Genomic DNA, 72,089 nt, shown 5'->3' with positions numbered 1-72,089 from the left:
CATCATGAAAGATGAAAAAGTCTCCAGATGCTTGAATATCCCTTGTTACTTGTGCCTGATTCAGCATAGATCTAACGCGAGGGAAACCCAACATATGTCTTGCCCATCCAGAGAATTTTTCTAAAGGTCGTCGAGAAAGCTTAAACTCTATTATTGATGCAAGGAAAAGTCCTCATTCAAGACAAAATCGGATCACTGTCTTAGGAGTTACCAATTTCTTTTGAGTAATACTTCTGGGATTTATCAGAAGACGATACGCTGGGGTTTTGAGACGTTTTTCGGTTTCCTGCTGAACCTCAAAAAACGCATCATCTATATTCGGATCATTTTTTATTCCAGGTGTCTCTTCTTCTTCTTCTTCACCAATATAAGTCTCATCCATGCATGTATCATCTCTGGAGACATCATTTTCTTGAGAGTCAGACATCCTTGCAAGCTATAATATGCACACAAAACTCTGCTTCAGTGTATCATCCATACAAGATGCAAACTTCGACAAGATGATGGAATTATGCACACGGAAAAACATCTACGGAAATGGTAATTCTTAAATCTTACCTTTTTACGATTCCACTAACAATAGTGATTGTAATGCAAGAGTTAACACTTCAAAACTTGCTCGTTTCTTCGAAATCTACAAAAGACGAGCGAAACTCAGGTTTTTCATAAAATCATGAACACTTCTACTGTGTGAACATTCACCATAGAATTATGAAAACTAAACAATATTTCATCATAAATAATTTTTTACTTTAAACATTATTCAAAGTCATGCTTTGATTTTCATATAAAGAATATATATGTTCATATATATATAAAAAGACGTGAATTACTCACGTAAATTTTAAAAATTTTTTTTACGTGAACTGAACTCACGTAAATAAAATCCATAAACATGTCATGGTTTTATAAAAATTGTATATATTCCACGGTTTTATCAAAAGTATATATATTTTCCTTCATACAGTCGTCTGTCTTTGAAACGAGGGTTTATTTCGATTTTGTGAAAATTCACACCTTTCAAGATAAAGTTTTGGTTTCCATGAAAGATCATAAACAAAATTTTATCACTGGACACAGGTCTATATATAAAAAAAAATCTCTCCTAAGTCAGGGATTATTACTAGTTTTTTAAACTAACGATCGAACGAACATACGTTTTGAAACAAGGGTTCTCTACAAAACTCACAATTATATATGCACATGTATATATATATATATATATATATATATATAATATCAACATGATAAAGGCATGAACAACTCATGAAACAACATTTTTTTTGACGTACCTGGTCAGCGCCGGAGTTGGCCGGAATTCGGTCGGCGATGGGTGGTGACGGTCGGCTCCGGCGTACACAATTTCTTTTTCCCCTGACGTGAAGGAGATGAAGATGTGATGAAGGTGGTGGTCGGTCTAGGTGAAATATAAAAAAAAAGAGAAGATTAATTCCTTTTATACCAAATTTTATTTCCAAAACCTAATTCCATAAGGATTTCCTTTTTGGGCCTGGGCCCGTGAATCCTAAATCGACCAAGGTTCCATCACCAAACCAGCGGTTCTACATCAATTTAGGCTCATTAGACGACGCTCTATCATGCCACTGGGATCTTCGTTCAAGCCATGGTCCGTTCATGCAATCGAAAAGTTTAACTACTTATTTTCGTTTGTAACTGTAACAAGAAAATCACCATTCAGTGCTGACTGAGGAACATGACTGTCCCTCACTAAGCAGGGGACTTAATGTAGATGGTGGATTTTCGACAAAGGGTAAAATCGTAAAACTATAATTATGCATGCTCCTGATCCAGCAATCAGATGAGTATTGAGGCTCATGTCTCTCATCGAAGCATGAAATCTCATGCCACAAGAATCTCTGACTGAGAATATTGTCTTTCAGAGTATCTTCAAAACCTCTGATCGAGTATATTACCCCTCAGAACATGTGTATATAGTCTCTCAGCTGACACCACGACATATCTCATAAATACTGAGCAATTTCAGTAATCACTTCTGTAAAGGATCGAAATGATTGGACGGCTCATAGATGTATTACTCACTAGTACAGAGCACTAACGTTTCAGGACATCGCAATATTCCTTGACTTTATAGAATAAACATTCAAATCGAGCGTTCTGCTTCAGCTAGCTCATACCTCGATTTTTGAATAATTATAATGCTCCTAGACAGCATGCCTGCTAGTATATATCCATCAATTAATTATTTCTAGTCGCAAGATTCATCAATTGAATTCCTAGAAAAATATTCTACGTTCTGTACAATATTTCGTTACTTCAGTTTATGGTTATTCCCAGCAGGATTCCATGGGTTAGAAATAAATATTTAACGTACGGGCATCTGAGCCACCATCGAGTAAGCCCCGAGAAAATGGTGCAAATGTATTCAACAATAAATGCACTAACGAACACCTGAATGCACGAACGAACATTCAATAACACGAAGGAACGATCAAACCGTGGAAATAATAATAGTAAAATACCTGAAGGAGGCGTCTAAAGGGACCCATCCCACCGGCCTGCCAGTCACGCCGCCGTGGTCTATCCCACGCTTCTCCCTTTATGTTATCATATTTTTATTGTTTTTCCTTGATCCCATGAAAATCCCTTCAATTTATGAAACTCCTTCGTTTCATGGTATTTCCTTCACATTAAGGAAATTATACAAAAAATTACATAAAATTAGGAAAGGTGTTATGGGACCGTGGTCACTAGCCGGCCGGCCATGCCCTAGCCGTGACCGGTCCCACACCTTGTAATTCCTTATTTTATTAATTATTTCCATCATCTCATGGAAATTCCTTAATCCTATGAAACTCCTTCGTTTCATGGTATTTCCTTCACATTAAGGAAATTATACAAAAAATTACATAAAATTAGGAAAGGTGTCACGGGACCGTGGTCACTAGACGGTCGTCCATACCCTAGCCGTGACCGGTCCCACACCTTGTAATTCCTTATTTTATTAATTATTTCCATCATCTCATGGAAATCCCTTAATTTCATGATATTTCCTTCAAATCATGAAAATAATATAATATTAGGGGAGACTCGCGGGACTGGGCCCTAGCCGGCCGACCATGCCCAAGCCGGTCCCACACACCCTTATTTTATTATTATTAATATTATTTGTTTCCCTCACCTCATGGAAACTCCTTCACTTCAATGAAACTCCTTGATTTCAACAAACTCCTTGATTTCATGATATTTCCCTAAAAATCTTGAAAATAATACAAAATTAGGAAAAATACCATGGGACCGGGCTCATTGGTTGGCCGGCCATGCCTTGGCCATAGAAGGTCCCACACTTCATGATTCCTTCATTTTATTATTATTATTTCCTTCATCTTATGAAATTTCCTCAGTTTCAGCAAAATCCTTGATTTCTTCATATTTTCTCAAAATGTTGCTCAAACGCACATCAGAAAATATCAAAATTCTCAGGACTGAGACGCGGACACTTTGGCGATGTGAGCATGTTACCTTGACCGACCAAGGTTGGCTCTTTGGCTTGCAAGAGGCCGGTCCCATACTTTTTCATCATTTGACCTAATTTGTTCACATTAGGTTCAAACTCTTCCAAACAATTTGGAATTTCATAAAACGATCGTCAGTCGATCCCGTGACCAACCAGGGCCGGTTTCATGACCCCTTGGTCGGTCCTTCATCTCTTCATAATTTATTAGGTTTTATCACCTAAGGTTCGGACGAACATTTTTGAATAAATGATTAAACCAGCTGTTGATGGTGGTTTTTAGCTTAGGGTTAAAATCGTAAAACCTTGCATCTGATGTGACGTCACTCTGCAAGGAAACAGATCCACGTGTGCTATCCTGTCCACTGGCATATTCATTAAGCCGCTCAATATACTTACATGAAATTTATCCAGACTGGCGAATCCCAGATGTTCTGTAAATTTCGACGCCTCGCTTATATTCACTTAATATAAGTTCCTCTAAATGCCTTTTATGCTATGTTCTCTGGATGAACTCTTAATGTTGATATGGCATGAAGATTCTTGTTCACTCGCAGCAGAGTAGCACGAATCTCCAAGTATCAAGAATAAGATCTCTGCATAAGGTATTCAATCAGAAAAGCATGCTGCTCTATGGAAACGAACTTAAAAGAGCTATGTGTCGACATATAGAATTTAGTCAATCGTCCTGACTAACTTGCAGAAGTTAGGGTTTCGCGCCTCGCGCAATATACCAGACCTTTCTTGTCAAAATTAAGCCTAAGCAAACTAAGTAATTAATCCTCCATGGGTTAGCAGGTGCAGAACCTCGCTCAGAGTAAGAAAAAACAGGGAGCCAGCAGCAAAATGAGGCGTGGCCATGCCCGAGGCCATCTAGCTCCATTAGCCACGCCCCGAACCTATTTCCTCGACCAATCAGGTCGCTTTAAACTCGCCATACTCTCACCAGAAGTATAGTCGCGCCATATGTTTGGCCGGCCCCCTTTTGGGCCAATCAAGTTGCTCTGAACTTGCCACCATACATTAAAGACCAAACGCACCCTGCCGCGCCAGTATGCTAAACTGACAAGCCAAACGCGCCCTACCACAACAACATATTGATCGGCATGCCAACATGCCACTCTACCGCGGTAGCATGCCAACATGCCACTCTACCGCAGCAACTTCGCAACATGCTACCTCGCAAACATGCCACTTCGTGGAAACCTTCCATAAATAGCCACCCACGGCAATTCTTACTCATGTGGTCGTTTCCACACTATGGCCTTGCCATAGTTCCTTTGGCATAGCCATGGCGCTATTTGCATAAAAGTGGCGTCATGCCGCAGCCGCATGCCACGTGCACTAATTAGGGTTTTAACATGCCAAACCCTAATTTGGGAAAATTGCTACCAAAGCCAAATACCGTTTCCCAGAGCAAAGAGATTGGCGTGGCAACAGGGACAATGTTGCCACATGTGGGTCCGACTCCACGGCGCCAAGTTTTGGCCACGCCAAACCCTAATTCTTCCACGGTGAATTCTTCCACAGAGCCTTGGCCACGCCAAGCCCTAATTCTTCCACGACGAATTCTTCCACGGAGCCTTGGACACGCCAAGCCCTAATTCTTCCACGGAGAATTCTTCCACGGCGCCAAACCCTAACTTTGGCCATGGAGCCAATTTTTAGCTTTGGCCATGCCGCAACATCACTGGCATACCACTATACCGCGGCTACTAGCATGCCGCTATGCCATGGCTACGCCACTGGCATGCCATTACCATGTGGCCGACGCCACTTCGCTATAAAACGAGATGTGGCCATAATCAATGGCCATCCTTCTTCATGAGATGCAATCTCAGCCATCCAAGTTCGCCTCCGAACCGGTAAGCTCGCGACAAGTTTTAGGCGACTAGCCAAAACGATCCTAGCATCACATGTTATTTACCTGCGGAAAGCCTCTCGATTTTAACTTGCCACACGTAGCAAAGTGCTACATGTTTTCCACGAAAACACTCGAGACATCAAAATATGTCATAAACTGGGGAATGCTCATCAGGGTATTGGTTTGGCGGTTTACAGCGTGCGCCGTGCAATGCGCACGTTACAAGAAAGTGTCATGAAATGGGATAATTAGTGGTGGTGAAAAGTAACGGTGTAAACAATTCATTTCCTTCATCATGGAAGCGTAATGACTGGCGGTTATACGAATTCACTTCCCTCATCATGGAAGCATAACGTCTGACAGTTACACGTTACACTTTTCTTCCACCACTCAATCGTTTCCACTTCCTACGAGACCAGGGTACGTTTCACTATGACTTGTATAAATAGGTCTCACCTATTTCCACCAAACAACAAGTTTTGGTCAGGAGAACAATACCATATAAAGAAATCATCTGATAGCTTTCTCACTCAGCTAGCCAGTTCAACTTTCTGATACAAGTCGCAAAACACCCACACTTCCAGAATCAACTATTCTGGTCTCAATACTTTCTTCGCTTCCCTCCCTAAGACCAACCCTTCTCCTTCACTTGGTGACCGAAGCAAGCCTGGAACGGTCATTTCTTGGTTTAGGACAGGATTGTACAGATTGATCTCTCGAATCAAAAGTACTCCCGTGCAGTACATTGTTTAGGGTTTAGATTTGTTTCTCACCCACACACCCAAAATTACCAAAATCAGCAGAAACGGTTTTCACCCACAAACACCAGCATTTAATCATCTTTTCACCAACTGTTCTTCAAGAGACTTTGACATTTTTCTCACTCGGGCATCTAGGCGTTACATGGTCGACTCATCATCCCATGTAGCCGGTCCTTCCTTCACTCTGTGGTTGATTTTCAATGAATCATCAATTGATCAGCAATTAATCAAAATTAGGGTTTTGGATGCAAAGCTCTGCAAAACATAATTCTGAGCAGATTCAAACACTAATAATTTTACGTTGATCCCATGATCAACATTCCAATTAATTATACTCGATTCAGTTACCAATATTTTGAATTGATATTTTATTTGGTCATGTTACCAATAATTCATCAAACGAGCAATACTTGCTCAAATGAGCAATATTTGCTCAAACTAAGGAATATTGGTTCAACTATCAATATTCAACAATTCATCAAGTGAACAATATTTGTTCATCTTAACTATCAACATATATTCGATAATTGTACTTCTGTCTCAACGGACACGTTCAATTCATGAGTCCCAGAATATTTGTTTGACTCAGCAACGCAAGGACTCATCGTCCCACGAAGTCAGCAATTGACTAACTAAATACACGTCTGCCTTGCAGACTCCACAATCACGAGACATCAATCGTGTCACATGGGGGATATTAACTAGGGTTTTGGTCTGACGGCCTACGGCACGTGTGTTCACCCACGATGAGAATGTGAGAAAGTCGTGCAATCAGTTGGAGGAGTTAGCAAAGTAGTGTATGGAAAATCAACCAAGTCTTCGCACGATGAGCAACTGGTTTTAACACGATTTCCATTTCCCTACTCTTTGACTCCAGCAACTGTCACACTTCATGGGATCAAGGTGTTTACAATTCTAGCAATATAAATAAGTCTCTGAATCATGATTGAGGAACATACAGTTTTTCAGACAATTCTCGATAGACACTCTTTCGTCGAACAAACAACAAGAGAACAAAAACTCATCGTCTGAACAATTACTCTCAACAGAGCAAATTCAATCAATCAAAGATTATCTTATTTCTTCACGCAGAATACACAACACACCTACAATTTCTATCACCATTGATCTCACATATTTCTCAGCTTCCCTCCTACAGATCGACCAATCCTCTCTTGTGACCAAATTGTCTCTGGAACGACCATTGTCTTGGTTTAGGCCGGAGTCCTACAGATTGATCTCTCGAACTTAAAGCATTCCCTTCTTGCAGGGCATCTGTGTGAGGTTAAGCATTTCGCTAGGTTCAAGGAGTCTCCTCCGCACGGTCGTCTTCTCAATTCCGTTAAAACCAGCAAATCGTTTTTCCCCATCTACAAGGTTAAAGCCTTTTTAGATACTAGTCTGAATCCAAGAAAGGTTAGATGGTCTAGAGGGTTGGAATTTGGAAAGTATTTGGCTTTTAGAAGTTTGACCCATAATTGATCTGGTTCAGATATTAGTCTACTAGCCAGTTTGACTGGTGTGGGTTTTTAATTTCTATCCCACCTTTATATATGGGTTTGCAAATACCGATCCCAGCTTTTTATGAAAACTCCCTAGCCACCTAGAGATATGTTCGCCATGCCTGAGAGAGAAACTTCGATTTCCAACCTTGAAGAGTAGAATAATACCTTTGTAGAAGAGGCTCAAAATTCTCCTTCATATTCTTATCAAAAAAAGAGTGGAGTCCCCAGGTATCATTCATTATTTGTCATCAATTAGACGTTAAGTATTTTGCAATTATTTTTCCATGTCTCGGATGAATGAGGTAGCTAATATAAATTCTCGATTTTTAAAGATTAATCATTTGACCCGTTATGTCTCTGAATATCAATAAAATGTCTAACAAGTTTTTCGCTTCTCCAAAATCTGCTTTTGTGAAAAGAAAGCAGTCATTTGTGAAGAACACGTGAGAAATATTTGGAGTATCTTTATTGATTTTAAGGCCTGAGATCTTTTTTTCAACAATTGCATTTTCCAGAAGTCTAAATAGAATTTCCATGAAGATTAGAAAAGATAAGGGGATAGCGGATCTCCTTGTATTAAACCTCTAGAATTTTTGAACTTTGGGCCCGGGGAACCATTAAAAAGAATGGAAAATGAGGTGGTTGAAATGTATTGCATAATCAGATTTACCCATGAAGAGTGGAATCCAAACAATAAAACAACTTTACTAATGAATCCTCACTCCACTTTATCGAACACTTTAGAAAGAACTAGTTCAAGAGCTAGATAACCCTTCCTGGATTTGGAAATTTTCATTGAGTGAAGAAGTTCGTGGTCTATGGTTGTAGACGATCTTCAGAAATTGTAGACGATCTTTAATAACATTCAATCTTGTGTCTCGAAAATAAAAATCTTAACTTGACTAGAATTTCTTCTAATAAGAAACCATAAAGGTTAAAAAAAATCTAATACATATATGAGCCCATATGAATTCTTGACTAGTTTTTTCAAACATAACAAGGAGATCGTTAGAGGACGAGCCATCTTGGTTGTTCAAAAAAAATTTCTACTAGTTACATGCATCGGATATTAATAATACCTGTTAGAGAATTGCTCGGTCGAACTCACAAGTGTTACTATATCAATCTTGTTGTCAAATTTAGTTGTAAAAATTATATCTTGATTTCTAGTCTATAATTAGTTAAGTCTCGATCTAGGATAGAGGTAGTTGAGAAACGAATCAGTCATCATTTGCGTTCTATCGTTTGAAGGCGAAGATCAATTGAAGCTTTTGGAGAACTTCATCAACAAAAGATAATTGAAGACTGAACCACCTATTTCTCAAGTTATATTCACCTTTCTATCCTTGATACGATTGTCGCATAACTAATTAGACTAGCTTGCATAGAAAAAAATTTCAAGTCGATAACTAATTATTTGGTTTACGAATTTATCGAAATATAATGACTAAGCTTAATGAACATTTGTTCATACTCGATCAAATTTCGGTGGAGAACAATTTATTGTTCGGAACCAAATCATGATTCAAGTTAATCATTCGAAAATTGCCCGGAACAGTGATATGTGCCATTGATGTTATTCAGGAATGTTTTGAATTGATTTAGAGAAATATATAACTACTATATTCGGAATACAAGACAGTGTTATCAGTCTTACAAACTGAGAAAACTGTTATACTGCTGAAGCTGTATTACATATACTCGTACACGTAGTGGAGTAGTTATATATTGACTTTCAGATTAGTATGATGTGCATCATGGGAAAATCTGTTTGTTTCGTGATCCGAATTGGTATGCATATTCATATGCAAACCATTTTGGAACTGTGGTAAAGGAACCTGGTTAAAGTAATCAAACATGTATGCGATCCAATACAGTTCTATGTTCTATAACTAGTTTAGTACACAAACCGTACGTGATCTAAAAAAGTTCTGTGAACTCCGGAACCGGTAAAAGTCTTAAGTTTGCAAACCTATACGCGAACTGAAAAAGTTATGTCAACTCTGGAACTCTGAGTTGCACCTAGGTTTGCAAACCGGTACGTGAACTGAAAAATTTATGTCGACTCCGGAACTCGGTTATTGCTTATAAGTTTGCAAACCGGTCTGCGTACTGTGAATCAACCGACTTACGAACGATTCAAGTAATTGTACCTTGTACATTTACCAACTTTGACGATTATGAGTCAATTGCAATTAATTTATTTCTATGAAATGATTTGCATTTGATCAATTCTCTATTAACACTAGACTTATTTGAACACATGATTGTGACTCAATATTAATGTCTTAGTGAACATGAAAATGATTGTTAAGCTTTTAAAGTTCAAATCGGCTAGTTTCTGCTAAGCATGTTGGACAAAGTCTTTATACACGGTTCGGTTACAGTTTAGCTAACCATAGTGTATATCTTGTATATGTGATTAAGATTTAAAGCTTTCATCTAACGGTGAATATTGTTTGCTTGGTTCCAAATCTATCTTATCTTAAACCTAAAACAACCTAGGCTTTGAAGTCTATATAAGGGGAACTCTTGGAAACTGAGATCTTTGAGTCCTGACACTAGTTTTTGATGTGTCCGAGTTGTATCTAGAGTCGTCCTCTCCAGAAACCCTTTTAGGGTTTAGCGACTACAAAGACTTCATTGGGATTCGTGAAGCTAGGTCCAGTTATCTTTTATCTTAATAACTCGAGTATCCTGATCTTGATTATTTGTATACCTTGCTCCAACGATCAAGATAGATAGTAATCATCAAACTTCTCTTCGTCTCAGACTTCGTTGATTCCACAAGTTTTATACTTGTGAGGTGAGTAATAATCTAGTCTGCAATTCGGGTTGCATAAGTCCGGATTTTGAGGATAGCCATACTTTTGTCAAGTTGTTATCGATTTCCATCACCTAGATCTTTCTTTTGATCTGACCTTCCGCTTAGATAGTAAATCAGGAAATCAATCATAGGCTTAATCTGTGGGAGGCATATTTGGTTTAAAATCTTCAATTGAGTTGAAGCAACTCTTAGTTGGTGTGAGACCGTCTAAGGGAATAAATTGTGTGGAGTCCTGCTGGGATTCAAGAGGCGTAAGGAGCGCGACTGAGCCTAAATTAGTGAGAGACCGAGTACAGGCTCAACTACATTCTAGACCGAAGTTAATTGGTAGTAGGCTAGTGTCTGTAGCGGCTTAATACAGTTTGGTGTTCAATCTGGACAAGGTCCCGGGGTTTTTCTGCATTTGCGGTTTCCTCGTTAACAAAGTTTCTGGTGTCTGTGTTATTTCTTTTTCCGCATTATATTGTTTATCTTTATAATTTAAATATCACAGGTTGTGCGTTGATCAATCACAGTAGATAGGTCCGAACTTGTTTGTTGGGTAAGACTTGATTAATCCTTAGATATTGGTCGTTGGTACCGTCCAAGAACTCTCTTTGTAGTTAGGTTCACAGATTCAGTTCTGTAAACGTTCTAACAACAAGAGAGAGAGAGAGAGAGATATATAACTCTATACTATTTCCTTGATTGATTTTTAACTCTCGGATTTGTGTTGAGTTTGTCCATACAGATTGCCCACGAAAAAGTTGGTGGTGTATTTTGGTACCCCAGTATTTTCAATGCCCACTTAATTCTGATTCTTAAATCGAAAAATCCTAAAGATTATAGTTAATTCATACATATTGAGTTTTATAATACAACCTATAAGATCATAGCTAAAATAATGGCAAATAGAATCAAACATTTGTTGGGTAAAATCACTTCCCCATTTACTATGTCTATTTCTGATCTGTTGTAGAGAGTATAAATTATATGTATGCAATCCATGTTGGAAGAGAGAATATTGTGAAAATATTGTTGGTTAACCATATGTCCGTATGCAAATTTTGGTCTTCTAGTTGATCTACGATGGTATATGAAGGTGCAGAATATATATTCAAGTGCAGAAATCTGCCGGAATTATTGTCTGATTTTTTGTCACATGTAAATAGTTTTCCGATGTATATAAATGTTGCTCAAATTAGTGTAATATGTTGCCTAAATTAATGTAACTGTTGCACAAATTTAAGAATCCTTTGTTCAAATTACAAAATATACGCTTTAGTCCAAGATTCTGGAACCGTGTACAATGATGGTTCGTATTGGAAAATATCCCTTTTGAACTTTCAAGCATCAATCATTTTCATTAATACTCAAAACTTAAACAATGATTCACATATACAGAGTGATTTAGTGATCAAGGTTGTCTTAGAAGTGTTTATGAGAATTGTAGTAATGCCAACTGTATTTGTGAAGATAATTTATGAGCATATGCTTAGTTCTTTACTGGGTAGGTATGTGTAGGGGTACACTAATAAGTGTATAATTCATATGATTTTAGTGTCCATTTCATACTTATTTTAGCTATTATTCTTGCATGCATTCTTGTTATTACTCTTGTTTTCTCTTATTTGTCTCTATTAGGTGAATCATCCAAAAAGGGGCTACAAAGTGCTAAAAACAGATAAGAAGAGAAATATTGTAAGTGTCCAAGTGCCCAAGTCGAAGAGAAATGGAAGAAGTGCGACGAAAACGGAACAAAGATGCTCAAAATCAAGAGACGGGACAAAGACCAAGCTTAACCCACTCAAATTCATGATTTCTCATCACCATCTTGAAGATAATTCAATTATAAAGATAATTCAAAAAGGATGAGGTCATTCCGAGTTAGGACGAAGAAGTTACGGGCAAAAAAGGTTTATCAGATACCGAAGAATGGAGAGGTACGCGTATTGGGTACGTGTATTGGCGTAACTTGGAATTTCGTGAACAGAGGGGTACGCATACATGGTATACATACTAAAAGGTTCCTGGACACATACCTAGTACGTGTTTCACGAACTATCTTTTAGGTCGTTCTTTCATAGCGTAGGTGAAAACGCGGGGGTACCAAAATACACCACCAACTTTTTCTTAGTCAATCTGTATGGAAAAACTCAATATAACTCCGAGAGTTAAACTCAATAAAGGAATAATATCTAGAGTTATATCTTTATCTCTCTTAAAAACTCAATAAAGGAATAATATCTAGAGTTATATCTTTATCTCTCTTACGATTAGAATGTTTACAGAAACAAATCCGTGAACCTAATCACAAAGAGATTACTTGGACGGTACCAAAGACCAATATCCAAGAATCAATAAACTCGTATCCAGCAAACTAGGCCGGATGTATCTACTATGATTGATTAACGCACAACCTGTGATATTTCAATTATAAAGATAAAAATATAATGCGGAAAAAGAAATAACGCAGAAACCAGAAGTTTTGTTAACGAGGAAACCGCAAATGCAGAAAAACCTCGGGACCTAGTCCAGATTGAACACCAAACTGTATTAAGCCGCTACAGACACTAGCCTACTACCAATTAACTTCAGACTGGAATGTAGTTGAGTCCTAAAAGGTATCCCACCGATTAAGGTGCAGTCGTGTTCCTTACGCCTCTTGAATCCCAGCAGGACTCCGCGCAATTGATTCACTTAGATGACATCACACCAACGAACAGTTGCTTCAACTCAATTGAAGACTTTGAACCAATCTTTCTCCCACAGATTAATCCTATATATGATTTCCTTTTACAATCAAAAAGTTTGATCAAAGATGATGCAAATCGACAACAATAGACAAAGTCTAGCTAACCTCAAAATCCGTACTTATGCAACCTGAAGTTCAGCCTAGATTATTATTCACCTCACAAGTATAAAACTTGTGGAATCAACAAAGTTTGAGACGAAGAGAACTTTGATGATTTTTATCTATCTTGATCGAGTGAGCATCTCAACAATCGATCAAGATCAGGATACTCGAGTAACCAAGGAAAGATAATTGGACCTGGCTTCACGAATCCCTATGAAGTCTTTATAGTCGCTAAACCGTAAAAGGGTTAAGAAGAGGATGACTCTAGTTACAACTAGGACACACTAAAGTAGTGTCAGGATTCAAAGATCGCAGTTGCTTGAAGTTCCCCTTTTATAAACATTCAAACCATAGGTTGCTTTAGGTTTAAGCTAAGATAGCTTTGGAACCAATCAATCAATATCCACTGTTAGATGAATATTTGAATCTGATTTACATAAAAAAGATTGTAGATGGGGAAAAACGAGTCGCTGGTTTTTAAGGAATTAAGGAGACGAGCGTGTTGTCGAGACTCCTCAACCGAGCAGACTGCTTAACCTCACACAGATGCACTGCAGAGGGAGTGCTTATATTCGAGAGATCAATCTGTAGGACTCCGGCCTAAACCAAGTCAATGGCTGTTCCAGAGTCATTTAGGTCACAAAGAGGGATATGGGTTGATCTGTAGGAGGGAAGCTGAGAATTGTGTGGGATCGGTGATGATCAAGGATTGTGGATGTGTTGAAGGTTTCTGCAACTTTTGGTGAACTGATGAGTTCAAATAAGTTCTGAGAGATTGATGAATTCTTGAGAGTAGTTACTCGAGAAATTCGACAATTGATGATAGCTAGTGATCATTCGTTGTCTTCAATCATGGATTCAGAGACTTATTTATATTGTCAGAGTCTTGAACACCTTGATCCCTGTAAGTGTGACGGTGTCTTGAGTGAAAGAGTGGGAAAGTGGGAGATCGTGGTGAAACCAGTTCCAGATTGTGCGGAGACTTGGTTGATCATTTACCCACTACTTTGCTAACTCCTTCAACCGTTGACACGACTTACTCACATTTCTCGTTGTGGATGAATCCACATGTTGTAGGCCGCCAGACCAGAACTCTAATTGATATCCCCCAATTTGACGTGACTGATGTCTCACGAATCGTGGAGTCTGCATGACAGGCGTGTATTAATTAGTCAGTTGTTGACTGATTAGACAGTGAGTCTAGGTTTTGTTGAATCGAGCATGAGTGATGAATGCTCAGCGATTCATGGATCGAACATGTAATTCTCTGAAATGATGTCAATATTGTAGATTCAGTAATGAATTATTGACCAGTATTTGAGCGACTGAGCAAGTATTGCTCAATTCGGCGAATTATTGAATATTGAGAATTTGACGAGCAACTGAGCAAGTATTGCTCAATTCGACAGATTATGATTATTGATAATTTGATGTGCAATTGAGCAAGTATTGCTCAATTCGACAAATTACTGATAAATTACTAAATATTGATAGCTGGATCAATATTCGAGAAACTGAGCAAGTATTGCTCAATTCGACGAATTACTAATTTTGACCTGCAACTGAGCAAGTATTGCTCAATTCGATGAATTACTAATTTTGACGTGCAACTGAGCCAGTATTGCTCAATTCGACAAAATACTGAACGTTAATAATTTGACGTGCAACTAAGCAAGTATTGCTCAATTCGACAAATTACTAATATTACTAAATATTGATAGCTGGATCAATACTTGAGAAACTGAGCAAGTATTGCTCAATTCGACGAAATATTTATTGGTGACGTGACCCAATAAAATATTAAAATATTGGTAGATTACCAAATATTATATGATTAATTCAGATGTTGGTTGTTGAATCCATCATAAATTCATTAGTGTTTGAATCTTGCTCCGAATGATGATTCGTAGAACATTTATTCGAAACCCTAATTTCAGATCAATTATTTGTTAACTGATGAATCGCTGAAAATAGGTCATGAGTGATAGAAGGACCGACCACATGGGATATAACGTCCATGTGTTGCCCAGTGCTCGAGTGAGCATACACCAGGGTTCTCAGTTGGAGAGTTGGTGAAAGAACGATGATTAAATGCCGGATTCATCATTTATTGAAAAAATTGTTGGGTTCAGCATTAGGTGATAAAACCTAAGTATGAAAGATGGGAGACCGACCAAGAGGGCATGGGGCCGGCTCTTGGTGATCACGAGACCAATTGTTGGTCGTTTGAGCAATCCCCAGGTTGGTTGGAGAGAGTTTGGGGCCAATATGAGCAATTGAGCAAATTAGGTCAGAATTATGAAAACGTGTGGGACCGGCTTTGTGAAAGCCCTAGGGATGACTCTAGTCAGTCAAGAAGGCATGCACATGTTTCCGTGGTGTCCGTGTTTCCATACTGAGAGTTTCGGTATTTTTTGATGTGCGTTCGGGCAACATTGTGAATTTTCAGAAGAGTTTCATCTTGACTGAAATTCTTGATTTTTGTTGGAATGAGCATGTACGCTCAATTGATCAACATTTTGTAAATATTAAATTGAGGGCATTTTGACATTTAAAATTTCCGTGATAGGCTAGCCGGTCATGTGATCATGTTGGCTTTTAATTTTTCATGATTCGAGCAAAATTTGAGAAAATATGAAGGAATCATGAAGTTTGCTCAAACCAAGGAGTTTCATGAATTGAGGAAAATAATAATTATAAAAGACTGGGGATTGCAAGGTGTGGGTCCGGCCACGGCTAGGGCATGGCCGTCCGACTATGTTGCCCGGTCCCGCATGCCTTTCCCTAATTTTATATTATTATTTTTTTCATGAAATCGTGATATTATGGAGAATCCATGAGTTTTCGTTGAAACATAGAAGTTTCATGAGTTTAGGAATAATAATTATAAAAATCTAGGGATTGTAAGGTGTGGCACCGGACACGGCTTGGGCACGGCCGGCCGGCTATGTTTCCCGGTCCCGCACACCTTTCCCTATTTTATAATATTATTTTTCATGAATTCATGAAGTTATGGAGAATTCATGAGTTTTTCAAAAACAAGGAAAGTTGCTAAAACCAAGGAGTTTTCATGAGTTCATGAAATAAAAAAAATAAGGAAAAAAATGGGAGAGGCATGGGACCGGCCACGGCTAGGGCATGGCTCGACCCCATGAGCGCCTCTTCATTATTTTAATATTTATTGTTTTTCTCCCGCTCTGTGTAGGATTCCTCATCTGTCCATGTTTTTTGAATGCTCGTTTATGCATCCGGGTGCTCAGTCATGCATCATTGTCGAGTACACTTGCACCATTTTTGTGGTGCCTACTCAGTGGTAGTCCAGATGCCCGGTTGTTGAGTATTATTATTAGTTTATGAAATTCAGTGGAGAATAATTCATGAAACTGAGAAATAAACATGAGTAGTTCTATTATCATTTCATAGGATCAGTCGTCGATTCGACCATGAATTCAGAGTAATAAAATTATCTATTATCATTCCATGAGATTAGCCGTGAATTCGATCATGAAATCGGAATAATGAGATGATACAATTGTTTATTTCCATTCCATGGGATCAGGCCGTGGATTCGACTGTGGAATAGGATCAATTATTATTGACATTCCATGGGATCAGGACGTGGATTCGGCCATGGAATAAGAGCAATTGTTGTTGCCATTCCATGGGATCAGGCCGTGGATTCGACCATGGAATAAGAGCAATTGTTATTGCCATTCCATGGGATCAGGTCGTGGATTCGACCATGGAATGGGAGAAATAATAGATCATTCTGGGAATTCAGTGGTAAATGTCACGGCAGAATTAATCTATTACAGAAGGGATATTAGCCAGTTAAAGCGTCATACCCATTCCGAAGGTGTATAGTCAGAAGACAACGAGTTTTCGAAGTCCTGAAGACGTTGTTGCTCACAATCTACGGAGAACCACTTGGATCTATACACGGTCTCTCTACATAGTTAGGGAACAGTGAGTGTCACTGACGTCCTGAAGGCGTTGTTGCTCTCAATCTACGGAGAACCGCCCAACCGTTCTTCTATGTAGAGGCGGGTCTCTCTCATGTAGTCAGGGAACAATGAGTGTCACCGACGTCCTGAAGGCGTTGTTGCTCTCAATCTTACGGAGAACCTCCCAATTACGTTATTCTAAATAGAGGACATGATGAAATGCATGGAACTGAACGCTCAGCTAGTGGAGGCCTTTCAGGAAACATATTCATCATGGCTTCGTAAAATATGAATCGTTGCATGCCTGAAAGCCGTGTCAAAACATGTCTCATGATTTTACGGTGTTTCCCTTTGTTGAAAATCCACCATCAACATTAAGTCCCCTGCTTAGTGGGGAACAGTCATGTTCCACAGTAATGCATTAAATGGTGATTTTCAGTCGATGAGATCGGTAGTTGAACTCAGTCTACAAAGGTAGTCCCAGAATCCTCGATTTGCTCCAATGGTGTCATGTACGAGCAAATGCAGATAAGGACCCTGATAGTATGATAGATTGTCATCCCGTGAGCATGGAGAGATGAGGCACTGCTGATTTGGACGCTCGGAGGTTCAGTTCTGGTTGGTTTAGCGTTTGCGGGCCCGAGCTCAAAAAGAAATCCTTGTTTTAGGAACGGACGTTCGTTCTTTGTTAGTTTAAGAAATAAACAAAATAAACCTGAGTCTAATGATAAAATTTTTATCTATGCGCTTTCACGGAAGCAAAATTTTATGTTTTTAAATATGTGATATTTCCAAAAGGGAATAAACTCTCGTTTCAAAGGTGGATGCTCGTGAGAGGGAGCAAAAAAATATATACATATATTTTCAAAGTTACATGAGTTTCACGTTTAAGATGTATATTTTTGTAAAATCAATGTTTTGATTTTGAACAACTGTTGAAAGTAGACAATTATTCACGGTGAGATAATGTCTGTATGTGAGTTTTCACAATTGTAGAATGGACGTTTGTCCAATTTTTGAAAAACCAGTGAATGTTCACACAGTGAAAATTTATGAGAAATTAAATTTTTGACTTTCAGCAATTACTAGAAGTAAACAATTTTTGATAAAATTTTGTGATCTGATAGCATATGCACAAAACCAATGAGTATTCACTCGACGGAAGTCGCTCATACGGTGAAAATAATGTGAATTGTTCACATGATGGAAGTTTCGTGAATTGTTCACAGTTCTATGAAAATCACGTTATGGTTTTGAACAACAAATTTTGTTCGTCTTTGCAGGTTTGAAGGAGCGAACAAATTCTCGAGATTGTAATCACTACAGCTAGTGAAATCGTAAATAGGTAAGAGTTGGATGGTTACCATTTTTGTAGACGTTGTTGTGAGCACATTTATTCTATGATTCATTGTTTTGTCGAATCATGCGCTTTGTATGAACGATGTGCTAAAATAGCCACTTTGCAAGAATGACTGACTCCCATGATGATACTTCCAAAGATGGTGTTTCCAGAGATGACATCTCTATGGATGAAACTTTAAGAAATGGTACTTCTGGGACCTCTGAGTGATGGTGAGAGATCCTTCATACTGAGTTGTACTCCTGGTTATTCCATTAACTTTACCACAGGATGATCGTATAGTGAGATCCTGGATCAATGTAGACTCCACGGAAATGGAAGAAAGTCTACGGGAGCGGAGAACCCAGAAGTAAGGACTACAAGATGTTAGCAAATAACGTGCAGTCCTCAGCCGTTTCTTTGGTGAGTTTTTAGCGCTCCTTGTGTCATGACTTTTCCCTACCCGTGCAATTAGGATCACGAGACCAAGGTTTGTTATTTGTTTTCAGACTTTTGCTCCATGACGGTCTTCAACTTGTTCCCGGACAAACAATTCAGGAATCCAACACTGATGAAGAAGCCGATGTAAGTATCTCTTTCGTGCAGGTGATTGTGGCATCTCATTGAATGAAATAATAATAATTGTTGTCGATGTACCCAGGAGGAAATCATAAGCAGCATGAGAATATGCTGACAAACAATTCAGATAAGCAGCATGTTGACGAAGCATGCTCTTCTTTGGGACATGAGAATATGGAGAATTTCCGAAATCCCGAACCAAATGGAGATAGCGGCATTTCCGATGGAGATTTCGGCGTTGCTAAGCCTTCAAATGATTTAGAGACTCCCCTAGTAAGTATATCTCTTGTAATCTCTTTATAGAAGTGTGAACTTGCTGATTTGTGAATGAATGAATGAGAATCCATGTGAGTATACGAGTAATTTTGCTGAAATACGTCACCAGAAAATTTCAGACTTCAGCCTTTTAATAAAAACACTGTATAATCTTCGTCCGGAGTTGAATTTTCGCGATCTGCATATGTATCTTCAAGCCTAGAAAATTTCCAATTTTAATCAGAGAAGTATTTTGAGTTTTGAGCATGTTTAGGGCCTGAAAAAGGTGAATCAGTAAACTTCCAGGAGACTTTCAGAACTTTTTCAGATTGTATGTTGTCCAATGTTTTGGCCACATCTCTTTGATATTTTCTCCGATTGCTGTGAATTTTGGATATGTTGTATATGACATCCATACGAAGAGAATGGTATATTACCCATCCCTAGATTCTTCACCAATTGCTCGAAGTTCGTCTTCTTATACAGGTCAGCGCAAAATTATCTTAGACGGGCTCGTCGTAAAACACTCTTGTTGTGTCTTTAGACCATTCGCTTGTGTATTGGACGGTCGGTGAAGGATTTTGATATCATTGATTCATTTGAGATCAGGACCCCTTGATTGATACATGAACATGGTGCTTGCAGCGCCATCTTGTTTCTGTCCATCGTAGAAACATCACTTCCGAAAGGGAAAAATACGGCTTAGTCCAAAATCTCATCCAAATATACTAGTTAGTCCTGACCCATTCAACTAGGTACAAATTAGTCCTTTTTTATGGAAAGTACATAAATAACCTTTCTGGTTTACAATTTATTCCAAATATTTGAAGTTTAGTCCAAAGTGACTCATGATGATGTCAACAGTTTTAAATAATATAAAAAAAATTAAGAACAATTTAGCTTTCGAACCGTTTGTCCAAAATTCACAAACTTTATATATTCGGAAAGCTCCTTATGAAATCTACAAAAAGAGTACTCATATGACTATATAATTTTCATTTCTTAGAATTTCAATTTACACTATTGTGTACAACTATGTACACCACTGCAAAAATCAAGAAAATCGAACATCAAGACCCACATAGCAAGCAGTTTATCCATGAGGGGTTCCAAACATATAAAAAATGGAAAAAATCAAAACAAATTAAAACACATATTTATTACAGGTAATATATCCATGAGGGGTATAACTAAAGAGCACGTTAACGCTATCAATCTTCTGCGCAACTTGATCTGACAAAGGAAAAATGGCAAAAAAATGAGAGATTCCTGACAAATGGGATACAAATGAAAAGAAAATAAGTGAACCAACAAAGAAAAATCCATAATGTTGAATGATAAATGTTATATGCATGGTTTTACTAATCAGTATGTGGTCATGCCAAGAAAAACAAATTTCGTGGCAAACCTAAGTTATTTCAAATCTCTCATATGTTTATAACATAGAAGCAACAAATTTAAAAGGTTTATGTGGTCATGACAAGAAATAAAAAATTATAAATTCAGCTTTAAAAGTTCAGGAGGAATGCATTTTGCAGGAAACTGAACTCACATGACAAAAACTCAGAATACTTTCGTCACATGACAAACTCAGAATATGATGTATAGATGATCCAGATGGAATTGCATCCTGCAAAGTTAAAAAATTGTTAGTTTTGGAAAAATCACCAACATCACTGGCTCTATTCTCAGCATCATTTGATTTCCTAGCAGCATGAGTAGCTTGTACACCCTAGTTTTATGCAGGCATAAGCTTATGGAGTGAATTATTTACACGTGTACCGTTTTGTACACCTTAGTTATTTACGCAACATGAGCTTATAGTCATTTTTTTCACACGTACACCCTAGTTATTGATGCATGCATAAACTTATGGAGTCAGTTCTCGTACACGTCTACCAGTTTGTACACCCAATTTATTTACCCTAGAATAAGCTAATATTCATTTTTTTCCACATGTGTACCAGTTTGTACACCCTAGTTTTATGCAAGCATAAGCTTATGGAGTTAATGTTTTAGATGCGTACCAGTTTGTACACCCTAGTCATCTACGCAAGCATAAGCATATGGAATCTTCTATATCACAAGTTGGACACATATCAAACTAATTCTATGGGGAAATGCAAAAGTGAGAGCAACAATAATCGGAAATCTATGCAAAATGAGAATATACTCGCAACATATAAATTATCATAGGACAACTTCTAGTTTGTGTGTATCCTATATGAGAAAAATCTCAAAACCTACATTACTAGCAACAGTTTTAGATCTAATATGCATACCGATGATAAAAAAAAAAGCCGCTTTCCAAACACCTATAGTGACTCAAGAAAAAAATCCAACATTTAGAAGTGAAGAATTGAATTTTACTAACCTGCGTCTGCTGTTTTCCTTTTTACCCATGTTTTTTTGACTCTGTATAAGTACAAAATTGATGATTGCAATTCAACAAACAACGGATTCTACGCATTTATAAGCAAGTCTTTACCGCCCAATTAAACTGTAACAAAGACAACAAGTAAGCTATTATACATTATTGTTTTGATCTCATGGCTGCAAGCCAGCAAGCCAAACCAACATCTTGTATTTCATAAGATCATTTTAACATTTTTCACTTACCCAACTTAATCTTTACAATATTTTATAAATTGTTTTAAAAGCTCAATCTTTGTTAAAAGAAATCTCCTATGGATTTCTCTAGTTAGGTAAGATGCATCGACCTCGAAGTCAGCTTTTTGATCATAATCATAACATGTGTACAACTATGTACACATTAACCATCAACAACTGTACAACTATGTACACATTGAGATTCCCCTGCAACTATCACATGCCAACTAACAATAATAGTGACACTTGGTGGGATAGAAAAACTAACCTTGTAGCTAACTCCGTCCGTGAAGTCTCATTGATCCTCCATGAATCAAGATATCTTATACTCTTTGCATTTGTGGCTTGTCTTCCCTAAAGTCATATCCAATATTTTACTTTCGCAGCGGTTCTTCTAGGCGCCACAAGGTCTCTCTTTCTTTCCTCAGCATCTTAGAATATCTAGAGTGGTCCCGGAAGTAAGAAAAGTCTCCCCACCTGCAGTCACTTGATCACTTGCTTGGAGATTGAGGCGCATAACCCTGGAAATTTCAATGACATTTTTAAATCAAATAAAAATCGACATGTGTACAAATATGTACACATTGAGAATAAGAAATCTACCTGTATAGTTCAAAATTTAGATATCAGGTAACAATCAAATGATCCAAGCTAGTACAAAATATAATGAACATAGAAAAATATCTCTAAAAAAAATAAGAAAATCAAAAGTGTTAGTGTGTACATCTATATACATATTACCAATAAACAGGTGTACAACTATGTACACGCTAAAAATCAACATGTGTACAATTATGTACACATTTAAAGTCAACATGTGTACAATTATATACACCAAGTAGATCAAACATTCATTAGTAGGTAAGGGAATATAAATCTTAACAAGAAGTAATCAGGATTGCTGAAATGTTACCAGTAAAGTATCATAATTCATAAGGTTTTATTTCTTGCATAACATAAAACTCTTAAGCATTGTCTTCACTTGACAATTACAACAACTAAACAGTATGAGCTACTTAATAGCCGCTGACTAAATCCGAACTTAGGATTCATCTAACTGGCATAATACAATGTTAATCATAAAAAAATAGGCTAGAATGATATAAAAATGGCCATCGAGCAAAAACTGTCACCAATAACTAATTCATAAGGCTCTATATCGAATTATTGAGGCGAAAGAGATAAGACGCTTGTACCATGTATATAAATATGGTCTAAATTAGATGCGAGTCCCCGGAATCATCTTAAAAATCCCATCTTTTTAATAGAATAATTTACTTCAGTTGCGCACGTCAAGCACCAATACTATCATTTGCACTTGCTAAGGCACCATTCGAAATGGCGTGAGCGAAACAATTTGACTTAATCGAATCCAGCTAAGACCTTACTTCTAAAGCTAACATGAAACGCTTTTCACATCATGTAAATCGGAAAAAATGATCAATTGCTAAAATATGCATACATATGTACTAAGGAGAAGTCACAGATCTCCACTTCAAACCAAAGTTAATCATGTAAGCTATAAATAAATACAAACTAGTCAGTCCATCATCATAGCATTTACGGTTCCAATCACCACTTAAAATGATTACACCTACACACATGGTTACATGGAAGCCTAATAGTTCTTTATTATAAAATAATTAAAAATCAACTTAATTACCTCAAATGTAAATTCAGTACCCATCTTGAAGTATATCTCCCTAGATTGATGGCCTCCTCCACCACCAGTTCTTCGAATCGTACCTGCTTAATTAAATAATCACAAGCCACATGTTTAACTCTCCTATAAATGGTTCCAAAAATTAGTATCATCACTTGTTTGCCCATCAACTAACATCATTGTATAAAAGAAATTCAGTATACTGTAGTTTTGAAGTACAAATGAAAACTTTTAAGTGACAAGATAATATACCCTCACTAATAACATGAAGGTCATTTCCAACCCGACAAGTTCAATGAATTTCCATCCATCATAGTGGATGTATCCAAAATTAACTAATGCACCTATTTGTACTTTTCCTGTGTTGATGGTTTAGTATTAACATTCCAGTTTCCTACCAGATTCTACAATTTCAATGGATAATAAAATTAAAGTACTAATCAGAGAATTAAACAAAATGTAACTTTTGAGTACAAGAAAGGATTCAAGCTGGCCGAGTTAGTAAAGGCAGCAACAAATGTATAAAGCCTAAATGTGGAGAATAAACGAGCAGAAGCTAAATAAAATTATAACTTCTCAACAATAATCACCAAAATGCAGAACGACAAGAAACAAATGAATTGGATGATAAATGAATCGTAAAATGAAACTAAAACACACACACAAAATTAAAATAATAATAGAAAATTAAAATACAATCAATGAGAGATTAGTATGATATGTGATTATTTCTAGATGTCGAAGACGAAAAACAGGTTTCAGAATGGAGAAAGTTCTAGAGACAGGTAGATCAAGATGAGACGATTATAGATCTAAAATCTTTTCATTTATCGAATAAGAGATTCGAAAAGAAATCAAAGAAATTAGGTTTTTCAAACCGTTATTTTGTTCTTCTGAAATCGATTACAAAATCGGCAAATTAACAGTGGCGATCAAATTAAATGATAAAAATATATTCAACTTATCTTTCAAATCGCCTTCAATAATGAACTTCTCTGAAACCAAATCTCATCAACTATTCCTCTCAATTTCGAGTTAATCTTCAAGAAGATAAATTAATGATGATGATTTAGGTTTTTTTAACTTGAATCGAGTCTTTGTTTGATTATCATAATTAGGTTTGGAGATTAAACTTTCATTGACGCAACGTAGGTTTTAAGATTTGTTCTTCGCGGTGGGAGCTAGTTTCATAAAATGAAGAATAAGAAGAATCACGAATTACATTTAGACATTGGGTATTTTTGTCACAAAAAAATGTTCATTTTGGACTAAATCGTTCACCAAAGGACCAACTCGTTCTGAATTGTATAAATTTGGACCTCCTAGTACTAGGCTTGAGAGGAGAGGACTAGAGTGTCCAAAGCCCAACAACTTTGGGATTAAACGTTAATTTCTACCTTCCAAAACCCTGGTCACGGGACCATCACTGAGGTTGCTCTCAGGGGGGGGTGATGTAATGACCATGATTGCATGTCCCGGTGGCAGCATTCCTTTTATGATGAATGATCAGCACATGAGAGTTTGGTGTCACGAGTCTTGGACTGTGAGACTTATCACCATGATCAGTGGACCGTCAGTCCCCAGTATTTGGTTAAATCTCTCTTTTCGTTTTCCCTTCTTCTGGCAAGACCTATATAGAGGACCTAGGCAGAAAAATTGATGTAAAGACCTAGGTGGTCGAAGTTGGAGGTACCTTGATGAAGGACTTAGCGTAATGACCCGGTGGACACCGATCGACTGTGGAAGTTATAAATCCCGTCTAAGAATTGCTGCTTGCATGTTGTATGCTCTGGAAATTGTAGGAACCTCATACGACGTCGGAATTCGATGCTTGACCCCAAGTTTTGAAGCTAAGAGACTGAGTTATCACATAAGAAAAGAATCACTCAATTTGGACAGCCAACGAAGCGTGCACATTTGTAATTTGTAATCCCGTACAAACTTTTCAGATTTCATAGACCTGACGGTAAAGTCCATATCTTTCAGCTCGTATGTCCGATTGATGCGCCCTTTGGTATGTTGTAGAAGAGACATAGACGAACATCTTTTGTTGAGGATGAATTGTACCATTCCTTACCCATTGGTAGGTTTTTGTAAACCCATGGCCTGAAATGTGTTGTATCTCTTTTGTGGAGGCGATGAGAACATTTTGTAGAAGACTTTGGTTTGTGCCCGTCTGTCGTGTAAGATTTGGGAAGACGTTAACGTTACCATGTTTTCAGGTCTACAAATCTTGATATGAATCATTAGGGCTTGAAGAAGTACGATCCATAGAGAATGGATAGTTGATGAAGCCGGATGTTGCGCCCGAGACTGATGCTGAGACTACAACTGGAAGTTCTCCATAAATTCTTGTTGATGCTGAGACCATGAATAGAGTTCCTCCACATGTTGATGCCGATACTATGATTGGAGTTGATACAGAGACCGAAGATGATAATCTTTGCTCTTCCATCCAGTGGGCATGCACAAACTAATTGGTGAGTTGAGCATTCCTAAGATGAAGGTGTATTAGGATTTCAACCCAAATTCTCCTGATATGACTTTACTGTGAAGTGGCTTGGTCATGGAACCGATGTTGTTGCGCGGTAGATAGCAGCAGCAGTCTTCATTCTGGATATGATTGGTGAAGAGAGGAAGTTCCCCAGTCGTGCAGGGGCTTTTGATGTAGAGTGGTTCCGTTTGACGACGTTTCATGGAATCACATCAGGTTGTAATGACTTGTTATGTGGATAACATTTATTGAAATATATTGAATTGATATTTCCAATAAAATCAATGTTAGAGCACTGCTCGTTCAAACTCGCATGCGTTGCTATCTCAAGCATGTTTGTCAATGTTAGTGATCAAAACTATAAATCTTGATTTATAGTCTCTTATATCTAAGTCTCGGACTAGGATAGTAAGTGCAGTTGAGATCAAGGACTTCATGGAACTTCATCATACAAGTAGAAGATCTACTCAAGGAACCGGTGGAACTTGTCGAAAAAAAGGTATGTGGAGACTTTAACTTATCTGTCACTCAAAATTATATCTATTCTATCTCCTACTCTTTGAGACAAAAGTCGTATGCTATATATATACTAGATCATACACATTTGGTATTTCGAGCCGAGTATACCTCGCCTATCTATATCTCGAAATATGTGTCGGTAAGCTTTTCGCTTCGACCAAGTTTATCTTTACCTAGTGACAAAAGTCATGAATGTTTCAATCACTTTGAAAATTGCTCTGACGAGAAATAGTGTAACAACTATATAACGTCCTCTAATAATGTTTCAATGATTGGAATGAGAGTTTAGATTACATAACCAATGGATTCCTTGAACCGAAGTTTTCGAACTTTGTTGATCAAGAGAACCAGAAGTATGGCAAGTGCCAAGTCCGCGAACTCAGTCCGCGAACTGCCGAAGTTCTCAAACCCGAGAATTTCTGCTGGAGTTGACAAACTACTTGCGTGAGCCAAGTCCGCGAACCGGCGTAGTTCTGGAACCCGAGAATTTCTGCTGGAGTTTGTAAACTCTATCCGGTGTCTTAAGTCCGCGAACCTAGTCTGCGAACTTGAGAAGGTTATATATCTAAAGATGATTTCTGAACTTAATCTTAAAAGACTAGGGAATGCATTTGCAAACCGTGGCTATTAAATTTCATGAACCGATTCGAGTGAATCAAATCATCTTTGCTTCAATTGTGTCTTGTGTAGTTACATAAGATTTCCTTGCAATTGAAAAACTCTCTTAACTAGTTCATTTGAGTCAATTGAACTAGTTATGGTGAAGAAGAACATGGTTGGTATGAAACGCTCATATGGTTAACCTCTTTGGGTAGACTATTGTTGAACCAACAATGTACACGTTTGGGTGCGGTTAACAAACCTAGAAGCGTACAGTAATTTGTGTATGACAAGCTAAGTTTTCGATCTAACGGTTGAGAAATATTAGCTTGAATCTAAATCAGGTTTTCATCTAACGGTGGATATTGATTGCTTTGTAACTAAGGCAAAACCCTGATTTGAAAGGCTATATAAAGAAGACATCTAGTATTGTGCAAAACTAATCCCCACACCTTACGTGTGATACTAGTTTGCGTGCTAGAGTCGATTCTCCTTTAACCTTCGGTTTTCTTCTTCTAAAACCAGGTTAACGACTTAAAGACTTCATTGGGATTGTGAAGGCAGACCGATAGTACTTTTATCGTAGTTGTGTGATCTTCTATCGTAACAGTACAATCATATTGATTGGCTTGAGATCGTGAGAGTTCTCCGATAGGCAAGATATAAAAAGTAATCACAAACATCTTCGTCTCATCGTTTGTGATTCCACGACATCTTGTTTCGCTACCATACGATTAATATTGTTGTGAGGTGATTGATTAATCTAGGCTGTTCTTCGAGAATATAAGACCGGATTATCAATTGGTTCCTGTTCACCTTAATTATTATCAAAAGAAAGAACAAAAACTTTTAGGGTTTTTCTGTGGGAGACAGATTGATCCTTTGATAGACTTGTCTATGTGAGACATATTTATTTATTGTTAAAGCCTGCGATTTTGGGTCGTAAGAACTCTTAGTTATGGGTGAGATCAGCTAAGGGAATCAAGTGCGCAGTATCCTGCTGGGATCAGAGGCGTAGGGAGTACAACTGTACCTTGGATCAGTGGGAGACTGATTGGGGTTCAACTATAGTCCAGTCCGAAGTTAGCTTGGAGTAGGCTAGTGTCTGTAGCGGCTTAATATAGTGTGTATTCAATCTGGATTAGGTCCCGGGGTTTTTCTGCATTTGCGGTTTCCTCGTTAACAAAATTCTGGTCTCTGGGTTATTTCTATTTCCCCATTATATTTGTTTATATAATTGAAATAATACAGGTTGTGCGTTTGAATCAATCAATTGGAAATCCGAGCTTTGGTTGTTGATTGATCCTTGGACATTGGTCTTTGGTACCGTCCAAGTTATTCCTTGTGTTTGATTAGGACTCGCTGATTTCTATTAAGTTGAGTGAATCGAAACAAGAGAGAGATATTAACTCCTTGAGATACTTTTACCTAGATTGAGTCTGACTGTCTAGTTGATTCTCTAGAAAGTGTTTCGGAGTTAGTCCATACAGATTGCTAAGATAAATATTGGGTGGTGTTGTTAGACCCCCGCTTTTTTAATTGGTATCAGAGCAGGCAAACACGTTGAAGACCTTACAAGTTTGTGTTTGTAGCGATCTGACTCTATGGTTAAGAGTATTATCTCTGATAAACGCGATACCAGTAATAAGAGTTCTATCTCGTCTAATTCTAAAAAGAAGGGTTCTACTATCTTGTACTTAGATAAACCTTCCATACTAACGAGACAGACTAACACCGACATGTGTTCTTCCGATAACCCTTCAATTGAACGAGAAACAGCTGAAGAGGGTCAATTGATTCTAAACCTTTCTAGAATCCAAGCTGATAGATTTAATTGGCTAAAACATCATTTCGATGTTCTACTTGGTGTAACAAAAGATTGCAAATCCAAAGGAAACTCTGATGTTCAGTCATCGTGTACGTCTCTTGAAGCTAGTCTCAGAAAAGATGCCTTGGAAATTGAACATCGCTTGACTAAACTCTCTATTCAAGGACGCTGAAAGAAATCTAATATACCAATTACTTCTGACACAAAAGATGGTTCATGTTCAGAAGCAAAAACAGAAACCCCTTCTTGTAAAACGAATGTGCCTGGAGTCACCATCAATCAAAAAGGCAGCACATCAAATGAAGGGAGGAAATCTTCTAACGATGGTTTTAAGGCTGTACTATCTAATCATTCTGATGATCAGAAAGTATGTCTTTTCTGTGAAACAAAAAGTTCGGTGAAACAAAATGGAACCTCTAAGTTGAAGAAAAACTCCTTGGTTCAACACACCTTAGATTTGATTCTTAAAGGTGTAACTGACATTCGTATGTCCAAACCAATTGGTTTTCGTACCTACCCTGTGTATGTTACCAGGAATGTCAGTTCAATGAGTTCTTCAAACACTCGAGAACAAAATAGACATCTGAATAAACATCGTCTAAAGGAAGATCGTGTGATGGTCTCTGAAAATAACATTTCTCTTGTTGAGAAACAAAGTTCAGATGAAAGAAGAAATACTGATGAATTGAGAGATAATCTGAAGAAGATAATTGAAGGGTATAAAGAATACGTCAACAGGTTGTCTTCCTCATCAAACCAAAATTCTTCTGGTAAGAACTTAAACTATGTCTCGTATTTTGATGACAGTGAGTTTTATGATAATTTCTCACATAACAAGGGATCATTTCATTGTCTCGGAAGGAAAAAGAAACTTGGCCACAAACACAAATCTCTTGATGAGCATATTGCTCATACATGTGCTAATTAATCACAAGGTTTAAAGAGCTTACTCATAAAAACCCTGTTGAGTAAGATGTGTTGATATTCAAGTATACTTTTGGCATGCACATCTGTTAAGTTGAGCTATCTTCTTATCGTCCATAGGAAACGATTGAAGACTTGCTGTGCTTAGAGTATTGTTTTGGTCTAAAGCTACTTCTCATTTTCTTTAGGAATTCCTCCGTTGAATCTTTTTTCTTGCTACATCCAGGTTCAAAAGTTTTTTTTTTAAAGGCATGTTTTTTTTATTTTTGTTGGGCTTCTTTTTCTGGGTCATGTTGTACTCGAACGGATACCCGTGTTCTGGCACGAGTCAACTGTTAAGAAAACCCTAGAATCTCTTCTCTAAGAGACCCTTATATACCAACTTGTGAGTTTCAAAAGTAACGTACGCATACTCTAGGTTGGTTTCTGGGTTATCAAGTATGTCTTCTTCATCATCTTGCTATGGTGGTTTCGCAAGAGGATTCCTTGACAAAGAAGTTGTTGTCGATTCTAAGAAGAAAAGAACTCTTGTAGACGAAGATCATCCCAATACTTCATGTTACTTTGCCTATGTCCATGAGGATGCTGAAAAGGATGATATGATTTCTGCTGAAGTTGTTCACGACTTTCTTAAGTACTTTGGAGAAGCAAAACAAGAGCTCATTGCTACTCTGAAAAACCTTGATGCTTTGGAAACTGAGTTGAAAAAGGTTACTACTGACCTTGGTCTCATAAAGTCATGCATCAATGATCTTCGCAAAGAGAATCACCACTCCGGTGTTGCAATGAATGCTGTCTTTCACAAGATCAAAGACCCCATGAATCGTGTAGTTCCTGAACCGTCCATATGATCTTAGTTCATGTTCGGAAAGTGTACTGGAGTCTGTTTTCCTTTAGCTTGTTGATTTACTATTGTTGCCTAGTATGTCTTTTTTTTGGCTTAGTTGGAAGAATAACTAGTGCTTTGAATAACGATGATTGTGACTACACATAGCTATTATTTTCATCTTTTTGTTTTTAGGTTTTTTGGTTTAAAATTCTAAAACTATTTGGAGGATGATGTTTTGCAATATTTTTTATTTTTTTATATTGCAACTTGTTATGGGATATTTGTGTTTATGTCCGTGAACTTTGTTGTCCCATATTTTTGTCAAAAGTAAAGTCGTTCACGATCGGTATTCATGTATTGGTTTAAGAATGAATAGATTTTTGACATATACAAAAGTTAAGCCTATATTGTCAACCCTTGACGGAAGATAGGTTAAAATATTTTGTATCCAAGGATTATTGCTATTGTATATGCTTGTGCAAAAGAATGAATCCTTGTGTATTCCACGGTATAGATCTTCATTGATCCATCTTTTTGTATTACCGTAAGGCTCCGTGATGTGTTTTATGTTGAGCACGATACAACTGAGTTGATTATTTTTGATTAGCTTAGTTGGTTGTTCCATAAGGTACGTTATGTTGAGCATTTAGAACTAAATTAATCATCTTCTTGGTTATTTAGTTATTACTCCACAAGTTCTCTTGTGTTGAGTACATGAACGATTAAGCCAATCACTCTCTTGTATGATTAACTTAGTCGTTGCTCCGTAAGTTTACTTATGCTGAGCACAATGAATTAAATTGATCATTTTTGTGATTAATTTGATTATGTATGCCGATTAGATTATTCATGGGTTTACTTATGAATTATTTGATTAAGTGATGGATATAAAAATCATTCTCATAGTTTTGGTGTCCAATAAAATCCTTCTTTTCTCTTGAAATTAAGGTCGCTCGTTGTTGTTCCCTTGGGAATGACATCAAATGGGGGAGATTTCTTTTGAACTTGTGCTTAATGGTCATATCTTGAGGGATGTGCGGCTGTGGAATTTTAGAGGGGTTATCTTGTATCTTTAAACTCCTTGATGAATGCTGTTAGCTTCGGCTATATGATTGTATCTAAATAAGATGATGTGTGTTTCTCTCAGTCATGAAATGTCTCTTACGGAAATTTCATTATGATCTCGTTCTTGTACCTTTGCCAATTTTATTGACAAAAAGAGGGAGAATTAATATGTAGTTCACACTACAAATACATATGGTTTTCAGGTCATTGTGTAAAGGGGGTGGTTTTCATGTGAGATGGAGTATTGACTAAGGGGGAGTGATACATATCACCATAGTATTATTGTTGAAGTTGTGATACAATTGGACTTTGACACTGTATATTAATAATATGACACTGTATAACAATGATCGAGACCGATTCTTTCTCATTGTTATAGCTACGGATCTTCAACAACGGTGATGCTAAACTTACAACCTTTGGGATCATTGTAGTACTTGGAAGTGACGAAGATTTTGAGGAATGTTGAAGATTAGACATGTGGAATAGGAGCTGCTAAGTTTCATTATCTTTTTTGTATTCCATATGTATTGATAGTTTTGTCACTAAAATTGACAAAGGGGGAGATTGTTAGAGCACTGCTCGGTCAAACTCGCATGTGTTACTATCTCAAGCATGTTTGTCAATGTTAGTGATCAAAACTATAAGTCTTGATTTCTAGTCTCTTATAGCTAAGTCTCGGACTAGGATAGTAAGTGTAGTTGAGCTCAAGGACTTCATGGCGATTCATCATACAAGTAGAAGATCTACTCAAGGAACCGGTGGAACTTCTCGACAAAAAGGTATGTGGAGACTTGAACTTATCTGTCACTCAAAATTCTATCTATTCTATCTCCTACTCTTTGAGACAAAAGTCATATGCTATATATATAGACTAGATCATACACATTTGGTATTTCGAGCTGAGTATACCTCGCCTATCTATATCTCGAAATATGTGTTGGTAAGTTTTTCGCTTCGACCAAGTTTATCTTTACCTAGTGACGAAAGTGATGAATGTTTCAATCACTTTGAAAATTGCTTTGACGAGAAATAGTGTAACAACTAGATAACGTCCTCTAAGAATGTTTCGATGATTGGAATGAGAGTTTAGATTACATAACCAATGGATTCCTTGAACCGAAGTTTTCAAACTTTGTTGATCAAGAGAACCGGAAGTATGGCAAGTGCCAAGTCCGCGAACTCAGTCCGCGAACTGCCGAAGTTCTCAAACCCGAGAATTTCTGCTGGAGTTGACAAACTACTTGCGTGAGCCAAGTCCGCGAACCCAGTCCGCGAACCGACGTAGTTCTCGAACCCGAGAATTTCTGCTGGAGTTTGTAAACTCTATCCGGTGTCTTAAATCCGCGAACCTAGTCTGCGAACTTGAGAAGGTTATATATCTAAAGATGATTTCCGAACTAAATCTTAAAAGACTAAGGAATGCATCTGCAAACCGTGGCTATTAAAGTTCATGAACCGATTCGAGTGAATCAAATCATCTTTGCTTCAATTGTGTCTTGTGTAGTTACATAAGATTTCTTTGCAATTGAACAACTCTCTTAACTAGTTCATTTGAGTCAATTGAACTAGTTATGGTGAAGAAGAACATGGTTGGTATGAAACGCTCATATGGTTAACCTCTTTGGGTAGACTATTGTTGAACCAACAGTGTACACGTTTGGGTGCGGTTAACAAACCTAGAAGCGTACAGTCATTTGTGTATGACAAGCTAAGTTTTCGATCTAACGGTTGAGAAATATTAGCTTGAATCTAAATCAGGTTTTCATCTAACGGTGGATAATGATTGATTTGTAACTAAGGTAAAACCCTGATTTGAAAGTCTATATAAATGAGACATCTAGTATTGTGCAAAACTAATCCCCACACCTTACGTGTGATACTAGTTTGCGTGCTAGAGTCGATTCTCCTTTAACCTTTGGTTTTCTTCTTCTAAAACCAAGTTAACGACTTAAAGACTTCATTGAGATTGTGAATCCAGACTGATACTACTTTTATCGTAGTTTCGTGATCTGATCTTGCATCTTGTATCATAATAGTACAATCATATTGATTTTCTTGAGATCGTGAGAGTTCTCCGATAGGCAAGATATAAATAGTAATCACAAACATCTTCGTCTCATCGTTTGTGATTCCACGACATCTTGTTTCGCTACCATACGGTTAAGATTTTTGTGAGGTGATTGATTAATCTAGGTTGTTCTTCGGGAATATAAGACCGGATTATCAATTGGTTCCTATTCACCTTGATTATTATCAAAAGACGGAACAAAAACTTTCAGGGTTTTTTGTGGAGACAGATTGATCTTTTGATAGACTTGTCTGTGTGACACAGATTTGTTTATTGTTAAAGCCTGCGATTTTGGGTCGTAGCAACTTTTAGTTGTGGGTGAGATCAGCTAAGGGAATCAAGTGCGTAGTATCCTGCTGGGATCAGAGGCGTAGGGAGTACAACCGTACCTTGGATCAGTGGGAGACTGATTGGGGTTCAACTATAGTCCAGTCCGAAGTTAGGTTGGAGTAGGCTAGTGTCTGTAGCGGCCTAATACAGTGTTTATTCAATCTGGATTAGGTCCCAGGGTTTTTCTGTATTTGCGGTTTCCTCGTTAACAAAATTCTGGTGTCTGTGTTATTTCTATTTCCGCATTATATTTGTTTATATAATTGAAATATTACAGGTTGTGCATTTGAATTAATAAATTGGAAATCCGACCTTTGGTTGTTGATTAATATTGATTGATCCTTGGACATTGGTGTTTGGTACCGTCCAAGTTATTCCTTGTGTTTGATTAGGACTCGCTGATTTCTATTAGATTGAGTGAATCAAAACAAGAGAGAGATATTAACTCCTTGAGCTACTTTTCCCTAGATTGAGTCTGACTGTCTAGCTGATTCACTAGAAAGTGTTTCGGAGTTAGTCCATACAAATTGCTAAGCGAAATATTGGGTGGTATTGTTAGACCCCCGCTTTTTCAATCAAGTCCCCAGTGCATCCCTCATTCACTTAGTAGAGTTGAAGGAGTTTGTAGCATCCATTGATGATGTTGCATCTGCTTCAGAAGTCTTATCATGGGATAGTGAAGGCTTATCGATTTTAATTCAGCTATACTTTGATCATGTCGGTGTTGAACCAGTGTGTTACGTCGAGATATTGTGCTGAAGCAAGAGGCGTTATTATCGGAGGTGTACTCTTTGATTGGGAGTACAATTCGAAGGCTTATTATATGCTTGAGCGCTGAAGTGTCGAATGTCTTAGGCTTGATTGTCTCGGCCCGTGTATCTTCCGTTGATTCGGCATTCCGCTGCGATAGCGGAATTCAACACTTGTGCAGACATCAGAGATTTCTGATACTCGTGGACATTCCTACAAGTCTATCCATGCTTCCGTCATCTCTCAGTAGTGAATGCCTCGGTGAGATGCTCGATTTGGAGAGGTGGTGGAGCTATCCATTCATAACGTCTTGCAATAGCAGAGTTGCCAACAGAATGGAGTCCCCATGCTAGGATAACATGTGAGGAAATAAATGACATAGACACGGGAGGAGTGAGACTTTCCTGAGTGTAGAACCTCTTGATGAATGTCAATGCATGCAGGTTCTTTGTTTCAACCTCGTCGAAGTTCAAAGTTCTTCCAAGTGCTCTGATAATGGAACGCCCACCAAATCTTCTGGATCAAATTTTTTTTCGTTGGAGAGATGTGCAACCAAAAGTGCTCTGTCATTACTATCTTTTCAATGTGGATCCACGCTCATCTGAAGAACATGTCATATCCTGGATCTTCCTGATTATGTGAAACTTGGTTTCTGTCTAGGTTATACTTATGTTCACTTTGAGAGTGATATAGCCATAAGTATTTCTGAGCGTTCCTTCAAGGTGTCTGATTGAGATGGGATCACGAGTAGCTTCTTTTCAAGTGATGTATGCGGCTCTGAGGGTTCTCAGTGGAATGATGTTGATGGTGGTGTCAGCATCGATCAACATTCTTCCGAATTCATTTCTCCTGAGATGGACTGTGGTAAGCAGTCCCCAGTCGTGCATCTCCTTGTCTGTGGATGAAGGTTCAAGGAGTATTCCGAGATGGACGGACGTCTGACACAATGTAATTTGTTGCTTTGAACATGTCTTTACCCTGGGATTATTCATTTATTCTTCAGTTGGCTGTCTCCTGATGAATGTCAATTTGGTTGCACCATATTGAATCCAGACTTCCAGTAACTCGATCACTTCTTCAATGAGAAGAGAGAAGTTTGAATCTGTCTGATCATTTCCTCGTTTGTTGATGCAGGGTTGAGGTTTGTGCATTTCAGGATTGGTTATCCTTTCTTTGCGCTTTCGAAGGATCTTGAGAGATTGGAGAAGTATGATTCTGCTGTGGTATCTTCGGATTTCCTTTTGCTTCCTTCAGCAACAACGTTCATGGAAGGTTGGAGGTTGTATTGTCTGTTGAAGAGACGCTGAGTATCACGATGTTCTCAGTCTAGGTCTTTCTCTTTCAGTAAAGCATGCGCGGTAGTTGCTGATCGCTTGGCTGCTTCATGGAGTTCTGAGAAAGTCTGGAACCGAAGATTTTCCAGTAGGGCTCTGTAGACAGGGATCATCCCATTGATGCACAAGTCCACCAGTTGTTGTTCGGTGACATTCAGATCATGGCAATCCAAGGCTTGAACCCTGAACCTCTTCACATATTCGTTCGGGTGTTCAGTGTTCTTCTGAGTCATCCTTCCTAAGTCAGAAAGAGTACTCTGCTCTGAGACGAAGAAGTATTTCCTTAAGGCATTGACCATTTCTCCCAAACTTGCGATGCTTCCTGGTGCAATGTTATTATACCATGTTGTAGATGGTGGATTTTTGACAAGGGAAAAATCGTAAAACCATAATTATGCATACTTTGGATCCGACAATCGGATGAGTATTGAGACTCATGTCTCTCAACAAAGCGTGAAAGCTCATGCCATAAAATCTCTGACTGAGAAAGCTGTCTCTCAGAGTATCTGTAGATGTGTAGTCTCCCAGCTGGGGCCACGACACATCTCATGAATACTGAGCAATTTCAGTAATTATTTCTATATATAATCGAAAGATTGGACGACTCCTAGACAACATGCCTGCTAGTATAGAGCGACAACGTCTTCAGGATGCAACCAGGTTTTCCCTGACTATATAGGAGAAATATGATACTCCAGCAAGTTCATATTGCTCAACTCTCAAATAATTAATGCTCCTAGATAGGAAGCCCTGCTAGTATAGAGCCATCAGTTAATTATCTCTAATCGCCTGAATATCCAGCAATATTTTACGATTCTTCGTTATATTTCGTCATTTCAATCTGTGGTTCTTCCCAACAGAATTCCACGGGTTAGTGATAAATATTCAACGAAACAGGCATCTGAGCATCGAATAAGCCCTGACTAAAATGTTGCAAGTGTACTTAGCAATATTGCACAGACCAGCATTTGAATGCGCAAATAAGCATTTCAAAAATACGAATGCACGATGAACCTATGCAAAATAGGAAGGAAAAATAATAATAATAAAATATTAGCAAAGGCGCCAGGGACTGGGCTCACCAGCCGGCCGGTCATGCCGTGACCAGTCCCACGCCCAATTTTATATTTTATCATATTTTATTATTTTTCCTTGATCTCATGAAAATTCTCTCGTTCGAGCAAATCTCCTTCAATTCAAGGAAATTCTTTAATCTCATAATATTTCTTTATGTCAAGAAAATAATAAAATTAGGGAAAGGTGTCGCGGGACGGAACACCAGCCGGCCGGCCATGCCCTAACCGTGGCCGGTCCCACACCTCACGTCCCCATTATTTTATTATTTCTCTCAATCCATGAAAATTCCCTAATTTCATAAATTTTCCCTAAAACCATGAAAATTCTCTGATTTCATGAATTTTCCCTAAACCCATGAAAAATATTATAAAATTAAGAAAACTCGTGGGACCGGGCCCTAGCCGGCTGGTCATACCCTAGCCGGTCCCACACACACCTTATTTTATTATTGTTATTTGTTTTGTTTTCCTCATTCCATGAAAACTCCCTGATTTCAACAAAATACCTTGGTTTCAACAAATCTCTCTGATATTATGAAAATTCTCTAAAATCATGAAAATTACATAAAATTGGGAAGAGTGCCCTGGGACCGTGCCCGGTTGCCGGCCGGCCATGCCTTGGCCATTGTCGGTCCCACACTCCATCATTCCCTATTTTATTTCTCAAATCTCATGGAAGTTCCCTAATTTCATAAAACTCTCCGGTTTCATGGGATTTCCCTCAATTCAGAGAAAATACGCAAAATTACATAAAACTGGGAAAGTGTGGGACCATGCTTGTCAGCATGCCGGCTATGCCCTAGCCGTGGCCGGTCCCGCACCTTGCAATTCCCTGTTTTATTTATTATTTTTCATCATCTTATGTATTTTTCCTAGTTTCAGCAAAACCCTGGATTCTGTATATTTTCTCAAAATGTTGCTCAAACGCGCATCGGAAAATATTATAACTCTCAGGACTGAGACACGTACACTATGGTGACACGGGCACATCCCCTTAACCGACCAAGGGTGACCCTAAGGCTTGCAAACAGCCGGTCCCACACGTTTTAATGATTTTAACCTAATTTGCTCAATTGCTCATATTAGGTTCAAACTCTTTCCAAACAATTAGGGGTTTGCTCAAACCGGAAATATTTGTTCGAACCAGCAATATTTGCTCAGATTCAAGAATATTGGTTCAACTATCAATATTCAACAATTTAGCAACACGGTTTGTTCGTCTTTCGTAATCAACATAATAACACCTCGTCTCAGCAGACATATTTAATTCATGAGTTTCAGAACATTTGAAAATCATGTTCAACTCAGCAATACATGGACTCATCGTTCCATAAAGTCAGCAACTGACTCCACAATCACGAGATATCAATCGTGTCACATGGGGGGATAGTAACTAGGGTTTTGGTTTGGCGATCTGCGGCACGTGTGTTCACCCACGACGAGAATGTGAGCAAGTCGTGCAATCAGTTGGAAGAGTCGGCAAAGTAGTGGGTGGAAAATTAATCAAGTCTCCGCACGATGAGCAACTGGTTTTAACACGATTTCCCACTTCCCCACTCTCTAATTCCAACAACTGTCACACTTCATGGGATCATGGTGTTTTTAATTTAGTTATATAAAAAGACATCTGAATCATGATTGAAAGGACAAGATTCGAATACTCGAACATTCGTCTAAACAAGCAAGTTCTCGGCAAGTTCATACAGACAATCCTTCGTCTACACGAACTCATCGTCTGAGCAATCAATCTCAATTAAGTAAAATTCAATCATTCAGAGCGTTCTTACACTGAATTCACAACACACCTAAAATCTCAGATCACCATTGATCCCACACATTTCTCAGCTTCCCTCCTACAGATCAACCCATCCTCTCTTGTGACCGAATTGACTCTGGAAAGACCATTGTTCTTGGTTTAGACCGGAGTCCTACAGATTGATCTCTCGAACTTAAAGCACTCCCTTCTTGCAGTTCATCTGTGTGAGGTTCAACATTACGCTCGGTTCAAGGAGTCTCCACACGGACGTCTCCTCAATTCCGTAAAAACCAGCAAATCGTTTTTCCCCATCTTTAGATTGGCGACCACAGTGGGAGATTAATATCTCGGTTGCAATCTCACAATTTCACAAGATGGATGGTCTTAGATCTGGGTTAGTTACAGGTTCCAACACAAACGATGCTAGCACTATCAACAACAACAATGAGGATATCCCGGAAATAATTCCGGCCTCTAACACTGGCGGTGATTATGTTACTCCTCCTCACTCTAACACGGAAGGTCATCCCAGAAATAATCTTCGAAAACCCACCACCTACCATTGCTGATCTCATCAAAGTGCAGGAGACTCTTGCAAAGAATCAAACCGATATGGCTACTACACAGAAAGAGTTGTTTAATTATCTAAAGACTCTCACTGACAAGATGTCAGAGAGAACTCAAGAAAAAGGAAAGGAAAAGGAGAAATCCTCAAATGCTGATCCTGAGGTGGTTCCAATTCATACGGTGGATGACGACGAAGTCCGCAAAGCCGCAGACGAGCCATCATCAAAGGAATCATCAAATTTCATTACTCGGGAAGATTTGGAGCGCCTTTTGGAGAACCGTGGAAAGGATAAGACATCACATGTCCATCGTCACCAGCCTCCATATCCTGCTGCTATGCAAAGGATCCCTCTTCCGAAAGGTTACACTTCTCTGACTTTCACTCTGTACGATGGAACTGGCAATGCTCGAGAACATGTCTCTCGTTTCCTGGAAGCCTTGGGAGAACATGAACACAACCATGTCGTTCGCCTCAAGGAGTTTTCAAAATCTTTGAAAGGCAGGGCACACACCTGGTACAACAACATCGCACCAGGGACTATCAACAATTGGGGAGAAATGGTTAACGCCTTCTACAGGAAGTACTTTTTTGTGTCAGAACAAGTCACTCTCTCTGATCTTGGGAGAATGTTTTAGAGGGTTTGTGAAAATCCCAATGATTACGTGAAAAGATTCAGAGTCCACGCCCTGGACTGCCATGATCCAAATGTCACGGAGCAGCAGCTGGCAGATTTGTACATCAATGGCATGATCCCGGTCTATAGAGCTTTACTGGAAGATCTTCGTTTTCAGACTTTCTCAGAGCTTCACGATGCTGCGAAGAGATCGGCGACTACTGCACCTACTCTGTTGGAAAGATCAAAATCTACAAAAACTGAAGAATCACGAGACACTCGAGGAAGCAGACGTTTGATCAACAAGAAGTACAACCTGCATCCCTCCACAAACGTTGTTGCAAAAGGGAGCAAACGCAAGGCCGAACCTCCAAGTAAGCATACCTCAGCTCCTCCAAAGACACAAAATAAGGACAAACCATAGGCACAGTCCCCTGGCCAACGTACATAGACTCATGATCAAGAGGCACCTGACTTTCCTCTCCCCATTGGAGATGTGCTCGAACTACTGGATGCCTGGATACAAGATGGTGCAATCAAATTGCCATATGTCAGGAGAGAACCAACTGAGGAGGACATGGAAAATCCTCGTTACCGTCGCTTCCACGGGTTCGTCAATCACCCCACAAGTAGTTGCAAAGTTTTGAAACGCATATTCAGGGAAAAGGTTGAGTCAGGATAACTTAATCTGGGGGATGAAGGAGTACACAGAGATACCCTCCCAGTCAGAACTTTCTTCATCTCTGAAGAACCAGTCAAGGAAGCAGTCCAGTCATTGATAGAGCATGTATGCGAATTACTCTATATGTAAAAGACGCAAAGGGGAGACATGTTCACGGCTTTGAACTACATAGTATCTGGAAAACGCCTGCTGATTTCAGAAGTACCTCCTGAACCTTCATCCACTGACAAAGAAATGTATGACTGGGGACTGCTCACCACAGTGCATATTAAAGGAAACAAATTCAAGAGAGCATTTGTTGATGTTGGCACTGCCGTCAACATCATTCCTTTGAAAACTCTCAGAGCCGTTGGCATTACTCGACAAGAGGCTACTCATGATCCCATGGAAATCAGAGATCACGAAAGGGTTTCCAGAGACACGTATGGTTATATCATCCTCAAAGTCAAAGAAAATTTGGTCTGCACTGAGACCAAGTTTTACATAATCCGAGAAGACCCAGGATATGACATGATCCTTGGACGAGCTTGGATTCACGCTGGAAAGAGGGCTCCAACGCCTTCAACACGTCATGTTGTTGAAGCAGGATCTGACTAAGAAAAAATGGAGGATACTTCCCCGTTCGAGCATCTGGAGGAAGTCAAATCCTTGACAGAACTCACACAGAAACCTGGAGAGAGTGCCCATTCTTTCGTCAAGAGGTTCTGTACTCAGGCAAGTATTATTCCTCTTCATGCGCCAATAATACCAATGTTGAAATATACTACTCTGGTCCGGGGACTTCTCCCTACTAACAACTTAGCGATTACCAAAAGCTACGAATGGATGGTCTCACCTCAGCAATATTACACCAAATGGTTACGCCCAGAGCCTCTCCAAATTGATCATTCTATCAATAGGTTTATTGCTGAAGATATGGCTAAGCATGATTGACAGTATGCTGAATACTCCCCTCTGCGTGAGTGTCCATATGTACCACAACCATGGAATCAGCAGAAAATATTCAAGGCGCGAACTATTAAACCGAACAAATTCGAGGAAGGAGATTTGGTTCTCAAGGGGACTAAACGTGATCTCTATTCTGCAAGGAGCTCCAATTGGGAAGGACCATTTATGGTTGCTAAATCCATAACCGGAGGATAGTACAAATTGATCAACACAGATGGAAGAACCCTGCCAGTAATTCACGAGAATTGGCTTAAGGCATTTGGCTGAAATTATTGAGCATTCGAGGTCCTGGACGTTTGGGCATTCATGACGTCCGGATTTGGCATTTAGGATGTTCTTTCATTGTATTTCAATTCCTCCAAAATGTTTGCAATACTTGCAATCACTATTTGAATTCAGCAATTTATTAAAATTCAGTTCATATTTCTTAAAAGAAAATATCTATCAAATCCAAAAGAAAATCCTCAATCATCTACCAATCCAAAACCAGCTAATACCAAAACCCAAATAAAACCTCACATCTCTCAGAAGTTAAGAAATTCAAGAGATTATGAAAAGGAAATCAAAGAAAATCAGCAAAAAAGGATTTTCGCTCCTCTGCATCCTTCAAGACCTGCAAAGCTGCCTTCTCCTTGTTCAGCTCTTCAGTCAGCCTGGCGATCTTGTCTTCTTTCTCCACCACAGCATCATTGGGAAAGGGTATGTTGTTCTCACATGATTCCTTGATAGCGTTCATTTGCTTACGAAGCCACTTTACATTGAAGCCAAGTCTTTCTGAATTCTCCAAGTTAAACTCACAATCAAAGAGTACATCTAGAGTCACAGTATTTCTGGCCCTAGTGCATATATCACTTACAACACGTAAGATAACACTTACTTGCATTTTTAAAGCATAAGCACGTACAGGATTCCTGTCAACAATTATGTGGCCAAATTTCTTCCATATTTTCTCGTACAAGCCTGCATATCCAATGGGAACACTAAACCCACCAACTAGTTCATGATACGGGAGTGATGCATCAAATGGAGGATCAAAATCAACTCCTGCACTCGGATATTCATGCACCACTATACGGTTCTCAGTTACTGGGGCAGCTTCTACAATCAGGACAACAATTTCTTCAGTGTTCTCGACTGGTGGCTCGGTTTCTTCTATCACTGAACCAACAACAATCGGGGTTTCCATAACTCAGTGAAAACCTTCTCATGGCCTTGAAGTGCAGGTATGGTTGTCTCTTCATCAATAACATCAGGTCAGCTCGAGTTACCCTTATTGGTTTCAGTATCCTCAACTTCGGTATTTGACACCTAATACGAAGATTACATGAGGTTAGAGAAATCTAAACATGAAACCAAATGAGATCATAAAATACAATAAACAAGTAGTATAACATCATCAAGGTTCATCATTATAACTCAAGGCACGAGCAAATAACATGAAAGTCATGAAAATACGTTTTGTGGCAAGCTCGTCTGAAGAGACTGTACTCTGCCCTATACTATATGACGAACTGGGAGAAATATACAAGGAATCTGAGGATTAGTTATATACCATTTCTTCGTATGGATGTTCACTACCACATGTAAAAATTTCATGATAATCCGATGAACGAGCAAGGAGATGTAGTCAAAACATTGAGTAACATACCGTCTGAAAAAGTTCTGAAAGTCTCCTGGAAGTTTGTTGTTTCGCCTTTTTCAGGCTCTGAACGTGCTCAAAACCTAAAAATCTTCTTCGTTAAAGATTGGAAATTTTCCGGGATTAAAGATGCATATGCAGATCATGAAAATCCGACTCCAAATGAAGGTTTTATGGTGTTTTTGCTAAAAACTGGGTTCTGAATTTTCTGACGACGAATTTCGACAAAGTTTTCCGTATATGCACATGGATTCTCATTCATTCATTCAAAAATAAACAATTTCACACTTCTATGAAGAGTTTACAAGATATGTGCTTACTTGGGGAGTCTCCGAAGCGTTCAAAGAGTTGGGGTTATCCGTGTTAACATCAAGAGGCTCACTGCTTTCATTCGGTTCCGAGCCTTTGGAATTTCCTCCATCTCTATTCTCAGAGGATGACCGAGTATCAGCACTCTCCACCTCCATGGCGACATCCTCCTGGACACATTCTCAAACAATTATTATTTTACATATGAAGCATTATATTTGTCTACGAGGAAGAGTACTCACAACATTTTTTTCTTCAATGCTCGAATCAGAAATTGTCTGCCCAGCAGTAGAGTATTGAAGACCATCAATACTAGACGGAGCAAAATTCTGTAACCAAATAACAAATATTGGTTTAGGATCCTAGTAATACGGATAGAAGAAGTCACGGCGGAAAAGATGTCGACAACTCACCAAAGAAACAACCGGGGACTTTATGGTGTTAGGCAACAACTTACAATTCTTGTTCCTACCTTCTCCACCATGAATGAATGTTTCAGCTTCTGAGAAATTCACTTCAAGACGAGGTCTCACAGCACGACCGTCCTGCGAAATAAATTGAGGTGATAATCAAAGGAAATTATTTCAATTTTACGAAGAACGTGCAAAATATACATACTGGTGAACATCCTGGAGATGTCTTTCGCTTATCGCCGTCGGAGATGTGTTTCAATCTGGGTCGAGAAGCAATCATATCAGCAGAAGGAGGCTCTTTCACCAGAGGTTGACTAACCCTTACGAAATCATGTAAGCGTTCAAATTGCTGGTTCCAGAAATCTATATAACCTGGAGTTACATACGTAACTCGGTCAGCACAAGGGAACCAATAAGAGCTTCCTTCGACATGTGTACGGTCTAAACAAGTCTTAATCTGTTCCACCGACGGTTTTCTCCTCCGAAAAGTTGGAACGCACTGATCCATACCCATCTAACGGGCTTCTCTGTCAATGTTGTATTCCTCCACCGAAAAGTCTCCATATGTTGGTGCTATTAAATAACCTGGAGTGCAGCTCAACATGAAGGATCTTTCACCATCGCTGAAGTCATCACCAGATTTCAAATCCATGCTTTCTCCAGCATTGAAAGTTGTCAATTGGGAAACATGAGGAGGAATCATCACTCAGGGACGGAAGTTAAACTCAGACTCATCGTCTACAACATCAATGACACGCGTCTTGAATTGAGGCTGTTTTGTTGACCAGCGCATAATCCTAGCGTTATCATTCTCGGGAAAAATACGTCGAGAATCAGCAGCATTCAACCCTTGCAAGATACTACGGGGAATAGGTGCATACTTCGCAAAGCGTTCCCACATCAAGGCTTGGAGAAACATAGTATTGGCGTAGCATGCAATCTTCATAAAGTCGTTTGAAACACTGGAGTCTATAACCAAGGAGTCCAGGTTAGAGTACAAAAAACCCAAGAATAAGCTACCTATGGGAAGTTGTTCACCTTGGGCCATCTTAATGGAAAAAGGGATTACAAACGGTTTTAGAAAAGTTTCGACATCTTCGAACACGTCCTTGGACAACCATAAACACAAGAAAGCAGCAATAGACAACATACCTTCGGGTTCGTCGAGAGGGACATCTCGTGGCCACCAGTGTGTTAACCAGTGAGCATAACATCCTTTGCCATAAGACTTGTTAATTCTCTCCATATCAACTATTAAGGTGTTAGAAATTTCTTTATCCTCCGTCGAAATCTCTTCAGGAAAGTTACCTGTGATTGGAAGATGCAATAAAGCACCTACATCTTCCAAGGTAATAGTAAACTCTCCCCAGCTGCATATAAAGGTATGAGTTGGAATGCACCAGCGAGCTAGAAGGGCCACAATACCTCGTGTATCATGAAAAATATACAAATCTACGGATGATTGAATAGCTCTGGTAACCTGTGCTCTATCCAGCATAGCTCTAACACGAGGAAAACCCAGCATGTGTCTTGCCCATCCAGAAAATTTCTCTAAAGGTCGTCGAGAGAGTTTGAATTCTATAATTGAGGCAAGGAAAAGTCCTCTTTCAAGGCAAAACCGAATAGCTGCTCGAGGAGTCACCAACTTCTTTTGAATAACCGTTCTGGGATTTATCAAAAGGCGGAATGCTGGAGTTTTGAGACGTCTTTCTGTGTCTTGCTGAACCGCGAAGAATGCATCATCTATATTGGGAACATTTTTGATTCCAGGTGCTTCTTCTTCTTCATAACCAATAATAGTAGTCTCGTCCATACACATATCACTGGAAGTGTCATTTTCTTGAGAATCGGACATCCTTGCGAAGTAGCTGTAATGTGCACAAAGCATTCAACTTCAGTATATCGTCATACCAGGTGCAAACTTCGACAATATGATGGGGTCATATAATCTGACAACAAGATACTTATGGAGACATCTACAAAAATAGTAATTCTTATCTCTTACCTATTTATAATTCCACTAACAAATAGTGATTGTGCCGCAAGGGTTAACACTCCAAAATTAGTTCGCTTCTCGAAACCTACAATAACGAACGAAGCTTTATTAATTTTCGAAACCGATTTTTCATAAAATCATAGACACAATTTTCATAGTATAAACATCCACAACTGAACTATGAAATTTACACCAAGACAATATTTCATCATAAATAAGTTGTCTAATTTCGAGGGTTACTCAAAACCCACGTTTTGATTTCGCAAAGCAATAATTAATGAGAATTACTCACGTAAATTTTCAAAAAAATTTAATGAGAACAAACTCATGTGAATAAAATATATCATTATATTTTGCATAATATGTCATGGCTACATATAAAAAAAAATCTATTTTTCTTCGTACGAGCGTTTTTCTTTAAAACGAAGGTTTATTTTGGTTTTGTGAAAGCTCACATCTTTTAGGATAAAGTTTTGGTTTCCATGAAAGCTCGTAAACAAAATTGTATCACTGGACAAAGGTCTATTTCCAAAGAAAAATCCCTCTCAAAGTTAGGGATTGTTGCTAGTTTCTTAAACTAACGGTCGAATGAACATACGTTCCTAAAACGAGGTTTTTTCATAAAACTCACATCCAAGTATGTATATGCACATATTATTTTATGATGAACAACTCATGAACAAACAACAAGCTTTTGAAGAAAAAAAATTACGTACCTGACGTGTCGGCCGGAAGTTGGCCGGACGATGATCGGACGACCGGCGACGGCGACTTCCGGCGAATTTTCTCCTCTCCCTAATGACGACGTGAAGATGTGAGGGGGACGAAGCTGGTGGACGTGTGGGAAGAAATTAAAAAAAAGGGAATTAATCCCTTTTATACCAAATTTTATTTCCAAAACCTAATTCCATAAGGATTTCCTTATCGGGCCCGGCCCGTGAATCCTAAATCGACCAAGGTTCCACCATCGAATCAGCGGTTATACACCAATTTATGTTCGCAGGATGACGCTCTATTATTCCACTGGGGTTTTCGCTCAAACCATGGTTTGCTCATTCGGTCGAAATCCGGTAACATCTTATCTTATGACTAAGTTCAATTACTTATTTTTGTCTGTACCTGGAAAATCATCATTCAATGCTGACTGAGGAACATGATTGTTCCTCACTAAGCAGGAGACTTAATGTAGATGGTGGATTTTCGACAAAGGCAAAATCGTAAAACCATAATTATGCATACTCCGGATTCGGCAATCGGATGAGTATTGAGACTCATGTCTCTCAACAAAGCGTGAAAGCTCATGCCATAAAATCTCTGACTGAGAAGGCTGTCTCTTAGGGTATATGTAGATGTGTAGTCTCCCAGCTGAGGCCACGACACATCTCATGAATACTGAGCAATTTCAGTAATTATTTCTATATAGAATCGAAAGATTGGACGGCTCCTAGACAGCATGCCTGCTAGTATAGAGCGAGAACGTCTTCAGGATGCAACCAGGTTTTCCCTGACTATATAGGAGAAATATGATACTCCAGCAAGTTCATATTGCTCAACTCTCAGATAATTAATGCTCCTAGATAGGAAGCCCTGCTAGTACAGAGCCATCAGTTAATTATCTCTAATCGCCTGAATATCCAGCAATATTTTACGATTCTTCGTTATATTTCGTCATTTCAATCCGTGGTTCTTCCCAACAGAATTCCACGGGTTAGTGATAAATATTCAATGAAACAGGCATCTGAGCATCGAATAAGCCCTGACTAAAATGGTGCAAGTATACTTAGCAATAATGCACAGACCAGCATTTGAATGCGCAAACGAGCATTTCAAAAATACGAATGAGTGAGGAACCTATGCAAAATAGGAAGGAAAAATAATAATAATAATAAAATATTAGCAAAGGCGCCAGGGACTGGGCTCACTAGCCGTCCGCTCATGCCGTGACCAGTCCCACGCCCAATTTTATATTTTATCATATTTTATTATTTTTCCCTGATCTCATGAAAATTCTCTCGTTCGAGCAAATCTCCTTCGATTCAAGGAAATTCTTTAATCTCATGATATTTCTTTATGTCAAGAAAATAATAAAATTAGGGAAAGGTGTCACGGGACCGAGCACCAGCCGGTCGGCCATGCCCTAGCCGTGGCCGGTCCCACACCTCACGTCCCCATTATTTTATTATTTCTCTCAATCCATGAAAATTCCCTGATTTCATGAATTTTCCCTAAAACCATGAAAATTCCCTGATTTCATGAATTTTCCCTAAACCCATGAAAAATATTATAAAATTAAGAAAACTCGTGGGACCGGGCCCTAGCCGGCCGGTCATGCCCTAGCCGGTCCTACACGCCCCTTATGCTATTATTGTTATTTGTTTTATTTTCCTCATTCCATGAAAACTCCCTGATTTCAACAAAATACCTTGGTTTCAACAAATCTCTCTGATTTTATGAAAATTCTCTAAAATCATGAAAATTACATAAAATTAAGAAGAGTGCCCTGGGACCGTGCCCGTTGGCCGGTCGGCCATGCCTTGGCCATTGCCGGTCCCACACTCCATCATTTCCTATTTTATTTCTCAAATCTCATGGAAGTTCCCTAATTTCATAAAACTCTCCGGTTTCATGGGATTTCCCACAATTCAGAGAAAATACGCAAAATTACATAAAACTGGGAAAGTGTGGGACCATGCTTGTCAGCATGCCGGCTATGCCCTAGCCGTGGCCGGTCCCGCACCTTGCAATTCCCTGTTTTATTTATTATTTTTCATCATCTTATGTATTTTTCCTAGTTTCAGCAAAACCCTGGATTCTGTATATTTTCTCAAAATGTTGCTCAAACGCGCATCGGAAAATATTATAACTCTCAGGACTGAGACACGGACACTATGGTCACACGGTCACATCCCCTTAACCGACCAAGGGTGACCCTAAGGCTTGCAAACAGCCGGTCCCACACGTTTTAATGATTTTAACCTAATTTGTTCAATTGCTCATATTAGGTTCAAACTCTTTCCAAACAATTAGGGGTTTGCTCAAACCGGAAATATTTGTTCGAACCAGCAATATTTGCTCAGATTCAAGAATATTGGTTCAACTATCAATATTCAACAATTTAGCAACACGGTTTGTTCGTCTTTGGTAATCAACATAATAACACCTTGTCTCAGCAGACATATTTAATTCATGAGTTTCAGAACATTTGCAAATCATGTTCAACTCAGCAATACATGGACTCATCATTCCATAAAGTCAGCAACTGACTCCACAATCACGAGATATCAATCGTGTCACATGGGGGGATAGTAACTAGGGTTTTGGTTTGGCGATCTGCGGCACGTGTGTTCACCCACGACGAGAATGTGATCAAGTCGTGCAATCAGTTGGAAGAATTGGCAAAGTAGTGGGTGGAAAATTAACCAAGTCTCCGCACGATGAGCAACTGGTTTTAACACGATTTCCCACTTCCCCACTCTCTGATTCCAGCAACTGTCACACTTCATGGGATCATGTTGTTTTTAACTTAGTAATATAAAAAGACCTCTAAATCATGATTGAAATGACAAGATTCGAATACTCGAACATTCTTCTAAAGAAGCAGTTTCTCGGCAAGTTCATACAGACAATCCTTCGTCTACACAAACTCATCGTCTGAGCAATCACTCTCAATTGAGTAAAATTCAATCATTCAGAGCGTTCTTACACTGAATTCACAACACTCCTACAATCTCAGTTCACCATTGATCCCACACATTTCTCAGCTTCCCTCCTACATATCAACCCATCCTCTCTTGTGACCGAATTGACTCTGGAACGACCATTATTCTTGGTTTAGGACGGAGTCCTACAGATTGATCTCTCGAACTTAAAACACTCCCTTCTTGCAGTGCATCTGTGTGAGGTTCAACATTTCGCCTGGTTCAAGGAGTCTCCACATGGACGTCTCCTCAATTCCGTAAAAATCATCAAATCGTTTTTCCCCATCTACACATGTGTACGCTCGGCCCGTCAAAGATTTTGAAAATTCTTTCAAACGGACGACATGGTTGTACCCATGTTCGCCTGGCGCTTCTAGGAACCGAGAGACATGTTCTCGAGCGTTCCCCGTTCCTTTGTACAACGTGAATGTTGGAGAAATGTAGCCTTTTGGGAGAGGGATCTTTTATGTAGCAGCAGGGTACGGAGGTTGATGACGGTGGACAGTTGTCGTAGTTCCTTTCCCACGGTCCTCCATGAAGCGTTCCAGATCTTCAAGAGTGATGAAACCGGCGGGCTCCTTTGATGTCGGTTTCTTCACAGCTTTGTGGACTTCATCATCGTCGACTACATGGACTGGGACAACTTCTGGATCGACGGTTGAAGCTGCTTCTTGGCCTTTTCCCCTCTCCTGAGTTTTTTCTGACATCTTATCAGTGAGAGTTTCGAGATAATTGCATAGATCCTTGTGTGTTGCAGCCATGTCAGTTTGATTTTTGGCAAGAGTCTCTTGCGCCTTCATGAGATCAGCTATGGTAGGCGGATTCTCTCTGAGTTCCTCGGGATGTCGGCCAAAGAGAGGATGATTTTCGATGTTGGTGTGAGGAGGAGTAGTATCAACAGCACCGATGTTGGAAGCAGGAGTGGTTTCTAGAGTACCACCATTGTTGCTAATGCTAGCGTTGTCCAGGTTAGGATTTGTAATTGAACCTGACTTAAGATCAACCATTTTGTGAAAATGCGAGATTGCGACCAAGAGATTAATCTCCCACTGTGCTCGTCAATCTGTAGATGGGGAAAACGAGTCGCTGGTTTTTAAGGAATTGAAGAGACGAGCGTGTTGTCGAGACTCCTCAACCGAGTTGACTGTTTAACCTCACACAGATGCACTTCAGAGGGAGTGCTTAGATTCGAGAGATCAATCTGTAGGACTCCGGACTAAACCAAGTCAATGGCCGTTCCAAAGTCAATTCAGTTGCAAAGAGGGAGATAGGTTGATCTGTAGGAGGGAAGCTGAGAATTGTGTGGGATCAGTGAAGATCAAGGATTGTGGATGTGTTGAAGGTTTCTGCAATTTTTGGTGAACTGATGAGTTCAAATAAGTTCTGAGAGATTGATGAATTCTTGAGAGTAGTTACTCAAGAAATTCGACAATTGCTGATAGCTAGTGATCATTCGTTGTCTTCAATCATGGATTCAAAGACTTATTTATATTGTCAGAGTCGTGAACACCTTGATCCATGTAAGTGTGACGGTTTCTTGAGTGAAAGAGTTGGAAAGTGGAAGATCATGGTGAAACCAGTTCCAGATTGTGCGGAGACTTGGTTGATCATTTACCCACTACTTTACTTACTCCTTCAACCATTGACACGACTTACTCACATTTCTCGTTGTGGATGAATTCACGTGTTGTAGGCCACCAGACCAAAACCCTAATTGATATCCCCTAATTTGACGTGATTGATGTCTCACGAATCGTGGAGTCTGCATGACAGACGTCTATTAATTAGTCAGATGTTGACTGATTAGACAATGAGTCTAGGTTTTGTTGAATCGAGCATGAGTGATGAATGCTCAGCGTTTCATGGATCGAACATGTAGTTCTCTGAAATGATGTCAATATTGTAGATTCAGTAATGAATTATTGACCAGTATTTGAGCGACTGAGCAAGTATTGCTCAATTCGGCGAATTATTGAATATTGAGAATTTGACGAGCAACTGAGCAAGTATTGCTCAATTCGACAAATTATGATTATTGATAATTTGATGTGCAATTGAGCAAGTATTGCTCAATTTGACAAATTACTGATAAATTACTAAATATTGATAGTTGGATCAATATTCGAGCAACTGAGCAAGTATTGCTCAATTCGACGACTTACTAATTTTGACGTGCAACTGAGCAAGTATTGCTCAATTTGAAAAAATACTGAACGTTGATAATTTGACGTGAAACTGAGCAAGTATTGCTCAATTCGACAAATTACTAATATTACTAAATATTGATAGCTGGATCAATACTTGAGCAACTGAGCAAGTATTGCTCAATTCGACGAAATATTTATTGGTGACGTGACCCAATAAAATATTAAAATATTGGTAGATTACCAAATATTATATGATTAATTCAGATGTTGGTTGTTGAATCCATCATAAATTCATTAGTGTTTGAATCTTGCTCTGAATGATGATTCGTAGAACATTTATTCGAAAAACCCTAATTTCAGATCAATTATTTGTAACTGATGAATCGCTGAAAATAGGTCATGAGTGATAGAAGGACCGACCACATGGGATATGGCGTCCATGTGGTGCCCAGTGCTCGAGTGATCATGCACCAGGGTTCTCAGAGAGTTGGTGAAAGAACGATGATTAAATGCCGGATTCATCATTTATTGAAAAAATTGTTGGGTTCAGCATTAGGTGATAAAACCTAAGTATGAAAGATGAGAGACTGACCAAGAGGGAATGGGGCCGGCTTTTGGTGATCACGGGACCAGTTGTTGGTCGTTTGAGCAATCCCCAGGTTGGTTGGAGAGAGTTTGGGCCCAATATGAGCAATTGAGCAAATTAGGTCAGAATTATGAAAACGTGTGGGACCGGCTTTGTGCAATCCCTAGGGATGACTTTAGTCGGTCAAGAAGGCATGCACGTGTTTCCGTGGTGTCCGTGTCTCCATATTGAGAGTTTCAATATTTTCTGATATGCGTTCGGGCAACATTGTGAATTTTCAGAAGAGTTTCTTCTTGACTGAAATTCTTGATTTTTGTTGGAATGAGCATGTACGCTCAATTGATCAACATTTTGTAAATATTAAAATGAGGGAATTTTAACATTTAAAATTTCCGTGAGAGGCTATCCGGTCATGTGGCCATGTTGGTTTTAGTTTTTCATGATTCGAGCAAAATTTGAGAAAATATGAAGGAATCATGAATTTTGCTAAAACCAAGGAGTTTCATGAATTGAGGAAAATAATAATTATAAAAGACTAGGGATTGCAAGGTGTGGAGCCGGCCACGTCTAGGGCATGGCCGGCCAGCTATGTTGCCCGGTCCCGCACGCCTTTCCCTAATTTTATATTATTCTTTTTTCATGAAACCGTGGTATTATGGAGAATCCATGAGGTTTCGTTGAAACATAAAAGTTTCATGAGTTTTAGAATAATAATTACAAAAATCTAGGGATTGTGAGGTGTGGGACCGGCCACGGCTTGGGCACTGCCGGTCGGCTATGTTGCTCGGTCCCGCACACCTTTTCCTATTTTATAATATTATTTTTCATGAATTCATGAATTTATGGAGAATTCATGAGTTTTGCAAGTGCAAAAACAAGGAAAGTTGCTAAAACCAAGGAGTTTTCATGAGTTCATGAAATAACAAAAATAAGGAAAATAATGGGAGAGGCATGGGACCGGCCACGGCTAGGGCATGGTCGGCCGGCCGGTGGGCCCGGCCCTATGAGCGCCTCTTCATTATTTTAATATTTATTATTTTTCTCCCGCTCTGTGTAGGATTCCTCATCTGTCCATGTTTTTTGAATGCTCGTTTATGCATCCGGGTGCTCAGTCATGCATCATTGTTGAGTACACTTGCACCATTTTTGTGGGGCATACTCAGTGGTAGTCCAAATGCCCGGTTGTTGAGTATTATTATTAGTTTATGAAATTCAGTGGAGAATAGTTCATGAAACTGAGCAATAAAAATGAGTAGTTCTATTATCAATTCATAGGATCAGTCGTGGATTCGACCATGAATTCAGAATAATAAAGTTAAGTATTACCATTCCATGGGATTGTGGATCCGACCATAGAATCAGAGTAATTAAATATTACTATTTCATGAGATCAACCGTGGATTCAATCATGAAATCAGAGTAATAAAATTATCTATTATCATTCCATGAGATTAGTCATGAATTCGATCATGAAATCGGAATAATGAGATGATACAATTGTTTATTGCCATTCCATGGGATCAGGCCGTGGATTCGACCATGGAATAGGAGCAATTGTTATTGCCATTCTATGGGATCAGGGCATGGATTCGACCATGTAATAGGAGCAATTGTTATTGCCATTCCATGGGATTAGGCCGTGGATTCGACCATGGAATAGGAGCAATAGTTATTGCCATTCCATGGGATCAGGCCGTGGATTAGACCATGGAATATGAGCAATAATAGATCATTCTGGGAATTCAGTGGTAAATGTCACGGCAGAATTAATCTATTACAGAAGGGATATTAGCCAGTTAAAGCTTCATACACATTCCGAAGGTGTGTAGTCAGAAGACATCGAGTTGTCGAAGTCCTGAAGACGTTGTTGCTCTCAATCTACGGAGAACCGCCTGGATCTATACACGGTCTCTCTACATAGTCAGGGAACAGTGAGTATCACCGACGTCCTGAAGGCGTTGCTGCTCTCAATCTACGGAGAACCTCCCAATTATTCTTCTATGTGGAGGCGGGTCTCTCTCATGTAGTCAGGGAACAGTGTCACCGACGTCCTGAAGGTGTTGTTGCTCTCAATCATACGGAGAACCGCCTAATTACGTTATTCTACATATAGGACATGATGAAATGTGTGGCACTGAACGCTCAGCTAGTGGAGGCCTTTCAGGACACATATTCATCATGGCTTCGTAAAATATGAATCTTTGCATGCCTGAAAGCTGTGTCAAAACATGCTTCATGATTTTATGGTTTTGCCCTTTGTTGAAAATCCACCATCAACAAAGATATACACTCTGGTTAGGTGAAACCGTAACCAAACCGTGTATAAAGACTATGTTCAAGGTGGTTAGCCGAAACTAGCCGATTTGAAATTAAAAGCTTAATATTTATTTTCATGAACACTTAAGACATTAACCTTGAGTCACAATCATGTGATCAAATAAGTCTAGTGTTTCAGAGAATTAATCAAATGTTAATTATCTCTTAGAAACAATTTGATAGCACTTGAAAATAATTGACATGGTTAGTAGGTGTACAAAGTACAAATACCATTGCCGTTCATGAGTCGGTTTAGTCACAATACGTGTACGGAATTGTAAGCTAACGAGCCAAACCAAGTTCCGGAGTTAACAGAACTATTTAGGTGTACGTACCGGTATGGATACCTTAAGACTATCACCGGTTCCGGAGTCCACATAACTATTTTGGTTTGCATACCGGTTTGGATACACAACCGAGTTCGGGAACACAAAAATATTTTGGTACGTGTACCGGTTTGGATACTAACCCGGTTCCGTGACCACAGTTCCTAAATGGTTTGCATACGAGTATGCGTACCAATCTGGTTCACGAGTTAAACATATTTTCACATGATGTGCATAAGAATATGCGTACCACAAATCTATAAGTTGATATATATAGCTACTCCGCTACGTGTACGAGTACATGTAATACGGGTTCAAACTTATAACACTTTCCCAGTTTGTAAGACTGATAACACTATTTTGTATCTGAATTTATAGTAGTTCTATATTTCTCTCTAAATCGATTCGAAACATTCCCGAATAACATTAATGACACATATCACTGTTCCAGACTATTTTCGAATGATAAAACTTGAATCATGATTTTGATTCCGAACAATAAAGTGTCATTGACCGAAATTCATCAAATATGAACAAATGTTCATTAAGCTTAATAATTATATTTCGAGAACTAATTACCAAGATAAACTTGACTCGAAATTCTTGTATATGCATGATAGTCTAATTAGTTATGCGACATCGTCTCAAATAATAGAAAAGTGAATATAAATTGAGAAATAGGTGGTTCAGTCTTCACTTACCTTTTATTGATAAAGTTTTCCAAAAGCTTCGGTTGATCTTCGCCTTCAAATGGTAGAACGCAATAATGACTGTCGTGATCCGCTGTTTCTCAACTACATTTCTATCCTAGTCTGAGACTTAACTAATTGTAGACTAGAAATCAAGATATAGTTTTGACAACAGGTTTGACATAGCAACACTTGTGAGTTCGACCGAGCAATGCTCTAACATTAGGGTCGGATTCCTTAACCGACTTAGATACTTGAAGTCCAAGCAATGTAAACCTATATAAATATGTATTAGGTCTTGCAAAGGAGGAATCAATCAATCAATCACAAGCAAGGGTTTGTTCTACATAAAAAACCTAGGGTTTCCCCTTTGTGGGGAAATCACCATTTTTCATCTTCTTTGTAATATGAGTAGCTAAATCCTTTGTTGATTAAGGATCAATTCAATGTTTTAAGCGTGGATCTTTATTACTAATACAAATCTATTCATATTTTTTTTATCATTATCGTTTGTTTTTATCATATCTAGGGTTTATGAGTGATTCTTAGATTGATTTTGGATGCATACTAGATTAATCTATTGATTGTTCTATTACTTGTAGAAGTTAGGAGATAAGTAATCGTCGAATGACTCTCTACACAAGTAGAAATCGCGAGACCTTGCAGAGGGATTCTATGGAGAAATTGCGAGTGAAAACAACACCATCAAGTAAACCTTGAGCTAAGATTTTAACTACTGGGATTAACCTAATCCACAAAGCTTAAATCATTCGATTGAATTACACCTTGAGTGATCTACTACTTGGTGGTTCGGTTGAATGGAATCTAGTCGTCGAGAACTTCTGTATCCAGTGATATAAGGAGTTTGGGGGATAACACTGATCTAGATGTTATTCTATGGTTGGTGATGAATGATTCTAGAGAAAGATCGATAAGTATTCTAATCTTGTTAACACTTAGTAACGGCGAAGGATTCCTTGATCATCCTTTTTTATCTTATTCTTGTTTTATCATTATTTTTAGTTTAATACCACCAACCCTCCTTTTTCATGATCAAGTTTTACACTCAAGAGTAATATGAAGTTGTCCATAATTTCAGACCATGGTTCATTGAAGGAGATTTGTTTGTTCTAGAGCCTTGGAATCCTTCGCCTGGTACCTACGTTTCAGGCATACAATAGTACCTCAGATCCCGCAGCCCACCCACGGTACTATACTCGTGTCCTTGCCCATTGGGAAAGAGATGAGGTAGTACTTTGTAGGTACTTTCCTGCAAGCCTGACAGGATTAGCATTGGCATGGTATGATAATTTACCAGTAAACTCAATTAACTCTTTTGAGCAATTGTCTACGGTGTTCTTGGATACATACATGTACAACAAGTCAACAAAGGCATGGTTAGATAGGTTATTTTCTTTAGATATCGGACCCATGGAAACATTGATGCAATACACAGACAGGTGGCAGAAGACATTCCAAGCAATCGGGAAAGTCAATCCAGAAATTAACATTAATTGTTATAAGTACGGACTTGATAGAACCTCGACTATCTTCGTGGAGCTTCACAACCGAGCCCTCGATTTCGAAGGGGAGCTTCGGGTTGTCCAGGACTGCTACATCAGGCTTGAAGAAATCCAAAAGGATAACCCCATAGCACAAACAAAGACAACAGCAACTCCGCAACGAACCAATTCCGGAGATACCTAAGAGGCAAAACAAGGTCGGGGGAAGAAGCAGATCTCGAGACAAAAGAGCGAAATACGGAGATGGCAAAGGCAAAGGAAAAGGGAGAGAAGAATTTGTAGATAAAGTTTACACAAAGATAAAAACGACGTTCTCCCACATTCTAAGCAAAGAAGGAGCAAAGTCGGGTTTTCCTTACCATAACACTAGGGGAAAGCAACCAGATCAAACAAAGGAGGCTAAGGAGTACTGTGAGTACCACCAGTACTACAGGCATACTACCGACACATACTATCACCTACGGAACACGATTCAGAGATTCATAGACAAAGGAAAGTTTATGGAATATGTACAAATACAACCAGAGGATACTGAGGTAGTGATGGACCCGGGAAAGCGTCTAAAATTGAAGTGAAATGAAACGGGCCTACAGTAATACCGCAAGTGCACGGTCGTCAGTTGTAGCTCGTGCAAGTACGGGTCGATCCACAGAGACTGGGGGTGTTTGGAGTTTCTAGCTATTTGGGCTCTAAATTGCTATTGGGCTTCTAATTGTGCTTTGGGCTTAGTGGGTTTGTTTGTAATGATGAAGTGATTTAGGCCTTGGGCCTTTGAATGATTTTGGAATGAACTGTGAACTAGGCTTTGTAGCTATAAACCTGGGCTTTTAGCCTTTGGAATTGCACTGGGCCTTGTAATGTGAACTGGGCCTTTGATTTGGAATTTGGGCTTGGGCTCAGTGTAGTGAACTGAGCCTTAGGCCTTAACCTGAACTGTGGTCGGGCCTTGAACCTGGGCTTTTATTAAGTCCACAGTGGGCTTTTGTTATGAATCTGGGCTTCAGCAGTAGCAGAAGCAGTGCACAGCAGCCGCAGAAGGGTAATGCAGCAGATGCTCAGCAGGGAAAGGGAGAGCAGCAACAGTGCAAAGGGCAAGTGCACAGCAGCAGGGGGAGACAAGGCAGCAGAGCACTAGGGGAGAACAAGGCAGTAGCAAGTAGTAAAAGCAGTGAATGCAGTAACAAGAACAGGAGAAACAAAAGAGAAGCAAGAGCAAATAGTGGCAATGAAACTGTGATATTTACAAAGCAATGAAGATGGTAGTGAAATAATGAGACAATGGAAATGAAGCAAAGAGAAAAACCAAAGCAGTGAAGTAAATGTGACAGTGACAGAACAATGAAACTAAACAAGAACAATGGAACCAAGGCCTAAGCCAAGGGCAGGGGTGTGAAGAAGACAGTGAAGTAAAAAAAAAAGGAAAAAAAGCAAAGCCAAGGCAATGGCTTTAGGCATTCATCTAGAGTGGGAAGAGAACCAGCTTGCTCACAGTCACTAGTGAGCACTAGTTTCTCCCCACTGCTCAATCAACTCAATGCTCTAAGGCTCTAACCTAGCATTGACACACAACAGTAAACTAATCCTAACATTTGAGAAGCTAACAGTTGACAAAACAAGAGAGCCTAGGCATACAACTAGAGTGGGAAGAGAACTAGTTTGCTCACAGTCACTAGTGAGCACTAGTTTCTCCCCATTGCTCAATCAACACAATGCTCTAAGGCTTCTAGCCTAACATTCCATCACTTCTTGACAGTGAATTGAACCTAACATTTGAGCAAAGAAGAGTGATATTTACACTAACATAATACTAACAGTTATACTTAAACATGATCATAACCCTAAACAGTGACTAACAGTCTATCATTATCATAGCACAAGATTGAAATTGAAACTAAAATTAAAATCTAACATAACATGAAATTGAAATTAACCCTGACATGAAATTAAAACTAACCCTAACATGAAATTAAACCATAAAAACAGGAATTTAAACATCACACATGGAATTAAAACATAACAATTGAAATTGAAATTGAAAATTAAAACAAACCTAAATTGAAACTGGAACTAAATTGAATTAAAATTAAAATATCAAAACTGAAATTTAACCCTAATTGGTTACTTGGTTAATCCAAGAACAGTTTTCTACAACACCCCAGCTCTCAATTTATAGTTCTATACATTTTCCCCAAATTCCCCCCTTGTGTTCAATTTATACAAAAAGGGACCTATGAACCCTAAATTAAAAACCCTAATTTTACAGACCTAGGGTTTGATTTTTTTTACCTAATTTGGTTGACAGGTCTTCACCACATCGTCGACCCATGCTTTATCTCTCTGCTCTGATTCTTCTCACGCTCCTGCTGCTGTGTCTAGCATGAATTACTTCATAAACTCCACACCCTAGGGTTCAGAGGCGTGAGTGTGGGTTTGATGAAACAATAAAGGCTAGGTGGATGGGTTTTTGCAGATATGGGGGGTAGTTGGTGGCAGTTGGTGTAGGTGGTGGCGATGGCAGTGGCAGTAGCAGGTGGAGGTGATGGTGGCGGACAGAGAGGTTGAGAGGGAGGAGAAGACTCGAGTGTTTTGGGATGTAGGAAGTGTTTGGTTGGGTATAGGTGCTTCGTGCTAGGGTGTGAGGCAAGTGTAGCGAGTTTGATGCACAGCGAGAGGGAAATCATCGGATGATCATATTTGGATTTAAATGAACGGCGCGATGGGATGAAGCTTGGAGAGACCGTTGGATTGCGAGATACAACTAAGCTGACGGCTCCAGATGGAGTTAGGTGCTGTAGTGTTTAGCAGGAGCTTCAGACTTCGATGCACGATGATGAAGCGACCATTGGATGATGAGATGGATCCAATCTGACGGCTACAAACGAATGGGTTTGGGTTTTGGAGTTCTGGGCTTGGAAAATGGGTTTAGTTTTGGGAAATAAGTTTGGGCTTAGGATATGTTGAGCCCACTTCTTCTTTAAGGACAAATCTCTTCCTTATTCAAGCCCACTTCTAGCCTTTTGGTCTTGTGCACAACATTCTTCGCGGCTTCCTTGTGTAATTCCTCCCGGCTTTTCACTACTTTTCTGCTCTTTTCGTTCCGCAATTCATCCAAACTTTATTTACAACCTAAAAATGCAAAATTAAGTAAGAAAAATATTAATTCTTGAAAACAATGAAAATACAGAATATGGGATAAAATGTAGAATTAATGCACAACATATGAGTTAAATGCCAACAAAAAGGGATAAATATATACAATATTTGGCACTCATCAAATACCCCCAAACCTGAATTTTACTTGTTCTCAAGTAAAACAAAACTAAGGAAATCCTACCTATACCACTGTCGCTGGTCTCTCGAACGCATTTAGCGTATGCACTAAGCCTTTTAAACCACTAAGTGTCCCTAGTGGACGAGTTAAGTCTCGTGAAGGTTTGCTTAGAACGTACCTACAAAGTTCTAGGTCAAAATATAAGCTCAGATTCCATCAAATGTGACATGTGCAAGACAGTTTAAGCTCACAGCAAAATGGAGATGTCAATCTAGCTATCAAAGGCACAATCCTAGCACTGATAACAAAAAAAAGACAAGTGATAAGAGTGTAAAGTGTATCTACACATGTGTAAAGAAAGATCTGAAGTTATGACTACTAATCACCAAGAGATAGTTTCTCAGGCTAAGAACCAAGGTCGAAATCTAGCTAGCTGTCCGGACTTTACGAGAATTGTGAATGAGTTGGAGGTATTTCACAATTTCTCGCGTTGTACATCAATGGCATACACCCTCCTTGCTTATTACAAAAGAAACAACAAAAGATGACTATTTACATGACTCTTATTTACATTGACAAATCTCTTTTTATTTTTGGAACAAGAGATGATGGAATTGATAAATACTTGATTTTTTTTTTTTTTTTTTTTTTTTTTTTTTTTTTTTTTTTTTTTTTTTTTTTTTTTTTTTTTTTTTTTTTTTTTTTTTTTTTTTTTTTTTTTTTTTTTTTTTTTTTTTTTTTTTTTTTTTTTTTTTTTGAATAAGGAAACACTTTTGATACATATACAAAAGGAAACAAAAGATTACATGACACTTTGCAAGAGGTAGCCCTTTTTGATGCACCCAGTTAAATTCGATGGTTGTCTTTCTTAATGTAACCTTCACCTTCTATCCCAACCAACCAAAGAACAAGCTAGTCAAGTTTCGTTCAGTATTCTAAAGTGATTGGCAATCGTAACTTCCTATCAAACACCTTGAAGATCGAGGCTATACATGTATTGGTAGATCGTGCGCGTGCTTCAAGGTGTAGATCGAGGCTATACACCTTGAAGATCGTAACTCCCCGGCAGCGGCGCCAAAAACTTGGTGTCCCCGGCAGCGGCGCCAAAAACTTGGTGGACCCGGGAAAGCGTCTAAAATTGAAGTGAAATGAAACGGGCCTACAGTAATACCGCAAGTGCACGGTCGTCAGTTGTAGCTCGTGCAAGTACGGGTCGATCCACAGAGACTGGGGGTGTTTGGAGTTTCTAGCTATTTGGGCTCTAAATTGCTATTGGGCTTCTAATTGTGCTTTGGGCTTAGTGGGTTTGTTTGTAATGATGAAGTGCTTTAGGCCTTGGGCCTTTGAATGATTTTGGAATGAACTGTGAACTAGGCTTTGTAGCTATAAACCTGGGCTTTTAGCCTTTGGAATTGCACTGGGCCTTGTAATGTGAACTGGGCCTTTGATTTGGAATTTGGGCTTGGGCTCAGTGTAGTGAACTGAGCCTTAGGCCTTAACCTGAACTGTGGTCGGGCCTTGAACCTGGGCTTTTATTAAGTCCACAGTGGGCTTTTGTTATGAATCTGGGCTTCAGCAGTAGCAGAAGCAGTGCACAGCAGCCGCAGAAGGGTAATGCAGCAGATGCTCATCAGGGAAAGGGAGAGCAGCAGCAGTGCAAAGGGCAAGTGCACAGCAGCAGGGGGAGACAAGGCAGCAGAGCACTAGGGGAGAACAAGGCAGTAGCAAGTAGTAAAAGCAGTGAATGCAGTAACAAGAACAGGAGAAACAAAAGAGAAGCAAGAGCAAATAGTGGCAGTGAAACTGTGATATTTACAAAGCAATGAAGATGGTAGTGAAATAATGAGACAATGGAAATGAAGCAAAGAGAAAAACCAAAGCAGTGAAGTAAATGTGACAGTGACAGAACAATGAAACTAAACAAGAACAATGGAACCAAGGCCTAAGCCAAGGGCAGAGGTGTGAAGAAGACAGTGAAGTAAAAAAAAGGAAAAAAAGGAAAGCCAAGGCAATGGCTTTAGGCATTCATCTAGAGTGGGAAGAGAACCAGCTTGCTCACAGTCACTAGTGAGCACTAGTTTCTCCCCACTGCTCAATCAACTCAATGCTCTAAGGCTCTAACCTAGCATTGACACACAACAGTAAACTAATCCTAACATTTGAGAAGCTAACAGTTGACAAAACAAGAGATTCAAAACAGTGACTAACAGTCTATCATTATCATAGCACAAGATTGAAATTGAAACTAAAATTAAAATCTAACATAACATGAAATTGAAATTAACCCTGACATGAAATTAAAACTAACCCTAACATGAAATTAAACCATAAAAACAGGAATTTAAACATCACACATGGAATTAAAACATAACAATTGAAATTGAAATTGAAAATTAAAACAAACCTAAATTGAAACTGGAACTAAATTGAATTAAAATTAAAATATCAAAACTGAAATTTAACCCTAATTGGTTACTTGGTTAATCCAATAACAGTTTTCTACAACACCCCATCTCTCAATTTATAGTTCTATACATTTTCCCCAAATTCCCCCCTTGTGTTCAATTTATACAAAAAGGGACCTATGAACCCTAAATTAAAAACCCTAATTTTACAGACCTAGGGTTTGATTTTTTTTACCTAATTTGGTTGACAGGTCTTCACCACATCGTCGACCCATGCTTTATCTCTCTGCTCTGATTCTTCTCACGCTCCTGCTGCTGTGTCTAGCATGAATTACTTCATCAACTCCACACCCTAGGGTTCAGAGGCGTGAGTGTGGGTTTGATGAAACAATAAAGGCTAGGTGGATGGGTTTTTGCAGATATGGGGGGTAGTTGGTGGCAGTTGGTGTAGGTGGTGGCGATGGCAGTGGCAGTAGCAGGTGGAGGTGATGGTGGCGGACAGAGAGGTTGAGAGGGAGGAGAAGACTCGAGTGTTTTGGGATGTAGGAAGTGTTTGGTTGGGTATAGGTGCTTCGTGCTAGGGTGTGAGGCAAGTGTAGCGAGTTTGATGCACAACGAGAGGGAAATCATCGGATGATCAGATTTGGATTTAAATGAACGACGCGATGGGATGAAGCTTGGAGAGACCGTTGGATTGCGAGATACAACTAAGCTGACGGCTCCAGATGGAGTTAGGTGCTGTAGTGTTTAGCAGGAGCTTCAGACTTCGATGCACGATGATGAAGCGACCATTGGATGATGAGATGGATCCAATCTGACGGCTACAAACGAATGGGTTTGGGTTTTGGAGTTCTGGGCTTGGAAAATGGGTTTAGTTTTGGGAAATAAGTTTGGGCTTAGGATATGTTGATCCCACTTCTTCTTTAAGGACAAATCTCTTCCTTATTCAAGCCCACTTCTAGCCTTTTGGTCTTGTGCACAACATTCTTCGCGGCTTCCTTGTGTAATTCCTCCCGGCTTTTCACTACTTTTCTGCTCTTTTCGTTCCGCAATTCATCCAAACTTTATTTACAACCTAAAAATGCAAAATTAAGTAAGAAAAATATTTATTCTTGAAAACAATGAAAATACAGAATATGGGATAAAATGTAGAATTAATGCACAACATATGAGTTAAATGCCAACAAAAAGGGATAAATATATACAATATTTGGCACTCATCAAATACCCCCAAACCTGAATTTTACTTGTCCTCAAGTAAAACAAAACTAAGGAAATCCTACCTATACCACTGTCGCTGGTCTCTCGAATGCATTTAGCATATGCACTAAGCCTTTTAAACCACCAAGTGTCCCTAGTGGACGAGTGAAGTCTCGTGAAGGTTTGCTTAGAACGTACCTACAAAGTTCTAGGTCAAAATATAAGCTCAGATTCCATCAAATGTGACATGTGCAAGACAGTTTAAGCTCACAGCAAAATGGAGATGTCAATCTAGCTATCAAAGGCACGATCCTAGCACTGATAACAAAAAAAAGACATGTGATAAGAGTGTAAAGTGTATCTACACATGTGTAAAGAAAGATCTGAAGTTATGACTACTAATCACCAAGAGATAGTTTCTCAGGCTAAGAACCAAGGTCGAAATCTAGCTAGCTGTCCGGACTTTACGAGAATTGTGAATGAGTTGGAGGTATTTCACAATTACTCGCGTTGTACATCAATGGCATACATCCTCCTTGCTTATTACAATGAAACAACAAAATGACTATTTACATGACTCTTATTTACATTGACTACTCTCTTTTATTTTTGGAACAAGAGAGAATGGAATTGATAAACACTTGATTTTTTTGTATTTTTTCTGATATTTTCTTTTTTTCTGAATATACATCGTTTTTTTTTTTTTTTTTTTCCATGAAGAAACACTTTTGATACATATACAAAAGGAAACAAAAGATTACATGACACTTTGCAAGAGGTAGCCCTTTTTGATGCACCCAGTTAAATTCGATGGTTGTCTTTCTTAATGTAACCTCCACCTTCTATCCCAACCAACCAAAGAACAAGCTAGTCAAGTTTCGTTCAGTATTCTAAAGTGATTGGCAATCGTAACTTCCTATCAAACACCTTGAAGATCGAGGCCATACATGTATTGGTAGATCGTGCGCGTGCAAACTTCTTATCACTATGTGAATTGTGCTAGAATCAGGGTGCCTAAATATCTAGACTAAGACTCCTAATAATTACATATTTGCACAAGAGTCAACATTTCAAGGTAAATGAGCTCCATTTTTATGATTTTTTAATTTTTTACTTTTTTATTTTGATTTTTCAATTTTTTTTGGAATTTTTCAATTTTTTCAAAAAGAAGAAGGAGTTCGTTTTCAATTATGGCAAATTATCATGGTATCTACTCTATACCCCCAAACCTAAACTAAACATTGTCCTCAATGTTTCAAAATATGGAAAGAATTAAAATGCAACATATGGAAAGGGACATGCTGAGTAGAGTAAAAGGAGAGAGAATACCCGATTTCGGCGAAAGCAGAATTAAAACTCCGTTATTCAAGGAAAAAAATCCAACATATTTCAGCCGAGATCATATTGGATTAGCAAAATATATACAAAAGGAACAAAAGGGTTTTAAAGAAATTTTATCTACTGGATTATATACAAAAAATTCACCATACACCAAAAGTCTAAAGAGTTGAGGATCAACCCAAAAGAAAAAGTGTAGAGACATAGAAAGTTTCAAAACACTAAAATTGGACTTAAATGGGAGTGAGAGTGAAAAACCGAATGAATCACCCCTAAACCAAAATTTTTCAACAGGTTCACTTTTAAGCACAAAATCTAACAATTTTAGGGGTGCAGGATTCACAAGGTCTAACTGAAAATGGACTTTGTTCGGGATGGGCAAAGAAATGCATTCCAATTGTGGCTCTTTAAAAGTGTTATATTTTGAAACAAAATAGTCCAAGAGGACTTGGGAGGCACACAGTTCCAATCCTAGATTAGGAATTTTCAGAAAAATCGGTTTGACAATATGGGTACAAACCAAATCTAGGTTGGGTGGAAGGCCATCAGATTGTGACTTAGGTAGAAGAATAGGCATATCATTATCAATCAAATCAAAATCTTCTAACTCATCTACACATGTCACATCATGCTCAAAATCATCAATCAAATTGGCAAGATCACAATCAGAATTATCAACATCATCAACAGATTTATTCTCGTGTATCGGCACATCAGGGGAAACATCACATGGAATACTAGAAGACATATCATGCATTAAGGTCGGGGCAGAGACGCCTAATGTATTTGAACCCAAAGGTTCCATAACCACGACTATCAGAGGCATAGCCAAGGAAGATACCTTTATCACTTTTAGTATCAAATTTCTGGTAGGCATTTAAAGGAGTAAGAAAATAAGACAAAGGATAAGAAGGCCTACATGTTAAACTGCAATTGCACAGTTGTCATTGTAGTGTGTATGTGCAAGAACAGGTCATCTCCACAGGGACTTGGGGTGTATAGTTGAAGTTTCACTATGCTGATAATTGATGCAAAACTAAATGCAAGGTCACAAGGTTGCAGTGACAGTGAAACAGAGATGGTAAAACAACAAGGAACCAAGGCTATGAGCCAAGGGCAGGGAAGGCAGTGCACTGATTTCAGTGCACAGCAAGCTTCAAAATACAAGAAATAAACAGCAAGATATGAAGTGCAAAAAACAGTGAAGGAAATAAACTGATCAGGAAGCAATGTGAGAAGTTACTAAGGCAATTGAATCCACCCTTGTGACCTATCCAAGCAATGCAATTCCAGGTTGAAATTAGGATCTTAAGCATACAAATGGAATGGAAAGAGAATTAGCTTGCTATGAGCACTAATTTCTCCCATTGCTCAATCAAAACAGTGCACTAAGCATACAAATGGAATGGAAAGAGAATTAGCTTGCTATGAGCACTAATTTCTCCCATTGCTCAATCAAAACAATGCATCCTAAGGCTCTAACCTAGCATTCCACTATCAGACAGTGCACTGAGGTTTCATCTAAACCTCAGCTGCAACAATTTAGCTCATGCTCAACATATAAACAACATTAACATTCATCATACAAGATAATTCAAACAACACACATATGGTGAGCAAATACAAAAACATGATAAACATATGAACCAACAGTGTAAACATGAAACAAATGAGAAACTGGCTAGTCCAGTTCTCTACAAGAGTGAAGCTGGCTAACCCAGCATGCTTTACAACAACACCCACAACCCATATTTATACCCAATTACACTTTAAAAGAAAAACCCCCAAAACAGTAAATTAGGGTTTTGAAAATCCTAAAATTACTCACCTAATCTTCAAATTGACGTCGACCCATCCTTCTTTGCCTTCTCTCAGTCCTTCTCCTGCTCCAATTCAGTCTTATAGCCTCACCTATTTTACTAATTTCCCACCTAGGGTTTCAAGGGAAAATTAGAGGGGAAATGGGTAAAATAGGTGGCTAGAGATATATGTAGGGTATGGGGGGTGATGTGGGTAGATACGGTTTGGTGGAGAGAGTTGTTGGCGGCGTTTGGTGGAGATGACAGAGGAGAAGGTGGTGGTGATGGTGGTGCGGCAGGGTATGGTGGTTGCAGAGGGTGAGGGAGAAAGAGAAGATGTCGATGGAAGAAGGGGAAGGGGATGTTTGGTATGGGTATAGGTATCGGGTGCTCGGGTGTTGGGCGGTTGTAGCAAATTGGATGAACAGCGAGGATGAGCCGTGGGATGTGGAGATGATAGATCAATCTAACGGCTAAAAGTGAAGAGGCTGGCAGAGACCGTTGGATGCAGATATACAACGAAACTAACGGTGCCGGATGGAGTTAGGTGTTGTAGTGTTAAGCGGAAGTATCGAGGTTTGATGCGCAGGCAAAGAAGCGACCGTAGGATCTAAATGTGATCTAATCTGAAGGCTTGGAATTTAGGCACTATGGTGTTTTGCAGGAGCTTCAGATTTTGATGCGCGATGAAGGAGCGACCATCGGATGATGAGATGGATCCAATCCGACGGCTGAAGATGGAGGCGGTTTTGGTTATAGAAAATGGGTTTGGGTAAGGGTTTAGGGCCTTGGGTATGCCAAGCCCATATCTTCTTTAAGAACAATTCTTCCTTCTTGAGCCCATTCCTAGCTTTTTGGACGTGTGCTCCATTCTTTGCGGCTTCCTTGCGTAATTCCTCCCGGCTTTTCACTACTTTTCTGCTCTATTCCGCTCCGCAATTCATCCAAACTTTATTTATTACCTAAAAATATAAAATTAAGTAAGAAAAATATTTATTCTTGAAAACAATGAAAATACAGAATATGGGATAAAATGTAGAATTAATGCACAACATATGAGTTAAATGCCAACAAAAAGGGATAAATATATACAATATTTGGCACTCATCAAATACCCCCAAACCTGAATTTTACTTGTCCTCAAGTAAAACAAAACTAAGGAAATCCTACCTATACCACTGTCGCTGGTCTCTCGAACGCATTTAGCGTATGCACTAAGCCTTTTAAACCACTAAGTGTCCCTAGTGGACGAGTTAAGTCTCGTGAAGGTTTGCTTAGAACGTACCTACAAAGTTCTAGGTCAAAATATAAGCTCAGATTCCATCAAATGTGACATGTGCAAGACAGTTTAAGCTCACAGCAAAATGGAGATGTCAATCTAGCTATCAAAGGCACAATCCTAGCACTGATAACAAAAAAAGACATGTGATAAGAGTGTAAAGTGTATCTACACATGTGTAAAGAAAGATCTGAAGTTATGACTACTAATCACCAAGAGATAGTTTCTCAGGCTAAGAACCAAGGTCGAAATCTAGCTAGCTGTCCGGACTTTACGAGAATTGTGAATGAGTTGGAGGTATTTCACAATTACTCGCGTTGTACATCAATGGCATACACCCTTCCTTGCTTATTACAATAAAACACAAAAGATGACTCTTTACATGACTCTTATTTACATTGACTACTCTCTTTTATTTTTGGAACAAGAGATGATGGAATTGATAAATACTTGATTTTTTTGTATTTTTCTGATATTTTTTTCTGAATATATACATCGTTTTTTTTTTTTTTTTTTTTTTTTTTTTTTTTTTTTTTTTTTTTTTTTTTTTTTTTTTTTTTTTTTTTTTTTTTTTTTTTTTTTTTTTTTTTTTTTTTTTTTTTTTTTTTTTTTTTTTTTTTTTTTTGAATAAGGAAACACTTTTGATACATATACAAAAGGAAACAAAAGATTACATGACACTTTGCAAGAGGTAGCCCTTTTTGATGCACCCAGTTAAATTCGATGGTTGTCTTTCTTAATGTAACCTTCACCTTCTATCCCAACCAACCAAAGAACAAGCTAGTCAAGTTTCGTTCAGTATTCTAAAGTGATTGGCAATCGTAACTTCCTATCAAACACCTTGAAGATCGAGGCTATACATGTATTGGTAGATCGTGCGCGTGCTTCAAGGTGTAGATCGAGGCTATACACCTTGAAGATCGTAACTCCCCGGCAGCGGCGCCAAAAACTTGGTGTCCCCGGCAGCGGCGCCAAAAACTTGGTGGACCCGGGAAAGCGTCTAAAATTGAAGTGAAATGAAACGGGCCTACAGTAATACCGCAAGTGCACGGTCGTCAGTTGTAGCTCGTGCAAGTACGGGTCGATCCACAGAGACTGGGGGTGTTTGGAGTTTCTAGCTATTTGGGCTCTAAATTGCTATTGGGCTTCTAATTGTGCTTTGGGCTTAGTGGGTTTGTTTGTAATGATGAAGTGCTTTAGGCCTTGGGCCTTTGAATGATTTTGGAATGAACTGTGAACTAGGCTTTGTAGCTATAAACCTGGGCTTTTAGCCTTTGGAATTGCACTGGGCCTTGTAATGTGAACTGGGCCTTTGATTTGGAATTTGGGCTTGGGCTCAGTGTAGTGAACTGAGCCTTAGGCCTTAACCTGAACTGTGGTCGGGCCTTGAACCTGGGCTTTTATTAAGTCCACAGTGGGCTTTTGTTATGAATCTGGGCTTCAGCAGTAGCAGAAGCAGTGCACAGCAGCCGCAGAAGGGTAATGCAGCAGATGCTCATCAGGGAAAGGGAGAGCAGCAGCAGTGCAAAGGGCAAGTGCACAGCAGCAGGGGGAGACAAGGCAGCAGAGCACTAGGGGAGAACAAGGCAGTAGCAAGTAGTAAAAGCAGTGAATGCAGTAACAAGAACAGGAGAAACAAAAGAGAAGCAAGAGCAAATAGTGGCAGTGAAACTGTGATATTTACAAAGCAATGAAGATGGTAGTGAAATAATGAGACAATGGAAATGAAGCAAAGAGAAAAACCAAAGCAGTGAAGTAAATGTGACAGTGACAGAACAATGAAACTAAACAAGAACAATGGAACCAAGGCCTAAGCCAAGGGCAGAGGTGTGAAGAAGACAGTGAAGTAAAAAAAAGGAAAAAAAGGAAAGCCAAGGCAATGGCTTTAGGCATTCATCTAGAGTGGGAAGAGAACCAGCTTGCTCACAGTCACTAGTGAGCACTAGTTTCTCCCCACTGCTCAATCAACTCAATGCTCTAAGGCTCTAACCTAGCATTGACACACAACAGTAAACTAATCCTAACATTTGAGAAGCTAACAGTTGACAAAACAAGAGATTCAAAACAGTGACTAACAGTCTATCATTATCATAGCACAAGATTGAAATTGAAACTAAAATTAAAATCTAACATAACATGAAATTGAAATTAACCCTGACATGAAATTAAAACTAACCCTAACATGAAATTAAACCATAAAAACAGAAATTTAAACATCACACATGGAATTAAAACATAACAATTGAAATTGAAATTGAAAATTAAAACAAACCTAAATTGAAACTGGAACTAAATTGAATTAAAATTAAAATATCAAAACTGAAATTTAACCCTAATTGGTTACTTGGTTAATCCAAGAACAGTTTTCTACAACACCCCAGCTCTCAATTTATAGTTCTATACATTTTCCCCAAATTCCCCCCTTGTGTTCAATTTATACAAAAAGGGACCTATGAACCCTAAATTAAAAACCCTAATTTTACAGACCTAGGGTTTGATTTTTTTTACCTAATTTGGTTGACAGGTCTTCACCACATCGTCGACCCATGCTTTATCTCTCTGCTCTGATTCTTCTCACGCTCCTGCTGCTGTGTCTAGCATGAATTACTTCATAAACTCCACACCCTAGGGTTCAGAGGCGTGAGTGTGGGTTTGATGAAACAATAAAGGCTAGGTGGATGGGTTTTTGCAGATATGGGGGGTAGTTGGTGGCAGTTGGTGTAGGTGGTGGCGATGGCAGTGGCAGTAGCAGGTGGAGGTGATGGTGGCGGACAGAGAGGTTGAGAGGGAGGAGAAGACTCGAGTGTTTTGGGATGTAGGAAGTGTTTGGTTGGGTATAGGTGCTTCGTGCTAGGGTGTGAGGCAAGTGTAGCGAGTTTGATGCACAGCGAGAGGGAAATCATCGGATGATCATATTTGGATTTAAATGAACGGCGCGATGGGATGAAGCTTGGAGAGACCGTTGGATTGCGAGATACAACTAAGCTGACGGCTCCAGATGGAGTTAGGTGCTGTAGTGTTTAGCAGGAGCTTCAGACTTCGATGCACGATGATGAAGCGACCATTGGATGATGAGATGGATCCAATCTGAC

Source organism: Papaver somniferum, chromosome 9 (genome assembly GCF_003573695.1).
Source record: "Papaver somniferum cultivar HN1 chromosome 9, ASM357369v1, whole genome shotgun sequence".
Lineage (NCBI taxonomy): Eukaryota > Viridiplantae > Streptophyta > Magnoliopsida > Ranunculales > Papaveraceae > Papaver > Papaver somniferum.
This window is presented reverse-complemented; position numbering follows the sequence as displayed.